The sequence below is a fragment of the Phaenicophaeus curvirostris genome, chromosome 1 (assembly GCF_032191515.1).
Source record: "Phaenicophaeus curvirostris isolate KB17595 chromosome 1, BPBGC_Pcur_1.0, whole genome shotgun sequence".
In the NCBI taxonomy this organism is placed as follows: domain Eukaryota; kingdom Metazoa; phylum Chordata; class Aves; order Cuculiformes; family Cuculidae; genus Phaenicophaeus; species Phaenicophaeus curvirostris.
The window spans coordinates 141017693-141089781 of NC_091392.1; the positions used below are offsets into that span (position 1 = coordinate 141017693).

Genomic DNA, 72089 nt, shown 5'->3' on the forward strand with positions numbered 1-72089 from the left:
AGTAGCACGCACAAATAGAAAGAAGGGCAAAAGGCTTTATGGTATGAGAAACTTGAATTTGACACGATGAAAGATAGACAACCAAGAAACCTACAAAGAGATAACACGGAGAGCACGGCATGCCAGGAAGTATCATCAGCACCAGTGTTTTGAATAGGAGATGGACATAAAAGCCACAGGGGTGGGCAATAGTAATTAGGTGAGGAGACGAAAGTCTGGGTGAACTTTAGTAGCAAGGAGAGGCAAAGATCTCAAAAGCCCAAGGTTTTGTAAGGCCCCTCTACATGAATTAACAGTTTAACACAGCTGAAGTGGCTCTGAAGCAAGGATGCCTAAAACTTTAATCTACCTTTGCCATTATTCTAGCAACAGTCAGATGTCTCTGGAACAGCTCAGGTGTGCACGAAGGACCAGGCAGCAAGCTAGACAGATTATCCCACTGCAGGCAACACACAGCTGGTCCAACATGCAAACAAGAGAGGGCAGCTAGGAAAGTAAAAACATCATTTGGTAATGCAAGGGAAGTGAACTGCCTGCCTTGCCAGAAAACGTGGGCATCTTTTTACGTTTGCTGCAATAAAATCAAGATGATGTGATCAGGGCTTCTCACTGTGCTATTTGCATCCACAATAAAATACAGTCCGAAAGAATTCAGAAAACAAAAAAATTAACAAAAAAAAGATCCTGTAGCAACATGATTCAATTAGCAGTGAGCATGCACAAAACTGTGTCAAATTAAAAGCTATCATGCTTTTGAGTTGGCTGCTTCTGCTTTTATCCCTCTTTTCTGGTGTTGTACCCACTCCTCTTAGCACAGGCGCCAGCAGCTCAGCAGTACTTAGATGATTAACCAAGCATTTCACTATATCAAACTGCATACATCAAGGCCATGCATGAACCAGAAGCATTCCAGCTCTTAAAAATGCATAGAGTTAAACCAACAGAAACCCATGTGTAAACGCACATTAATTATTTAACCCCCAAGTGGTCACTTCGGGTTTGTTCAATGATTTACCACACAAACTAAACAAATCTAGCTGAGGGGGAATCCAGTTTGAGCTGATTCTATGAGAGGGTATAACTAGATAGGTGAAGCCTATGAAATCATAGAATCACTAGGTTGGAAAGGACCCACTGGATCATCGAGTCCAACCATTCCTATCAACCACTAAACCATGCCCCTCAGCGCCTCATCCACCCGTCTTTTAAACATCTCCAGGGAAGGTGACTCAACCACCTCCCTGGGCGGCCTCTGTTAGTGCCCAATGACCCTTTCTGTGAAATATTTTTTTCTTGATGTCAAGCCTGAACCTCCCCTGGCAGAGCTTGAGGCCATTCCCTCTTGTCCTGTCCCCTGTCACTTGGGAGAAGAGGCCAGCACCCTCCTCTCTACAACCTCCTTTCAGGTAGTTATAGAGAGAGAGCAATGAGGTCTCCCCTCAGCCTCCTCTTCTCCAGGCTAAACACCCCCGGTTCCCTCAAGCCGCTCCTCATAAGACCTGTTCTCCAGCCCCTTCACCAGCTTTGTTGCTCTTCTCTGAACACGCTCCAGAGCCTCAACATCCTTCTTGTGGTGAGGGGCCCAGAACTGAACACAGAATTCGAGGTGCAGTCTCACCAGTGCCGAGTACAGAGGGAGAAAAACCTCCCTTCCAGCGCTGTCAGGACATGAACCTTTCCCACTGCAGATTGACGGGAACAACCCTGCTAGATGCTGAAGGCCGTGGGTACCGAAGGCACCTGAGATGCCAAGCAGCACCCTAATGAATCGCATCTTAAAGAAACAAAGAAGTTTCTGTGTGTATCCAGACACTCCCCGAAACACAATCAGAATCTCTAGGTCGGAAAAAAGACCTCCGAGGTCACCGAGTGCAGCTGTAAGAGACACACGAAGCCTATTTCCAACTGCAAGGCATAAGCAACGCAGCTGCCAAGGCTCTTTCCGTAGCCGCTGGAGGGTTGGATGGTGCAGGATTAGCGAGTGCCGGGCTGGGGAGAGGGCGAGCCCAGACCCCATCCTGCCGGGAGGCGCTAAACCCCCTCTCCCGGCAGCAGCTCAGCGCGGGGAGGGCTGCCCTTCAGCAACCGTGCGCGGCTAGAAGACAACCAGAAGGGAAAGGAGACGGATTTGCCAGGCAAAGGGGGTTTTCACCTCGCTTTCCACCGAAACGCTTTGGCAAAGCGTAGGGCTCGCCCGCGCCCTGACACCGCGCAGCGCAGCCCCCTCGAATCCGGGACGGGGGGATCCGCCGCCTCCCTGGGAACAGCCCCGCGTTACTCGGGACCTTTCCCGGTCTCTCTCCGTCCCGGCCGCGGCTATTCCGGTCGGAGAAGGGAAGGACAATCGGTTCCGCCTGGCGGCAGAGGGCGAGAGCCGAGGGAGAGGGGAGGGAGGGCGCCGGTGCCGGGAGCTGCGCGGCGCCCGGTGCCTCGGGAGAAGCGGGGAGAGGAGAGCGCACAGCCCGCCGATCCCCGGCTCGGAGGAGGACGAGGAGGAGGAGGAGAGGGGGACAGAGCGCCGAGGCGCGGCGGCTGCAGCGGCGCTTCCCCGGGCGCTCCGGGGGGAGGGCAGGGGGCAGCGGGTCCCGGCAGCCGCACGCAGGGGCACGGAGGGGCGGGACGGCGCCCGCAGGCACGGGGGAGCAGGAAAGGTGCCCGCAAGCACCGGGGTGCGCGCCCCGAGAAGCAGGAGGGTGCAGGCACGGGAGGGTCGGGACGGTGCCTGCCCGCAGATAGAGGAGCGGGACGGCCCTCCCTCCCTCCCTCCCGCCGGCACCGCCGAGCCCCGTAGCGCACTCCAGAGGGCGCGGGGAAGAAAAGGCGTCCGCCCCCCCCCACCCCAGCCCCGCAACCTCCCCCCAAAAAAATCCGAGCCCGGCTTTTGCGAGCTGCCGCCCCCTCACCTTAGCGCAGCGCTCCGGCAGGGGGAGCCGCGGGCGGCAGCACCGACAGACCGACCAGCGCCGGTGCGCGCCGGGGCTCTCGCTGCCCTCGCCCGCCGCCCGCCTCACCCCCCCCCCACCCCCGCGACGCGCCCGCCTCGCGCAGCCCCTCCTCGCCCCGCCCCTTCCCCCCCCGCCGCCGCCGGCGGGGCTCCGCTTAGCCACGCCCACCGGCGCCTCCGCCACGCCCACCGGCCGCGCGCTACCGCCCCGCCCCACCCCGCTGGAGGGCGCCGCTGATTGGCTGTCGAGCCTGTCGGGCTGTCCGGCGAGGCTATAAATGGCTCCGTCTCGCGAGAGTTCGGCCAGTGGCTGAGGCGGGAGGTTGCGGTGGGGTTCGTGCTGCCGTTAGCGTCATGAACTACTTTGCGTTGGAAGGGACCTTAAATCCCATCCAGTTCCACCCCCCCTGACATGGGCAGGGACACCTCCCACCAGCCCAGGCTGCCCGAGGTCCCATCCGACCTGGCCTTGGACACCTCCAGGGATGGGGCAGCCACGGCTTCCCTGGGCAACCTGCGCCTGTGTCTCGCTGCCCTCATGGTGAAGAAATCCTTCCTCGTGTCTAGTCTAAATCTGCTCATCTCCAGCTTATACCCGTTCCTCCTAGTCTTATCACTACAAGCCTTTGTCAACAACCCTTCCCCACCTTTCTTGTAGCCCCTTCAGGTAATGGAAATTCACTGTTTAGGTCTCAGAGCTTCTCTAGGCTGAACAACCCCAGCTCTCTCAGATTGTCCTCGTACGGGAGGCACTCCAGCTCTCTAATCATGCTTACAGCCTCCTCTGGACCTGTTCCAGCAATTCCGTATCCTTCCTATATTGATGATTCCAGAACTGGACACAGTATTCCAAATGAGGTCTCAAAAGAATCACCTCCCTCAACCTGCTGGCCGCACTTCTTTGGATGCAGCCCAGGATACAGTTGGCCTTGCTGCGAGTGCACATTGCCAGCTCGTGTTGAGCTTTTCATCAGCCAGCACCCCCACGTCCTTCTCTGCAGGGCAGCTCTCAATCACATCATCCTCCATTGTGTACTGAAATCGGGAATTGCCGTGACTCTGGTGTAGGATCTTGCACTTGGCCCTGTTGAACTTCATGAGCTTCTCACACGTCCACTTCTCCAGCCTGTCCATGTCCCTCTGGATGATATCCCGTCCTTCTGGTGTGGTAACTGCACCACTCAGCTTGTTGTCATCTGCAAACTTGCTGAGGGTGCATTCCATCTCACTGTCAATATCATTGATGAAGGTATTAAACAACACTGGTCCCAGTATGGACCCCTGAGGGACATCAATTGTCACGGATCTCCATGTGGACATTGAGCCGTTGACCACTACTGTCTAAATATGACCATTCAACCAATTTCTTATCCGCCAAAGAGTCTACCCATCAAATCCATTTCTCTCCAATTTAGAGAGAAGGATGTTGGGGGGGGCCGTATCAAAGGCTTTACAGTAGTCCAGGTAGATCACATCTATTGGGTTTCCTGTATCTACTGCTGTGGTTACTCCATCATAGAAAGCCACTTAGCTGGTTGTACAGGACTTACCCCTGGTGAAGCCATGCTGGCTGCCAACTAATCACCTCCCTCTTGCTCCTCTCTCTGCAATGTATCCCTTTTTTTAGGCTGTGCTTTTTGGGTTTATTGTTCTGAAAGAGTCCCAAGAAAGGTTTAGTTGTCCCAGCACTTGGTTACTCCTTGGCCCATGGTCAGCTGCCAGTAGTCCCTCCTAAACTTGTCTCTCTCTGGTCCCTTCAGGGTTGAGCCCCTGGCTTCCTGTGTGAGAATGAGCCTGTACACCTAAGAGAAAGTTGAGTTCAGCAGAAAGTTTCTTGCGCTGTGAATCAGTACCAAGGAAATCACATGTCCTGTGTGATGTGCTTGTTCACCAGTGGCAAAAAGCCACAGTCACGAATTTTACCGTTGGGTTCATATTACCACTGAGGTCATGTTGTGCTAATCATGTACTAGAGCTTGTCAAGAACCCTTTGAGTTAGAGTAGCTTGTTGCTTCACACCAGTTAAATGAAACCTCTGTCCTTTGTACCTTTTACAAGCCTGGCTCTGAGGAGGGCATTCATATTGCAATGTGCTGCCCAACAGGCTGTTAAATAGACACGGCTTTGGAGGTGTGAACATGAGCTCACTTCCCTCCGGAGGGTCATTACTGCTACATTGCGCAACTGGTGAAAGAAAGCCAGTGGCAGCTTTACTCTGTGGGTTTATTATTCAGGGTTGTGGTGTTTCTCTTCTGTAAGTAATCCTCTATCTCCAGTGGTTCGTTTCATGTACTCCAGGAATTTTGTGTACTTTTTTGGGGTCTGAAGGGTCCCATTAAAATCAAGTAGCACTCACAGGTCAGGGTAGGATACTATCTCCCTAGCAAGACCCGTGCTTTTACTGTGTCATGCTAACTGGTTAGCAGTGTTCAATCCTTTTGATTCAGTTGATTGCTTCCCCTTGTTATATCATCTTACAAGAGGAAAGCTGTGGCTGCCCCATCCCTGGAGGTGTTCAAGGCCAGGTTGGATGGGGCCTTGGGCAGCCTGATCTAGTGAGAGATGTCCCTGCCCATGGCAGGTGGGGGTTGGAACTGGATGATATTTAAGGGCCCTTCCAACCTAAACCATTCTATGATCTTCCACCTAATTTAGACAAAGTCTACAGTACACATTTTTACTCTTCAGTTGAGGCTTCTGTACTAGATATAGCAAGGTAGTGTCCCACTAGAACTTTATAAGCTGTGCAAAAACCTTACTAGTTACTCTGCCTGAACAGTGATATTTAACAAGTCTCTATAGATTTATTTTTTTTTTTAACCAATGCTCAAATACATTGCAGTGTTTTTTCACATACACAGTAGCCCTCAGTGATTTTGCTGGCTTTCTTAAAAGCTTGCAAAGAGGAGGTGGTGGCAACTCAAAGTGCAAAAAAGAAGCTCAGAAGAAGTTTGCAAGGTCTTGACGCCCAGGCTGTTCTGTGATTTTATTCCTCGAGTGGTGAGAATTTATTATGTAAATGTGTGTTTCAATCCTCCCTTTTATAAAAAAGTGGAATGAAGTGGATTTTTAATTGAAAAATAAATTCAGTACTGTAACTTTCAAACAAAAATTAGTGCGTGCATATCCGCACGCACACGCATCTATGCAGAATTTTCTGTAGAGATCTCTACAATCTAAAAACCTTAAAGCCTCCATCATTTGCCTCTAATAGATTAGTGTTGCTTAGGGATATGAATTTTTGCATTTCTGTGCCAGAAAACAAACCCTGGTGGAGACATTTTCACATAAAAGTCCTTTTGTCAGGAGAGCTTAGTCTGCTGAATGAAAGACTCTGTTACAAGATGAGTTTAATGACAGTTCCTTCACGAGGACTCCCTGAGCCTTCCTACTTTTTGTTCTTTTACTGATTGAACATTTGCATTAGGAGGGTTTACTGACTGGACCTTGACAGTATTCAGTTAACTTCCCCAAACAATAGAGTGAGTGCAATGTGGTTGTTTCTCTGTTCCTCTGACATTTTCCCCTGGAGTTACTTTCCTGAGAAGGAAGGCAAAGTTCAAGACAGGAAAGAAAATCAACGTTGCCCTCATCTGACCTACTACAACAATAATCAAATGCCCTTTGGCATATTCCACTGCTTGATGTGTAAAGGAAAACGCTGCAGCTGCCAAAGGAAAGGAGTTGGGGCTGTTGGGCTGACACATTAAAATGTCGCTTACTTCTGGTGAGGGTGGCAGCTCCCTTTAGCCCTGAACAATATTCAATGCCAGCAAATTTCTGAATTCTTACTTCCTGCTGAGTTATTCTTTCATCCTGCAGCCACTGCTGTTCAGCTGGAGTATCAGTTAGAAATTGGAGAAGATTAAGCACTTTCAAACACTTTATGCTTAAATAGAAGTGTCAAGGTGCAAATGCTATAACAACCGTAATGGGGGAGACTTAGGGGAGAAGTAGTTTTAAAAAATGGGAAGTTTAAAACCTTAGTTTTCCAGCTTTGGTTCCTGAATAAAAAGACCAAGGAGTCTGCTACTCCGTACCAGCAGGAAAGAAAAACACAAGAGAGAAATGTATAATCATATTTAGACAGAGGGAAGATTTCATGCTGGGAAATTTTTGCCAGGTTATTACCTAAATGTCAGACTAAAGATGAAGTGGCAGAAGTTGCTCCAGGTCTGCTGTAATTGCAGTGACTGTTCCTGGCACACCCGAGCTGCCAACTTCTATAGGGCTGCGCAGTAGTTGCCATTCATCAGATTTGGAGCTCGTTCTATCCAGGCACTTTTCCTGGTTCTTTCAGAAGCACGACAGCATTGTTGTCCTTGCATTTCACTGTGATTGTGTGCTTTCCTAGTGCTTTCCAAGGCACTAGGAAAGATGTAGTAAAGGTAGAGGTGCTTGGCAGTGGCAGCAAAAGTCTTAAGGGTTGCTCGGCTGAAAAATAGACATCTGAAAATTGTCTGTGTCTCCTGACTGTCAATTGAATCCTGTCTCAGAGACAGGATTTATTCCCAGCCTGCCACTAACCCTGTTTTTTAACAGAGCAAACACTATGGGTCTCTCAGCACTTCTGCCTCCATTTCACCCCACTTTTGACTTTTTCAACCATAAGCCTTTCATGACTGAATTCTTTTTGCTTCATGCTAGCTGAGCACCTTGCTCTGTGAAACTGCATTTCTGCTGAGCCTCTGCTGCACTTCCAGGTCAGCATCAAAAATAAAAAGGGGCACAAATACACCCAGTATGTATTGGAGAAGCACAGGCAACAGTTGCCCGCTGCCCCTGCAATCTGTCTGTGCCCCAGGCTATTCCCTGCAAAAGGTAACTTGCCATCACTATAGCACATGGCTGGTGAAAGGAAAAGCAAACTATTCTTCAGCCACCTTCTTAAACCTGTTACGTGGAGGAGCCAGGTTTTAAGTACTGGTGCAGCACAGGGAAGACTTGAGGCCCTCACCTGGCACCGTGGCAGGGCCGTAGGGGACCAGGCTAATGGGGAAGGGAAGCTATCCCATCCCTGTGACTAAGTAAGATGATGTGTGCATAACAGTACAGATTTCCCCATCTTGCAGACAGGTCTGATGCTCATATAAGTTCAGATTTCATTGTGGCTGTATAGGCAGAAACTGAAACAAATGAATGCTTCAGTGGCTGAGCTACTTTGCAAAAGACAGTTTTTGTTTCATAATACTGTAAACTTACTTTACACATGAAACTGCTAGGTCTACAACTCATATTAATGGGTGGCTTGTGTAGCTCTTACTGTACTGTTAATAGTCTGCAAATAGAGATGCTAAAATACGATTGTAGGTACAAATGCTTAGTAACCAAAAAAATGGCACATTTACGTAAACTATTTCTCTGCCTTTTCCGTGACTGCGTTATGAAATAATCTCCTGTTATATGGGTCTTCCTCAGAAGTCAGATGTGATGGTGCCATCCTTTCCAGTAGGTAAATTGTTGGTCCATTTTAACAAGATGAAAACCTGAAGTGGGAAAAAGCAACTAATCTGTCCAAGAAGTCTTTCAGGGAGGTGGAAACAGAGCTCAATCTCCAAACTCATGTTTCTCTACCCTCACCCCCACATCATCGTCATTTCACTTGCTGTGGAGGTTCTGTCTGAGCCACAAATACCTCTGCCATATGCTCAGAGGTGATGAACATTTACATTTATTCATCGCCTTCTGAAGGCAGAGGTTTTTAAATGCATTCCTACTGTTACATAAACATAAACTTGGAAACTATGAAGTTCATATTGTGCCAATATTGCTGACAGTAGTTCAGGTCCAGTGCTTCAGTAAAGAAGAGTCAGATACATTTACTATTGAAGAGGTAGTCCAAGGGGAAGGAAACCACATTAAGAACTACAGATTTTGGTTGCCAGCTCATTTTCCATGGACCTGTCTCACAGTCCTCTCTCTCCTAATTTTAAAAGATGGATTTTTTTTCAGGGAAGTCTTGTGAACTAGACTTTGTGAACTGGATATCTTCATTGTAGGCAAGACACGTTTGAGAAGATGTCTCCTTTCATTTATCTTGGGGCAACTCGGTGGTTGGTCCACCAGCATCAGAGAAGCTGCAGTTAAAGGAAAATTTGAATCAGGCACTCAGTAAGTAAATGTTTATGAAGGTAACCTTTCATAGCAAAAATAAGTACAAATCCAGACAGTACAGGGCAAGAATCCAAGTCAACTTACATAGGCAAAAATTAAGATGTCTAAGAAGAACAGGTCTCTCAAAAGAATCATAGAATCATAGAATCATAGAATAGTTTGAGTTGGAAGGGACCTTAAAGATCATCTAGTTCCAACCCCACTGCCATAGGCAGGGACATCTCCCACTAAATCAGGCTGCCCAAGGCCCCATCCAATCTGGCCTTGAACACCTCCAGGGATGGGGCAGCCACAGCTTCCCCGGGCAACCTGTGCCAGTGCCTCTGCACTCTCACAGTGAAGAAATTCTTCCTTATATCAAGCCTAAATCTGCCCCACTCCAGTTTATACCCGTTCCCACTTGTCCTGTCACCACATGCCTTTATGAATAATCTCTCTCCAGCTTTCTTGTAGGCTCCTTTCAGGTACTGGAATGTATCTCCTCAGAATGAATCTCCTCAGAGCCTTCTCTTCTTCAGGCTGAACAAGCCCAGCTCCCTCAGCCTGTCCTCATATGGGAGGTGCTCCAGCCCTCTGATCATATTTGTAGCTCTCTTCTGGACCTACTCCAACAGTTCCATATCCTTCCTGTGTTGAGGATTCCAGAACTGGACACCATACTCCAGATGAGATCTCCCTAGAGAGGAATAGAGGGGCAGAATCACCTCCCTTGACCTGCTGGCCACGCACCTTTGGATGCAGCCCAGGATACAGTTGGCCTTCTGGGCTCTGAGTGCACATTGCCAGCTCATGTTGAGCTTCTCATCAACCAGCTCCCCCAAGTCCTTCTCTGCAGGGCAGCTCTCAATCATGTCATCCTCCATCATGTACTGAAACTACGCATTGCCCCGACCCAGGTTGCCCCGACCTTGCACTTGGCCTTGTTGAACTTCATGAGGTTCTCACAGGCCCACTTCTCCAGCCTGTCCATGTCCCTCTGGATGACATCCCGTCCTTCCGGTGTGGCAACTGCACCACCCAGCTTGGTCCCATCAAAACACTGGTACATCGTTTCATTGGCAGATGAAGCTTTGGCAAAGACTTCGGCTCCTGTATAACTCTTAATTTATTTTGTGCAGAATTGTTACAAACTAAGAGGATTTTCCAACTCCACCTACTACAAATGCGCCAATACCCACTTGAGTAATTTGGAGTTAAGGCTGCATATTCTCCAAAGACACAGAGATTTGTAAAATCTGAGCTAAAATCTGCAAAAAAACAATGCAAATCTAAATTTCTGACTGCCAAGAAACACAGACTAAAACTTTATACTACAGACTTCTGGCACAGGCTCCCCTGCCAAAGGGTGGGCTGGCCACACGTTAGGTTTTGCATCATTTTCTTTGTCTCACTTCTCTTCTTGTCTAGCTCAGCCTGGCTCTTCTTCCCTGATCTTCCTTCCCACAGGAAGGCAAGGTTGTGCAGGATAGGATTCACTCCACTTTGTTAGGACCAGATGTTTAGAGTCAAAACCAGGCACCAAACTGTTGGCTAAAACCCATTTCTGAGGCAAGTCGCTCCTTCCTACACTTGCCCTGTCACTCAGGACATGTCTGGTCAGTGGGTATCTCTTTCCTCCACTGAAGGGCAGATCTAGACAGCTTTTGCAGACCAAACTGGAATAAAGTGATTGCTGCCACATCCCTTCATGTTATGCTCAAGTTTTTGATGCAGTCAGCAGCTTACAAAAAGCCATGCTATGGCAAGAGCTCTGCAGATGGAGGAGCAGGGGGAAAGATTCCTGTGCTTTCTTGGACTGACTTGACCTCTTTCTTCATAAACAGGGAGCACTAGGTGAAGGATGAACTCAGTGCACATTTCCTGCCACTAGAGACAGTACAGGGCAGAGGATGAAAATTCCTTCTTCCAGCAAAAGATGAATAGGGGAGGGTAGTTGCAACAAGATAAAAGGTGGGGTTGTTTACAAGGTTAGAGCAGGCTGCCTCTCCATGGATAACACTAGCTGTATGACCTTCTGCATTTATTCTTGGCAACACAATTCCCAGACAAAAAAATGTCTGGGAATACACATAGCTGTGTATGTGGAACCTGATGCTTAAGACCATGGCTGGATAAGCGCTTGCACTAACTGTAGTCATCATCTGTGGCTCACCAACACGGGAGCCAGCACTGCCGCAATGGACAAAGAGACATAGCCCTTGCTTCTGTACCTTCCCTACCCCAGCACCTTCTGTCCTGGTGCTGTGCCACTCTTCCGTCTTCCCTAATTGCTTTGCCTTCATAACCCTGTACTAAAATTGTGAAGAAAACCCAGAAACTGTTAAACCAGCTGACACTGGGATGAAGAGACAGATTCACGAGTGCCTTGACAAAGCATGACCTGGCAACGAATCAGCCTCACGTTCATCCCTGGAATGGTGATGGAACGGCTCATTCTAGATGTCATCTCTAAGCATTTGGAGGAAAAGAAAGTTAGAGAGTGGTCAACATGGTTTCATCAGGAGGAAATCATACTTGACCAATCTGATAGCCTTCTGTGATAGCCTGATATCCTTCCACATCACAGCAGGGCCATGGGGAAGCAAGCATAACATCACTCTGTGGAGGATGAGAGCTGTCATATGAACCCAAGATACATGCCAAAGTGATTCTGTCAGCAGCTGATTTGAGGCGGGGGGGGAGAAAGAGAAGGAAGAAGAGAACAATATCTTTCTACCCCCTTGCTCAAATTACCTATAGTATGTATCATTAGCCTTAACTTGTATCCCTCCGAGACATGGCAAGTGTTAAGACATCCCTGTGAGGCGTGAACTCTGCAGCACTGAAAATAATTATCAAAGCCACTCTCCATTTAAGCTAGCAGAGCTGTTGCTCTGCCATAATGAAAAGATCTCATGCTTTCCCTTATCGCAGCAGGGATCCAGCCTGTATTAAGTTGTCCTGACCAGCCTTAAAGGCTTTAGTGATATTTCTTTCATTTGAGCGTTATCTTTCTGCCAATTCAGAATCCCATCTCCTCCCCACAAAGCAAACCTGCAGTTATCCAAGCAACAGTGGGAGGATGGTAGATGTCAAGGAAAGCATAGATAGGACAGGAGCATTCTTCCTGGCATAATGAGTGCAATTTCCCGCATCTTAAGACTTTTTAGACCAAGGTTTTAGGAAAAAGAGAAATGAACCTCAGTCAGACACGAGCCCTACCTGTATATCTGGAATAATGTGTGAGTAGCAACAAGCTAGGCACTGCTGCAGTTCCAAGAGGCAGCAAAAATTACAGTAATAACAGAAAAGCTTTGGGACTGTCAGACAGCTCCTTCCCCTGGGAAGGACACTGAGGACACACATTTTTAATTCAAGTGTTGCATTCCTTTCTTCACAGGTTCAAAAGAAGATTTAGATTCTCACCTCCGCTTGCAAACTAGGTGTTCAGCCTCCTCTCAAGTGGTTGCATATTACTCTCCTAGCACACAAAAGGAAAACAACAGTTTAGGAGCAATATAGTGATATTGTATTTTATTCCCCAAAAGTACTTTTCAGACTGACAGCGCACAGTGTGATCCCACATGCTGTGCAACCGCGTGGGCAAGTACTAATTCCACCCACCGAAGGCGCAGGTAATGAGAGTGAATGGGACAGGGGTCAGGAGCAGACACCAGTCAAAGCTGTAAGTACTGCTGGCAGCAGGAGTGCACTGAGCAATTCATAAACTCTTTCTGAAGTCTGTAATATGTCAGCAATGAAGAGTTTGATAACCACACTCGGTGTATCACTGGCATATTGCAGGCATGCGTACCACTACTGTTATTCCTATCCTGAGAGGAACAGAGCTGTAACAAATGACAAGGCTGACACAAGCAAAAGTCCTTTGGTTGTTAATATGAGCACACCTTAACCCTAGGTTACAGAGTTACAGCACACGGACTCTGCGGTGTTCAAAGTCAGGCCTCAGGATGACTTTTCTCAAGGTGAGCATGTTTATGGATAATGAAACCCTAAAACCATAAAGGGCCACCTTTTGTCCCTGGTCTCCAGAGGGGAAAACCGAGGACAAAGTGGAGAGAGCATCACGTTGGGTGGAGAGCATCGTGCTTGGCACAGGTGAAGTGGGGCTGTGTGGAAAGCAGTGGCTTTCCTCCTTGTCTTTCCCACGCAGGTCACAGCCTTACCTCTTCCCTCTGCATTTAGCTGAGATTTCCAGCTACAGGAGGGAGAGCCCAGGGCTGGAGCACAACTGGGATGGTAAGTGATTCTTGTGGGAAAACCTTCTCCTTTGCAGAGCACGGCTGCAGCCTGGCACTCAGCCTTACCCTCATGCTTGTCCGGTTTCATCAGAACCTGTTTATGTTTTTAAATCACAGTAATACCATATCTGCTGCTAATTACAGCCCAACAATACTAACGCAGTGTGCAAACAAGGCCATCATCCAAGTGTTGTTTTCCATAACCAGTATGCTGGGGTTGTGAACATTTGCATAATGTTTAATTATTTAGCCAGAACATGAAATTTGTCTTCCTATCAAAAACATTTGTATGAAATGTCTCAATAATTAAATGCCACTGTGTTTATTAACAGCAGGGAAGATTCATAAAATGTATTAGTCAGAAACAAGCAAGTAACTCCATCTCAATACAGCAGTCAAAATACTCTGCTCCAAATAGGTCCCCAAGCATGGCAAACACCAGCGCATGCAACCAAGCAGAATATGATGAAAAATGTAACAGTTCAGCAGCTGTACCGTGGAGGGGTCAGGGAGCCAGGATTCAATAGTTTAATTCACTCATTAATCAATATATATAATTTTGAGAAGACCAGTTCAATTATATTGAGTCGGCTGAAGTGAACCCTGTGTCCATGAAAGGTAAAATTTACAGTCAGCTGGAGGCTTGTGCGTGGTGCCATAGCCCAGGGGAGGCATCTGCAGGCTCCTGCTGCCTGTTGGAAGGCAGCATGACCTGCACATGGGGTGAGTGGTCCATGTTTGCACCCCTTGTCTGGGACCTGGGAGCAGCAGGGTTCTTCATGGGGTTCCTCTCTGCAATTCTTAACAAGGCTGGAAAAAAATAACATAGGATGTAGAAAAAGTAGCCAGAGGCACATAATAAAAATATCGGCCTTGGCTACATAGGAAAGGAGTTCTTCCTGCAGCGTTTTTGCACCATTGCTTGCTAATATGGAAGAGGGGCCAGCTCCAGCCTCAGTTATTCCAGTGTGTAAATAGAAAAATTCCCCTAAAACGAATGGTCAGAAGTTAGACTGAAGTTGCTGAATGTGTTGAGGATGTCTCCAGCATCAGGGAAGACCTAGAGGTGCTTTTAAAGAAGTAAGACTGACAGGCTGCAGAGGAAGAGCTGGACACTGATTGTCACACCCCAGATTCCAGTTTGTTCACTACAAAGCTCCAAATTGTACTAAGTCACTTGAAGAGAAGGCAGAATTCAGGGCCAGAAATTGGAGTAATCACCCACTAAATTAAGAGGAAGAATATCTTGCATCCTGGAAGCATTTGCATCTAAAATAAAATATTTTAATAATTTGAATTTATTAGCTTAGATAGAAGAATAAAATCCAAGCGCTATTTTATTTAGGCAAGATGGAGATTTTTATTCTCCCTTTTAAATTCAACTTTATACTTCAGTTGTACTTTGTAACATTATGCAAGAAATTATTCTTATGTCCTTCTACTTGCTAACAAGGATTCCAAATTACTCAAGCCAATTTCTGAGACACGCATGTAGTTAAGAGGCTCCCTTTTTGTCCATCGATTACATAAAAGCAGCCAAGGAAACCACCTCTTCTCCTCCCACATCCTTGGCGTAACTTCTAAGACCCAATCTGACTGTCACTATTTTCCAGCACTGTGTTGTCTCAAACAGGAGCTGGTGAGGGTCGGGTTTACTTTGGTAGCTAGATTTGAGGAGCTCTTTGTGCAGTAGGATAAAACAAACGGGAAAACCAGCACACGTTCACCTGTTCAAATAAACCACCCTCTGCTTTCCCTGCATGAAATGTAAGCTCACATAAACAGGCTCTGACAGTGAACGCTGCTCTTTCCCTAAGCCGCAGCAAAACCCTCCTTCCCATCCCGCTTTAGGGAAATAGGTCACAGGAAAATCTGCCTCCCTCGATCTTCTGTCCATGATCACGAGGTAAGATAACTTATACCCTCACATTAATGAGGGGAATTGTGGCATGAAAAAGCAATTCAAAAGCCCAGTGTCTCTCTCTGGAGAGCAGCTGACAGCACAATCCCCCATCAAAAGTGCCTTGCAACCCACTGCCCCGGGCTGCTTGTGTCCTGCTCTCCCCTGACAGACAGAGCTCAGTAGCTGGCTTGGTTGTTGAAGAAATGCAGCCTTCCTTTGGTGGCAGGCAGCTCGCTCTGGGCTGCTTCAGTGCACCAGGAAAACAAACAGAAAATCACAGAGGAAGACGAAGCAGCAAAGAAACCAGGTAGTAAGAATTCCCTGCTGTGAAGGAAAGGTTACCTCTGTTATCTCTAGCTCCAACTTCTTTTCTCTGTGTTGCTTTTCTTGCTTCTGAGACTATCACCGTGGTACACAGACAGTGCCCACCAAATCACCGTGCCAAACAAAAGCAGGTGCAGCACACCCAGACCATGGTCAAGGCACATCCACATGCATGTTGCACCGTGCTAGTAAATGTGAATTTATGCTCACCTTGTACTTAGAATCATAGAATCATAGAATCACTAGGTTGGAAAGGACCCACTGGATCATCGAGTCCAACCATTCCCATCAATCACTAAACCATGCCCCTCAGCACCTCATCCACCCGTGCCTTAAACACCTCCAGGGAAGGTGACTCAACCTGGGCAGCCTCTGCCAGTGCCCAATGACCCTTTCTGTGAAAATATTTTTCCTAATGTCAAGCCTCAACCTCCCCTGGCAGAGCTTGAGGCCATTCCCTCTTGTCCTGTCCCCTGTCACCTGGGAGAAGAGGCCAGCACCCTCCTCTCTACAACCTCCTTTCAGGTAGTTGTAGAGAGCAATGAGGTCTCCCCTCAGCCTCCTCTTCTCCAGGCTAAACACTCCCAGCTCTCCCAGCTGTTCCTCATAAGACTTGTTCCCCAGGTGCTTCTATCCCAGCTTTCTGCTGAGGCTGGTAGCACAGTGTCCAGCTGGGGTCCATGTGGCATCATGCCCTGTATGGTTTGCAGTCGGCCCTTGTTTTACCCAGCAGGTCCTGTGAGTGCTGGAGCTGGATTTATGCTCTTCCAGTCTGGGGGCTTGAAAGAGCGTACAGGAGAGATTAGCAATGCCACAAGGCCAGGGTATGGGGAGTGACTTGCACCGCAGCTCCTCTTACTTGGGAGTCTTCTTTTTTTTGTGGTTTGGAACAAAGGCATGAACCAAACAAAAGGTTCCACTAAGCAAAAAGCAATTCCTTTTAAATACTCGAGGTGACTGCTGCAGGAAGAGGCAAAGGAGTTTAAAGAAGTCAATTCTTGTTTAAAGGAGTGGCCAGATGTGGAAGACGATGTCTGTTTTGCCTGGACAGGCTCAGGACCTTGTTCTTCTGCCTTGTCTGCAGGCAGCCTGCACATCAAAATTATCTCGTCTGCTGAGTGCAGAGAGGATGAGCCAATGGCTCATTAAGGAGTCTGTATTACTTCTGCTGAGAAAGGTGGCTTTTATTTTCCTGAAGGGTTATTAACTGAATTATCCTCTTGTCATAACTCTGGATGTTTTCCTCTGCTCTTTCCAGACAATTCTCCTTGGTTCTTTGATGCAGGCAGTGGTTTGGGGTGGTTTACTGACAGTGTCATTATATTCAGTGGGAAAAAGGGGTACAAATAACACAGGAATAGGATTTCTATGGGGGACACGATGACCAGAGTGTGATGCGGGGCAAACTTGACTCTGCAGTTCAGCAGCTTCCAGTTTATGGTATGATGCTGAAATGTTTACAGCACCTTGGGCTGTCACTGGAACAAACAGACCTGTGACTAGAGTTGGATCCTAGAGACAGGTCACTGCATCACCTCAACACAGTATGATACCAGCTGCTTATTGGGAAGGGCAGCGTGGTCGGCGATAGGAAGGTCTGTATGGATTCCTCTTCCTCCATGCCACCTCTGACGGGTCATGGGCTTCCACCATCGAGCCTCTGAGCAGCATGGGTGGCCTGGTTACCTTGTCCTCCTGGAGCTGCTGGCCTGAGTGATGAGTGACAGGGTGGAAGCCATGTCCTGGTCATCATCATGGGACCCATGGCCGCAAAGTGCCATTTTCCCATAGACAATGAACAGAGGTTCCTTTCTTTTTCCCCTTTTTTTTTTTATTAAAATGTTTCGCAGGCAGAGCTGACTTTCAAAGGCAGGGTAATAAATGACAAGTCAATCTGAAGCTTCAGGAATCAAACCATATTTGGGAAAAAATTGGGAACTACTTACTACACTGAGTTAAGAGGCTCTCAGATACTTTGGTACCTGGCTCAGCATCCTTGAATAGGCTTCAGTGGATTTAGGAAGATGCAGCATATACCATTTCATATGCAAATATGTAAATAAACAAATGAAAAAGAAATAAACAATTTGAATGCTCAATGTGAAGGTGTATGAGAAGCAGGGAACGAAAATGGTCTTCCATCATTTTCCTTCAGTCTTAGGTGCATTCCTAACAGTTCTTAAGAGCATGATTTGGGATCTCAGAGATGAAGGTCCAAAATTTTCCGGCATGACCTCCGTATAAGCTGTCTTAGACAAGCTAGAGAGGTTTTCTTCAGGGAAGGCAACCAATTTATACAGAGAATTAGAATTTGCAGGTGAAGCAAAGGCACTGCAAGATACTGCAAAGGAAAAATATCTGAATGGACTAAATATGTGTTCCATAAGTCTCCAGCCTCAAAGTGTAACATGATGCAGAGAATTACATGGGAGTAATAATCCATAAAAAAAAAAAATCTTCACATGGTATTTATTTTGCAAAGTCAGACAATAACAGATGCTCTGCTGTAAAAACTCAACGGTTCCTGTCACTTGTTGAGCAGCATGGCAAATATCAGCAATATGTGAGCCTGAGACCCGTGCCCACTTGGAACTTAAATGCTTTTTTCTGCAAGAGTTAATCCCACTCAGCCACTCTGTGCTGGATCACACAGAGTTACAATCCCTCCCGTGGGGTTTTATGAGACAGGCAGCACAGCCCAGTATTCACAAATGGCTTTTTTAATTTTTTTTTTTTTGGATTCTGTAACAGTTCAAAAGTTATCTTCTAACTGCAAACACAAAATCCTGTAATTAAACCTTTGTTACCCACAGCACAGTACTTATCGTGTATACAAAGCAAACATTTTGGCAAGTTTATTATGCTCCTTGAGACTAAGAGGGAATTAATGGCATTGCAAAATTACAGCAAGATGCTTGCTATGCTGCTGCTGGATATTTTCACTGGCAACAAGATTCTATATTCCTCTTCATGTTGGAAAAAAATGCAATAGATTTAGGAAATGTGTTTACTGTCAAAACCAACACAGCGCAAAACACTATAACAAAGTAAAGGCTAGAAGGTGGTTTTGCCTTAAAAATTTATTGCACTTTAAAAATAATTTAATCGTAGTTGTTTAGTTGGAGTTACTAAACATTAAGAGGTATCTAACTACCTCTTTAGATATAATCCAACTAGTAAACCATTTAAATCATCAAAGCTAGAGTTTTTGCACTGAAAGATGCCCGATACACAATTTCTTTTGCATCACGCATGGCCCTTTGCTACTGGGAAAGACATCTGCATGCAGACTGTCACCTTGCTCGTTAAACAGAAAAGCAAAAATGTATTATGCAGCACTTCTGAAGAAACTCTTTTATTTTTCAAGTCCATTTTGTTGTTGTTCTTTGACTATAGTTCAAACGATGTTAGTTTATGTGCATGAGTCACCAACAAAGGGTGAATTTTTACAGTTTATTTCAGTGTTAGGCGTTACGCACCAAGATGTGTTGCAGCTGCCTGAGCAAAATGGATCAGCCGGAGCCAGTCGTAACACTTCTCAGCTGGAAAAGTGCAATGATGTCCTCACGAAAGATGATCAGATCCAAAAGACGTTTCTACTGGTATCGTGTGTGAACCATAAATCACTGTTCATACAGAAGAGAAAAATATATTTGTATTTGCATCTTTCCACTGCTGCAAATGAGCCATTTGACCAAAGAATCATAGAATCATAGAATCACCAGGTTGGAAGAGACCCACCGGATCATTGAGTCCAACCATTCCTATCAAACACTAAACCATGACCCTTAGCACCTCATCCACCCGTGCCTTAAACACCTCCAGGGAAGATGACTCAACCACCTCCCTGGGCAGCCTCTGTTAGGGCCCAATCACCTTTCTGTGAAAACTTTTTTCCTAATGTTCAGCCTGAACCTCCCCTGGTGGAGCTTGAGGCCATTCCCTCTTGTCCTGTCCCCTGTCACCTGGGAGAAGACGCCAGCTCCCTCCTCTCCACAACCTCCTTTGAGGTAGTTATAGAGAAGAATACGTGGGCTCTAAAGCTATTTTCTGCCTGCCTACCCACTGACAACACAGCTACAGCAAGACCTACTTGCACGACCCTTTGACTTACAACGAAGAAATCTGTGTACAGACCAATGCTACAATAAAAATTGCCCTCGCCACTCAGATCAGAGGTTCAAGTAGCCAAATGCCTTCTCTTGCAGAAAGGCCAGAACTGTTGGCAGCTTTGGGAGTATAAGGAGAAAGCAGGCCGATGCCCACCCCACACTTCCCGCCTCATCGTTCCCCCAAGTTCAGATCCTAAATGCTGCATAAAAATCAGGGCTATGCTCCGTGCCTCCTCACTGCCTCTTGTCAGCCCAGCTCTGTGGGTGGAGATGGCCACGGGGCTTGTTCTCCTTGAGCCTGTGCAGGTCACGCCACGGTACAGCCACCTTTTGTCTCTGTCGTTCCTGAGCATCCGACTATGAAAACAGGAGATAGTCCAAGAGATTTGTACTCTTCCCCGTACAGCTGCACAGGTCATGCTCCAGGAACTCAGTCATGATTCAACATAGTTTTAATCATTTTAAACAGGGAGAGAATAGCAAGAAGATGGACTGTACCTTTAACTACATTTCCTGAAAACACTGTGTTCTTTGGATGAAGTGGCAATAGGTAGGGAATACAAATCAGGTCCTTTTTTTATATATTCTGTTCCTCTAACACAGACACTGTTTTTTTCAGGATTGCTAGAAATGGTAATAGAATATCTTAAAATTACACTTTATGATGATAGGGGACAGGACAAGAGGGAATGGCCTCAAGCTCTGCCAGGGGAGGTTTAGGCTGAACATTAGGAAAAAATTTTTCACGGAAAGGGTCATTGGGCACTGGAACAGGCTGCCCAGGGAGGTGGTTGATTCACCTTCCCTGGAGGTGTTTAAGGGACAGGTGGACGAGGTGCTAAGGGGCATGGTTTAGTGTTTGATAGGAATGGTTGGACTCGATGATCCAGTGGGTCTTTTCCAACCTGGTGATTCTATGATTCTATGATTTATTACAGAAAGGGTGTTCTGGAGAGAGAGGGAGTTAAGATTTTTTTTATTGTATCTGAAAAATGTTCCTATTTCTACTGTAGGCACTAGAGTATCATTTGAATACCAAAACCCAAATCACTTGAGATTAAGGACTGTTCGTGTGTGCTCACAGGGGAGCAACTACAAGTTGTTTGCACAACCAGCCTTGGGCAATTAAGCCAAATATTGCATGTTCTGTAATTAAGCTACTACTTCTGTTTGAGAGAGAGCTGTCTTTTTCAGCGGGTGTGCACATGCTGCCTTTTGTAATCCACGTAAAGGAGAAAAGCCTGGGACAGCTGGAAGAACCCTGTTTGAGTCAGAACCACAGGCAGCTGCTGTGATGGGCTGGAGCGTCTCTGTCCAGTGGCCACATCAGGCCCTCAGCAGCCATGAAGGCTGATTTCATAGAATCATAGAATCACCAGGTTGGAAAAGACCCATCAGATCATCAAGTCCAACCATGCAGCGATACAGGCTGAATGGCTTTATCCAAAGGCTTTGACAAAGAATATACAACTTATTTTTCCTCCTTCTGTTTATGACGTTGAAAGATGACCTGTCTGGAAACCATTATCAGTGTATTGGATATTCACATGTCCCAATGTCCTGTTTCTTCACTCATTACGAAATGCGGTTGTCATTACCGAGGGAGATCAGGTTTTCCTCCTCACCTCCTCAGAGAAGATAAGATTGCAAAACTGCAAGTGCAAGTGTTAGGAAATCCTAAAGGTTTCCTAAAGTTTCCCTACATTTAAAAAAAAAAAAAAAAAGTTAGTGTGACAAGAAAAAATCATAAATATAAACATAAATAAACCTCAGGAGTGCGGTGCTAGTAAGTCCTTCACACACACCTACATAGAGTGAAATGTTTCCCTTAGCAGTGGGGCATTTATTTTCAAAGACATTCCCTAAAGGGGTTTATCATTTGCTTCTTTAACTCACAGGGAGGTTTTAAAATATATTGAGAGTGATTTTGGTCAGACACCAGCCATGATTGTTCTTGTCAGTCTCGTTAAATAGGTGAAGAGCTTAGGAGACTTCATGAGTGGGAGCCCCAAACTGGTGCAGGAGACTCAGACTGATGAGCAAGAGAATTTTATGTAAAGGTAGTAAAGTACAGAGATGTTACTATTTTTTTTAATAAGAATAATTAAGATTATGAAGGGCATAATAAGTGAAGCTGACACCACAATGAAATTCATAGTTTTTCCCAGTATTTCAGTTTGAACTCTAGCTGAAGGCTTTTCAGTTCTTACTTTTTAACTAAATTCGTGTCGTTCATTGCTACGAACATTTCTCTTAACCAAAAATGATGATTTCACATAAAGGAAAACCAGTTGCAAACAGATAAATTCAGGTAGGAAAGTAACTGTGAATGCATTGATGAACTTCCAGTTGCAGTTCAGTTTCCTTGCAAACGCTGTGCAATCAAGCCAGCTCACAGAAAGGGCTGAGGAACTTTTTATTCATGATCACGCATAAATGTGCGTATTTGTGCCTTGTGAAATGTAACCTAAGCCCAGAAACCAGACCCCTTGGCTGAGCTAGGCAAATATGTAGCTTAAGCAACACATTTTAATGGAGTAGCTGTTCATGAACACCTCCAAACAGCTCTGGTTGAAATAGTGTCAGGCAATTCCAGTGAAACACATCAACAGAATCAGGATGTTAGAGCACAATTTATAAATGTGAACAGAGAAAACCACAACAAATAAAAGTTTCGGCAACAACCGAAATTCAGCAAAGTTTAGCAAAGATCCTGTTTTGATGCAAACATCCTTAAAAGCAGAAAACGCAGGAAATACATAAGGCAAAAGTTGTATTTTCCAAAGGATAAGTATGTCCTCAGCATAATTTAAGTAATCCGTTGCCGTTGCAATCCTGATTGCTACAAAGTTGAAGGTAAACTTTTTGACTGCACCTATTGCACACTTTCTCCACAGCTATATAATAAACCCCTTCTCCTGTCTCGAGAGATTCTTCACTGCGATTAGCTGGTCTGTAGAAGTTCAGTTAAGTAGTTGACTTAATTCTGAAAGAGGCTATCTGTTTGCATTGTTCTATTTTATAATCTGTGGCATATCGCTCCAAGCTTGCGATTTCTTTTTGGCCAGTTCCATCCACGATGGCTGAACTGCAGCAGCATTTCTGGCTTTCTTAAAGTGGCTTATTTCCTCTTTATCCACCAGTGCTGATGATGGTGTTACTGTGAATAAAACACAGGCATTTTATGTTCACTTGCTCTGCAGCTCTACAGCCTAGTTTTTTCATTAAAATCTTCTCATGCCTTGCCCTGTGGTAGAAAATCTTTACTTTTCACATGGAAGCTTCTTCTGCAGGATGTTACTGAGGCGATAAACATTCTGTGCTCAAAAGAATATAGTGCTTTTCTCATGAGTAATATCTTTTGGTCCTAAATTTATGAAAACCAACATCATGACCTAGATTCCCCATGTTAACACCCAGGCCAAAGAAGAGAAATTCTCTTCATTAGCAAGAGCATTCATCTGCGAATTCCTCCTTTACTCAGCCTCCGACTCACCGGAATTTTATTACCTTCCAAACTTCTGCTCTTCTTTCAAATTTTAATTTACCAAAAAGATTCAAAGCTATTGTGGGAGGACTGGTGGGCAGACAGTTTGCGATCACATCATTCCACCTTCCTGAGGAAACCACATTAAAATGAAAGGCTATTGAAAATAATTCCCCATATGTTTTACTTTTCACACCCGCCCTGTGAAATGGCCTAGTGCTCTCAATTTACATGTCTTTTAACAAGAGTTTTGACTACAGTGTAATCAAGGTGGTAAAAGGAGGATGCTGCCAAATAAATCCCCAGGCATGTGTGCTGAGAAAAGAGTTTACCAATGTGGGGCTGGGGAAGAGATTAGGATCTAGTCCCTATTCCTTTTCCAGCACAGTCAAGCAGGGTTTCTTCCAGCAAGGTTGTGAGGTAAGAGACTACATTTTAAGCATTTTATTTCCTACCAGGGACATAATGTGAAAGAGAATTGGTCCTCGGCAGCAGCTCCTTCACTTCAGACTTTGTTTCCCTCCAATGTTCTTCAGAAGGGCTTTTAGGTGGCAAGAGTGGTTTGCTCCGTTGCTGCTTCACTGACCCCTAGGCACAGAGAGGGAGAAAATCCAAGTAATGCAAAGAGAATGAGACCAGTTTGGAAGAACTCGAGGAAAGGGAGTGGATGTGGCATCCAAAGACCACACACACTCATCGCATGTTGGTACCAAATCTCTCACTTGAGCTGTTCGGAAAGCTCCAGTTGAAACCATGTCAGCATCCATGATAATACTCAACTTTCTAAATTAAAACTATCCCTCTGTATCTCTCATTCCTAATGGTATCTGTGAGTAAGTTGTTATAGTCTTCAGGGCAAAATGTATTCCAAGCCCTTTGCACACCTCTACTAACATATACAGGATTTGGAAAGAGCCTTGTTCTCTCATATTTTCCTTCCACCTTCCAGACTTTGGGGGTTAGGGCACTGTATTTTTGGAGGGTTGACGGTAAATGGATTTTCCATAAGAAAGAAATCAAACACATCCTCCCATGGATTTATTTGCCGGTATCAAAAACTACCCTGCAGTGACAGTGCATGGTACCATGTGGGAGAAAGAGAAAGTGGGAGTAGTCTCATGTGCAGTAGTCAGGAGCTTCTTGGCATGTTTCTGTTAGCTAATATAGGGAAATAAGATGCATGGAATGATTTTAGGGAATACTGTCAGCTAGAATCTGGAGTTTCCTGTTCTGACACAGAAACTTTATTTTGGGACCATTTAAACCCTTGTTGTTTTAAGTGCTGTGACAATGATGAGCACTATTGCAGGTCACAATCTTGCCTGGACCTTCGATTAGGTATCATTTCTTGTTAATTTAGCTACTGTTATTTTTCATCATCTAGAGTTCTTCTCTTATTCCAGGATAAAATACAGCTATCTGGGTTTCTCACTGTACCATCTGAAGCAAGAAAGTAGGCCATTTGCACTGGGAATGCTATACTGGTACAGGGTGCACACGTTTCTGCATCAGTGCAGGGTTCCTACTGCGCAGGAGGAGGTGATACCGGCAGCACTCGCACTCTGCTGCCTCCAGGAGCTTGCCCAGTACCAGGGAAGCCTTGTTAATATTCTGGATTAACGCCAAGCGCTTCTGCTAGCACGGCTTTGTCGTGTGGGCTGATGACTTACAGGTACCACCCTCTTTTGCACGGGATTTTTGAAAAGGCAACGCCAGCCCACATTCCACAGCAACACTAGCCATTCGAATTATCCGTATACAGAGAAGCAGAGTTTATATCTTGGCACTGCCTGCAAGTGCAAAAAGTTATTTTTATCCAATTCCACTTCCAGGAGCTTCTGGGACTGAGCTGTTCATTCAGTGTTAAATCAGTCAGGAAGTATAGGAGGTTCAATGAAATGCTGTGTTTAGTATGATAGTAAAAGAGAATGTATTCCCTTTCAATTGAGAGAGATCTGAGACTGTACAGTTTGGCACCTCGTTTTGGGTACTTTAGCATGCAATACACACATGAGATCTAGTAAGTAGGTATTCGGCACCCAAGAATGTTTACACACCTCACATAGTTCCAGAATTTCTCAGAGATATAAAATTACTTATCCAAATAGTCCAGGGACTCAGAATCTGCAACACATTTCTGAGAGGACTGTCTTTGTTACTTATAAATCTACTCATTAAGTACCTATAATCATTATGGCATGACTGGCAATATAGCTGTAAATCCAAACAATACTACAGGAAGGTGAAACGAAAGCCTCACAAATCTATACTGCGAGTACCTCTGTTCGTTCCTTCTCTTTATTCTGTTTTTCTGTATCTGGCTTAACATCAGGAGCCACAAGTTTTTCTCTGTCAGATTCCTGCTCCTGCTGCATGCCCCTCTGCTTTTGCCTGGCGATGGAAATCCACACCGGCTCTGAGGGACTGTCGGGATCTCTTCCGGAGTCTCCAGCAGCCACTGGGGAAGGCGCGCTTCTCTCTGTTGATAGATTATTTTTGCATGTGGTTATTTGAAAGAGAGTTTTAATTAGATCACATTTGCTCAATATGCTGATTGGACCCAGGGCATGTGACCAGCCTGAGTGAATAGGAATTCCATTTAGTTTGCCCTCCAGAGAGCCTGTGCTCACTGTTTTAAGTTACTATTCTACTAGTGAAAAATCTTTGCATCTTTATTCAGCTACAGCTGGAGTGTCACTAATCTCACCTGAGGGAGAAGCAGAAACATCAATCAAGCTTCATTAATCTACCCATTTTCGAAGGTCTCCCTTAGTCACAGAATTATAGAATCATTAAGGTTGGAAAAGACCTTGAAGAGAGATCACCAAATCCAACCATCAGCCCGACACCACCTTGCTTACTAAACCATGTCCCAAAGTGCCACATCTACACTTTAACACCTCCAGGGACAGAGACTCCACCATTTCCCTCAGCAGCCCATCCCAATGCTTTACCACTCTTTTGGTAATGAAATTTTTCTGAATATCCAATCTAAACCTCCCCTGGCACAGCTTGAGGCCATTTCCTCTCATCCTGTCACTTGTTATTTGGGAGAAGAGACCAACATCCACCTCACTACAACCTCCTTTCAGGGAGCTGTAGAGAGCGATAAGGTCTCCCCTCAGCCTCCTCTTCTCCAGGGTAAACAGTCCCGTTTTCCTCAGCCACTCCTCATAAGATTTGTGCTCCAACTCCTTCATCACCTTCATTGCCCCATGCTGGACACACTCCAGCATGTCAACGTCCTTCTTGTGGCCTCTTAGAGACAAGCAGTGGCCGATTCAAAGTTGGACACAGCTGGACTGCAGCGTTGCAAAGGCAACACCCGCCCACTGCGGCTGCCCTTGGCTCCCACTCTCCCCATGTCCACGCAGCAGCAGCCGATGCTTTAGCCCTGATCCTGCCCCCCTTCCACCTCTTTAGGAGCAGTCTCCCTCACACACCCCCTTGGTGCCTGCGGGTGCTGTGGGTGAGTGAGCACAACAGTCTGTGGCATCGGAACACACAGGAATACTGCTAAAACCAAATGGTTAATTCATTGTCTTTTGCTGTGAGGTTTACTTTGATTTATCTCCACTGATGCTGAGCGTGCTCTCTGTTGAGTCCAGACACTTTCATCGTGCTCTGCCAGAACTGAGATTTCAGAAAAAGGAAAAAAAAAAAAAAGATTTCAAGGAAAAAAAAAGCACTTCCTAGGCTAAAGGGTCAAAAGCGCTACCCTGATGTCCTCTTAATTGCTACCCAGGGATGGGCAGTATCCAGAGGTATGGGGAAGTGAAATACCTGGTATTCAAATATTCTGTGAAGGGAAATTCTGTCTATACACTGAGCAGAAATGGACGAAGAGAAGAGCTTCAGGTCCTCTACTGGCTCCAGCCACAAGGTTCTCCACATCTTCATTGGCTCACACTGCACCCAAAAGTCATTTTTCCAACTAGTGTGGAGCTTCTGCATGGTTTAAAACAGGAACAAAAATGACTCCAGAATAGGACCATGAAGAGAATCAGAGGGCTGGAGCACCTCTCATACAACTCTCTCAGCCTGAGAGAGTTGGGGTTGTTCAGCCTGGAGAAAAGAAAGCTCTGGGGAGACCTTTTTGCAGCCTTCCAGTACTTAAAGGGGGCCTGCAGGAAAGCTGAGCAGGGGCTCTTTATCAGGGTGTGCAGGGATAGGATGAGGGGGAATAGTTTTAAGCTGAAAGAGGAGAGATTTAGATTCATTATTAGGAAGAAATTCTTCATGAGGGTGGTGAGGCACTGGAACAGGTTGCAAATGCGGCACAGATAAAGCAGGGGACCTGAATACTGAAGGAATTTCCCTCCCTCTTGCACAGTAAGTCACTCCGATTCTCCGCAGCCCACCTACGCCCCGTCTTTCCAGGATGACAGCTGTTTCTCCCATAATCTCCTTCCCTTCTTTCACTAGCTGCCCTCACTTCATTTGGGTCTCATTTTACAGAATGATAGAGTATAAGGCTGGGAGAGATCTCAAGATACCGTCTAGTCTATCCTTCAGCTGCAAGGCAAGATCTGTTACAAGATCAATTTCACATAAACTTTTTCCTGACAAATATGCATCATCTAACCTGTTCTTGAAGTCCCCCAGAGACAGGATAGATCTCAGAGGCTCCCTAGAGCACCTATCCTGTGTCTTGGCTCTTCTTTTTCTACTTGATCTTTTCCCTGCTGGGTAAGTTAAACCTTCCTTACTCTAATTTAAATCCTTAACTCTTTCTTTTATATACTATAGACACAAGGAGGTTACTCATAGCCTCCCTGCAGCAGGCTTTTACGCATTTGAAGATTTAAATCATGTTTTCCCTATTTTTTTATCTTTTTTGAGAAGTCATATTCTCTAGATCACACTTGCTTTTGTAGGAATTGTTCTAATTTATTCAAATCTTCTTCAAAACACAGTGCTCAGAACTGGCACGTAGCACTTGAGATGAAATGGTGCTCGCATCAGCTGAAGTGGAAGGACTACCCCACTTCACTTGAGATGGTCTCTTGTATACATCAGTCAGTACAATGAGTTTCAGAGTTAGGTTATTGAAGTTTTGTACTTCATTTGTGAGCTCCGGATTGTGTTACTTTCCCTCTTCCATCCCCCACTGGTATCTGTGCATCGGATTATTTTTGAACACATACATAACAGAACTTTCTACTTGTCCGTAATGAAAATATTATTTTCAAACTATGTTTCCACTTTCTCAAGATAATCCTTATTTCTGTTACCTGTCCTCCACTATGCACAGAGGCTTTCCAGCTTGGTCATACTTGCAAATGTCATGAGCACATACTTAGTTCTGTCACCCATGTCCTTAAATATACTGAACAGTGTCAGACCTAAAGTGGCCACCATCTAATATGACAGTGACTCATTAGTTGGCACGCTCAGTAGCTTTGTATCAACCTAATGAATAACATCACCAAGATGGTATTTATTTATAGGAATGCCCTATGATACCAGTTATCGTTTAATTTGTCTGCTCTGGATCAAGCCATGTTGGTTCGAACTTTTATCTGTGTTATCTTGAGGACATTTAGAAATAGCACAGTCTTTCCTTTCAGCATTTCAGTATTAAGTGCTATACGACATCCTTTCTCCCTGTCTCTTTTCTCCATCTCACCTCCCTTTTCAAGATGTGTCACCTTTTGGAGTGCCCCTTATCTTCCCCAGTTCACCAAGATAACCACTAGCAGCTCAAGGACTGCTAGCCCATCTTCTCTGAGCATCTTAGGACAAACTTCCCTAGGATTTTCACAAGTTAAAACATACAGCTGACTCGATCTGATGCCTAGTAGTGTGTTTGCCATCACGTTCCCTCCTTTGCTTGTAGGCCATGCTCTTGAACCCATCTGCACCGTTTTTTAGGCTGTGAGCAATTCAGGCAGGACCTATCAGTCCTTTGCCCAGCAAACCCAGCAAACACTTCATTGGTTGCCAAAGCACTACTGTGGTGCACAGACTGACCACCACTACTGAAGGCGATGGTGATATCTTGTGTTCCTCAGAACTGAGGATCCCCCACTGAGTACATAATACAGCTTTTCACATTAGTCACCTTCTATCCAAATTAGTGAACTCATTTTCCTTGCACACTCTTTTCTAACAGTTATGCTCAGTATTATGAAGTTCCATTGAAAACCCGGCGTCTCCTGTTGGACTCATCCCATAGCTCCATCCCATTAAACATGGTGGCTTCTCTGACTGTCCAGCTACAGACACACCACCATACACATCCTTTTCTACCACCATTATACCTTCCTTCAGTGTGTGCAATGTCTCAGATCTCAAAAACATCCATGTGTACCCAGAAGGCCCTTTTCAATTCCCCCACCAGCTTCACAAAGATACTGGGAACCTGGTTTCTGCCTCGATGCTGCTAGTGATGCACATCTTCGTCTCTGTGATTCAAGATCACCCTTTATATTTTGCCCCATTTTTCCCTGTCACACCACAGGAGCTTTCTGTGAACACCAACTGAACTGCACGTTGTTCCTCTTCTGCTCCCACCACACAATCAATACTGACAAAATAACTGCTATGTCTGGGCTCTATTTATTGCACTGCATGTAATGGTCTTACTGCTACCTGTGCTCCTGTTTCTCTGTCATCCTCATGGATTTAAGATTCATCTTTCTGTTATTTCAGTGTGCGTTGCCTACACAACAGGGTTCCTGGTCCCACAGCCATATGTCTGGAGGCTGCTGTTAGAACAATGTTTTTCATAAGGCAGGTATTTTGAACAAAGGCATCAAGCACTTTGGCTCTTCAGACAATTCTCTGTAATAAGACGCCAGACATCCTAGTCATGCCAATTAGACAGCAGCCAAATTAGAACGAAGTATCATCCCATAAGAGATGGTATCAGAATGCCCCTGTGAGTAGGGAAGAAAAGCTCTTTACCATCATCTTAGAGCTTTTAGATGTATCTGTACAGGCCTGACTTAGGACAGCAGACTGCTATCACCTACACAGGATTGAGAGCTGATCTGCTTCTGGGAGGGGCTTTCTTGTTTAAGTAATTATGTTCTGCCTTTGTTCCTGTGAGAGTCTCTGCTTTGGAAAGCCAGGCAGGCAATGCAGGGGAAATGCTTTCTCTTCAGCAAAAAATTATCAGATGCAACACATGCAGGAATTTCTACATCTGTCAGCCAGAATTACTCTAAGGAGTAGAAGAGATGTATTCACTATTCATTATCCTTCCCATTGCCCAGAGGTCCTTTACATCTTCTCACCTCCAACTAGAGGAGGTTTCTTGGCAGTATACATGCACCATTGTTTCAGCGAGGAGGATGAAAGGTGGTGAAGCAATCCAGGAGATAGTACAGTGAATAAATTGGCAGTTTAAGGTGATCTGAGACACTCTATGAAGCTCTTGGTATGCTGAGAGGCACCAAGAGGCCAAAAGCTTTCCCGCAAAGCAATTATTCACAAAAGAAAAGCTGCTTGCACATCTTCATCAGTTCAGTGGCTGTCTGATCACCTTGAACAAGCCCTCCCTACGTTATCTCATCTGGTCATGAGGTATTATGCATGCTTTTATGGTCCACCACGTGGCAAAGAACAATGTTTAAGGAACTGGATAGTCAGAGTGGAATTGATAGTACTCAAAAGTACAATCTAATTCCTATTTCTGCTGCATGTCACGTGCACAGCAGCTAGTGCAACAGTTCCCGGCTGGTAAATGCCACTTTTAGGGAGACAACATAGTATGAAATGCAAGCAGTGGCATCCTCCATCAGAAGCTATGCGAGTTCAACAGGCTAATGCCACCACAAACACTCCATTTCACTTCTCCTATGACGAAACAAGGCTGAGGCTCTTGCTTCCACATTACGCTTGGGAGATTTTATGAATAAAACTAAAATCTGAATCATATTCTTCAGTTATTAGTACAACATGTTATTTTAAACAATATGCTATTCATCTCACTACTTAATAACTTCATAAGCTATTAAAGGATATTGCCGTCAGCGATCTGACTCTTTTTCAGTCAGTTTTAACCTTATGATTGCATCTTTCCTTGGTTTCCTTTGAGCTAACTTGGCCTAAGGCTTTCTGAAAGACAAGCGAGTCCCTTCTTTCCATCAGGATAAGTCACCGACAATGGGAAGATACCAGGTCAGAACTTGTCAAACTGCTCTGTGCGTAATGTCACCATGTATAAAAACTCGCATTTAATGTCGGCTACCAAGGTCTTCTGCTGCCACTTGAAACCCCACACAAAGGCTGCAGAAGCCCTACCTTCACCTCTTTCCCACAGTCACCAAACACACATGGACAGTTGCAAGACCAGCTGCTCTGTCTGCTTTCCTCATAACTTCCTCAGCTTCCAGACTGACCACTGATGATAAACCCTGAAGCCAAGTGAACCAGAGACGCCTTCTCAATTCCTTCCCACAGATCAGAATCACCTGAGCTCTGCTCATCTGAGTCTGACAGCAGCAGGGCTGGCTACCTCAGCGGTCCCTAAGGGGGGTGAAATTCCCCTGCTGCAGCCTCATTAAATGCAGCTTTCTCTTTCTTTCAGTATCTTACTACAGCAGGTTTTATTCTTTTTCCTCGGAGACTAATGCTCTGATTGCCCTGATCTCTTAGAGGAAATTTCTCCTTCTGCCTAAATATTGTGGAAATGAATGTGTACGCTTCCCATTGATAGTTGGATATTATTCTTTAATGTGCGTCAGGCTGTTTGTGTGAACAATAAGATGAAGATAAAACATTAATCTTTATGTATGAAAGGAGCTCTGTGATGGGCTTGTTATTGTGCACTGGTTTGTACGTACAGAAATTGAAAGAGAAATAGAGACCTATTTCTACCTATTGACAGACAGATATACTCTGTGTATTCAAGTGCATTTAGGGGAGGATGTACTGCTTATATGGATAAACACTACAAAGACATATTTAAACATTACCCTGATATTTAGGATTTTATTTTTTTTTTAGAGATGGCCTCAGATATTGTACTCATTTTCCTTAAATCTAAAAGCCTTTGTGTGCACAAAATATAGCAGAGGCTTTTTAGAACATTTAAATCTCATACCTGAAAATGAAACCTGCAAGTTTGAAGAAGAATGGTTGCTCTTCACATATATTTGTGCAGGCAAAAGGTCAGAGGCAGAATATTAGAGCCTTCTGAAAATCATACCTCTCACAGCAAGCAAAGCTAACTTGTGGTTTCCCTGCATATTTTAACAGCACACACACTCAAAATTAATCCAAACAACTTTACCCAGGGAGATAACACCCCCTTGTATACAACAGTGTGGTTGTTTTACAGCACTGCTCATGCATACATATTTAATTCCACACTGTTGTATCTTTGCTCATTTATAAAACACCAGTTATTTTAAGAAGGGCTTTACAAATGCACATGGCATGTAGTATATCCTGGCCTACATATTTCCCTTTGTTTATTAAAGCACTATACGTATTTGTGTCAGTGTACACACCCAATTCCTTAATTTCAGACAAAGGTATTCCAAAAGATTTGGCCAAGTATTTCTGACATTTCTTTCTTCTTTGAGCTGCTCTGTGTTTGACTTCTGGTTCGATCTATCCCACTGATGCCAGAAGAGTCTTTTTTTACCCAAGAAACTGCTATGTTTGCATCAAAGTCCGTTTCCCTGCTGGAAAACAGCCATATTGCAAAATAACCTGACACAACCGAAAAAGCAACTTCTTTTGGAAGAAAAAAAGGAAGCTTTCTTTTCAGCTGTAGCCAGGACAGCATTAAAGCAATGTCTTTTTCATACTGACAGAAACATTTTTCTTGTAATTTCAGAGCCTGTATTTGCCAGACAATAGACACCAATTTCATTCACCATTATGTTCACTGTCCCTCCCTGAGCTCCTTTCTTCTTAGAGCATGTCTCCCCACTACAGCTTCTCAGTTGCTCATTTTTATATATCCTAATATGCACATTCACACAGGTACTGCTTATGGTTTTGCTCTTGTAATAACCTGTCAGCATACGTTAATTGTTCCTGCCCTTTACAGGATTTATAGCAAAGTGTATCAACCCCAAACGACACAGCTTAACCTTTCAATTCTTGCAAAGACTTGCACCTTTAGCTCCAGAAACTTAAAAATGACTCCTCCTTGGGGTGACTAATCACATGCGGCTGTTGAAGAGCCACCTTGCAGCCCAACAGAGGTCAAGCAATCCACTGCTAGTTCTCTAGAAAACTCTGGAGAGCTGCAGTGCTGCTTTTTCCTTTGCTACCAGGAGCATGGAAAAGCTAAAAATTGAACGGAATGAAACAAATTGCTGCTGCTTACCCCACAAGACAATGAACTGACTTTTTTTGAGATGAGTGTACGTGAGAAGGGAACTTGCACCCCCTTACATCACCATCTCACAGCTTGTCTTTTCTTCAGCGCAGGGATTTCTTAACACACAGCAGGAAGTGTCTTGTCAGTACAAAGTGTCTCCTGACAGTGACCACAGCTCTTTGAAAGGAACGCTGAGCTCAAAGACTAGGAGAGGGCTGGATGCCGGCATTAAGAGTGGTTGGATGAATAAAAAAAAAGAAATGGGTGTTCCAGCAGATCAGGAGGCCAGAGATGTCTGGCAAGCCATGTGATCAGCCTGAGAGAGTTGGGTCAGCTTAGTCTAGAGAAGAGAAGGCTCCAAAGAGAGCCTACACAAAAGCTGGGGAGGGGCTCTTTATCAGGGAGTGCAGTGATAGGACAAGGGGGAATAGTTTTAAGCTGAAAGAGGAGAGATTTAGATTAGATATTACGAAGAATTTTTTTTTACTGTGAGGGTAGTGAGGCACTGGCACAGGTTGCCCAGAGAAATCGTGATGCCCCATCCCTGGGGGTGTTCAAGGCCAGGCTGGATGAGACTTTGAGCAACTTGATCTAGTGGAAGGTGCTCCTGACCATGGCAGGGAGGTTGCAACTGGATGATCTTTAAGGTCCCTTCTGAACCAAACCATTCTATGATTCTGTGATTCACAAAGAGCTGTGCTGACTCTGCTTTTCCGACTTCTGCTCCATGCAGTTGCAAAGACACACTCCCAACTCACTGGGCTGAGAAAAATGTTTCAAAGAGCTTAAAATGGTATTTGGGCAAGGGCATTCCCCCGCTGAGCCCTCATTGCTTCCCATGGTTTTCCTGCATCTCGGACATGGGCATTGCTTCTGGGGTCATCGTGCATACACCCCACCAAAACCAGTGCAGTGCCAGGGCAACCAGAGGAGGCAGGACACCTCATTCACCCACTGACCTCAAGTGGCCCTTCTCAGGGTGATGTAGCAACTCAGCACAAGGAGAAGCTTGGTCATATATCTAAGGAGAAAGGTCTGCAGTGAGATAGGAAGCATGTCACGTCAGCGTGGAGCAGAATGCTTTGTATTTAAAATTAAAGGCTATCTGAATCCTGGCGTGCCCACATATCAGAACCATTTACCAAGCAACTCAAAGCTGGAAATATATGGAAAATCATAGCAGCTTTGCTTAAGGTGATACAGTTAGATCAGTGGGGCAGTAGATAAGGAAGAAGACTAATTATAATCACAGATCAATCTGAAGTACAGTGTTAAACAGCTTTAGGCCATATAGATTTTGGTGCTACTGTCACATGAAGGAATATGTCCAAAGCAGGGTTCCTTGACCTATAATGCTAGGTTCCAATTCCAGGTGTGCACATCCCTGCCAGTGGGGTCGGGGCACATCTCTCACCCATAGATCCTATTTTGCAGAGGACAGTCCTGAGCCCAGGGGCAGCAATCTCCATCACAGGGCTGAGGAGCCAGAGGATAAGCCTGGAGGAGAAATGTGCTCCCTAACTCCATTTCTTCCCCCTCTCCCTCCTCCAGCATTCACGGCACTGTTTCCCGCCCCGCTCCTGCTGCAGGCACCCTGGGACTCAGCAAGAGGGATGTGAAAAAAAAAAACTGTAAGAAGTGCCGGTACCTCTGCTGCTTTCCTTCATCCCCTGCCAGACCAACCCTACCATGCTAGGTCTCTCCTCACTTGTTTCTGCTACAATCATCCCCAGAATCTCAATTGATCAGAGATTTGGGTGTCACTACAAATAATCCAACTCCTCCTCAGGGCAGGGCAGAGGAGAAAATGCCTTTAAGGGAGTGCTGAGATTATACAATGGTCGAGTGCCTTGGCTGCAGGGTGCAGGGAGGTTCTGGCTGGATGGCTGTGGAAGCCTTGCTGTGGAGTTAATGAATCCCCCTCCTTTATGGCTACTGGGAGAGCAGAAAACTGTAAATGTGGTCAAAGTCCTGCACAAATATCTGCAGTGCTGCAGCAGATGACAATTGGAATCTGCTGTTACTCAGGGCTTCAGCAAGTTGCCTCTTGGGCTAGGAAGAGGCCTGCTGTGTCCTGAGGTCTTCTTTTGGCTCAGTGTTCCTCCACTCTGAAGCTCAGAGACTGAGGCCAGCTGGAGAAGAGCAACCATGGAGGGGACAAAGAAATGGCACAAAGAAATCTTTTCTTGGCCAGCATCTCCTCCTTAACATCAAACTTATGACCACACAGATACAGGACAGGGAAGAAGTTTCTCCCACATATCAGAAGATCTAAAGATGGTTTTCCCCTTTTGGCTGTTCTCTGAAGTGAAGAGCAGAGGTCTCCTCCTAGAATTGCTTGAGTATACTTCATCTAACTTGTTTACTGTTGTTGCAAAGAGCTCAGACAGTGGTGCCGATTCCAGTCTTTTCTGTTCTCTGCCTGTAGCACACACTATATTAGTCTCCAGAGGACTGATTTATTTTATTTTTAACTCCAGCCTAATTGTATAATACAGACAACAGGGTGAAATTTAACAATCTGCAGTAGACACAATCTTACTGTCTCTCCTGGCTTTAAACCCCAGGAAGCTGCAGGGTAGTTAATTTTTGTTTTAAAACAAGGAATGAGTAATGATAAAGATGGATAAATGAATAAGCAAAGCTCACAGGAGACCATAAATACATGGCATGTTGAGTGTGCCAGGCAGTTACCAGAACTCAATGCTATGGTGAAAAAGAAGGTCTAGAGGTCTGAGTCACTCACCCCATGTAGGGCACTGCACTGAATATGGGCTCCTGGCTTTTGAATTGCAATACAGCAGCTCTGAATGGGGACACTTAGTGGCTTGATGTTTCTGTTTCATGATACTTGCTAATGCATTTTAATTTTTGAGTTTCATTTTGAACACCCCAATGCCCTGCAATGCAAAAATCACAGGCAAAAATATCTTACTCGGGCTGCTACTTTTTCTCTGCTGTCCTGCTGATAATCTTTTCAGCAAGGGAGAATCAGGCAGCAACATGACAGAAGGCAGAGCCATCGGCTTGCGCTCATCAGTGTTGTGACTGATAGAACGGGGCTGCCTCACACTCTCTCACAGGTAAGGTCATTCCTTGTGAGCTAAGGAGTGATAAAGTATTAGGATTCTTACCAGGCACTTTACAAGGATTTGACTTTTTTCCCAAGTCTCTGTCTTCATTTCTGGATTCAGGAGTGTGAATAGCTTTGTCCTGCTTCTCCTTTTTTGCAGCAGCATTTGGTGCAGTTACGTTTTGCAGAGCTGGCTTTTTAGGCAACGGAGGTTTGCTGCTAAGCTGTTCAGAGGACTTGGCTTTGGGCTTGATCTTCTCATTTAAAGAATCACCAATATTTGTATCATCTGGGGTTTTTATTTGTGCTTTATCACCTTTTAGAAAGGAAGTAAATATCTCATTTTCTAAATTAAACTCCGCACTGTATCTTTTAATCCCTTTTGGTTCTGCTGATGAGTTTTCTCTGTATTTCAGGGACAGTGAAGTGGATCTAAGTTTCACTTGAAAAGGACTTCTATCTTCACAGCTTGGATGATTCTGAGATGCCACCAAAGAATCATTTGGCACCGGTACTGCATCAACAGCTGAAGAAACACAGCCAGCCAAAATTTTTGCAGATTGGCCTGTGTTCTCAGAATCGGACCCTGGAAGCAAAGTTTGCTTTTTATTGTTACCTTTTTCATCCTCCAGATCTGATTCCTTCTGCAAGTCTTCTTTCCACTTCTCATTTCTTGAGGAGACCTTTGCTTTGGACAGGGAGAATCCAGTCTTTAATGAGCTTTCCAAGTCTGAATTTTCGGGGAAGTGTAGGCTTCTGGTCCTTGGTCTCTCCCGTGCAGAAGAAACAGAAAACTTTCTCAAGGCATTGAGTTCATTGGCTGCTTTTTCAGCTTTCTTCCCCAAAAGTTCCTCATTATGGACCTGTGACAGACTGTTCTCCTTATCAGAAGCAGCTGCCTCTTCTTCAGTCTTCATTTTCTCCAGAGAACAGGAAGCAGCTGATCCCATCTGCTTTGAGGCAGAAAGATGTGAAACATGGAATGAGTCTGTGGGCTGGAAAAAACCTATAGAAAATGGCTTGCTGGACTCTGGCAACAGATCAACCTCTTTCTTTGTTTCTTTATTACAGGGCATTTCTACAGGTAACTGATCATCTTTCTGTATATTTTCATCTGATCCTTTCAAGCAAACAATACTATTCTTACTACTTGAAATATCTTCTTCAGATGGTATTTTATTTATGGAAAACATAGTAGGAAGCTCCTTATTTCCTTGATTTAAGGCATTGAGTGACACATCGGTCACATCCCCAGACAACAGAACTGGTGTTTCTGAGCAATATTCTTGCTTTTGTACTTCCCTCTCTGGACTGGAGTAGGAAGAAGTTACGAAGTCTTTGCCTTCTAGCAGCAATGAGGACTCTGACTTCACGCACGTTGTTTGCGGTGCTGGTTGGCAGCCCTCCGGTTCATTCTCTGGTAGCAGGGCTTCCTGTACGACAACAGACTCAGAAGCGTGCTTAGTCATCGCTGGTCTCAAAACAGAGGGAAGGTCCTCAGGCATTCTGGGCTTCGGCCAAGAAGCCACATCCTGCACTGCAGCTGTGGCACATGGCAGTTCTTGATTGCTGGCTTTCAATACAGTATCTGGCAAGTCTGTCTGCATCTCCTTTTCATCATCTTCTTCTTCCTCTGGGGTGCAGCTCAAATCAGTCAGAGATTCAGATTGGGTTCTCTGTAAAAAAGGAATCACATCACGGATACTTTTTTTTTTCTTATTCATCATTACATTTACAACCGAGATCTTGCAGAGAGGAAGGCAATGCTTGCCTCCCATGCTAAGCTTTCTGTTCTCCTAACCCACATACTGGATGCTTTTTTATCTAAGCAGCTCCTGGAATACTGTATCTAACCAATATAAACGCAATGAGTGACATTTCCGTCTGCACAGCCAGTGCTTTCATGCCTTTGTAGATGGGAAGTTCATCAAAACAATGGCTGTTGGACTGTCCTTGGCACTTGATTCCCCAGAGGATACTGGCCATGTTGTGCTGCTCTTCAGCAAAAAGCAACACTTGAAAGAGAAAAATCTGTCCCTTTGTATTTTGCTACTCTGTACTAGCATTAAAAATAAAACAACCCATTCTTCTTAAAGTATGATTCTGAAGAGGGAACGGTACAGAGGAGGAAGAGCGAAAGCCTAACAAGTCCATCCAGTTATGACTCTCCCCGCCAGCTGAGTGTCACCCCCATATAGCAGTCTGCTGTCTAATCCCACTGCCGTACAACATTACAGCCATGACTCCTTCATGTAAGAGTCGTCTTCTTCTTTCAAGAGTTAGACTATTTGATATAAGTTTATAAATGCATCTGTAGTTATCTGTGAGGTCTTGTGATTAAGCTTTAGGTAAGGAACGGCTAAAAGCACAGGATTATTTGAAAGCACATTATTGAGCTGCTGAATATGCCCTTTCATACGGGGCCTGTATTAGCTCACTGATTCACTGTAGTTTATTGAGTAAATATATATTTTGGATGTAGGCCCTAACTCTAAGAACTAAAAACTTGCACTCTGAAGACACTTTTAGAGTTACTCCAAGTTCATGTTTTGTAAGTGCAATTGCAAAGGCAGAGCTGCAATGCCACCTGCATTCATAACCCATATACACAGGAACATAAAAGCAGAAGACATTGGTTAGCCAGCAGCAAGGTGCACAGGCAGAATCGGGCAGGAAAACATTAAAAATTGCATTATCAAAAGACATGAAAGGGAAAACCAGCAAGGCTCAGTCACCTGACTGCTTACAGGCAGACTGGACAAAGTGATTGTATTTTGGTAACAATATTATGATGGAAAAGGAAGCTTGATCAGTGAGTTATTGCTTTACGTGCTTTTCTAAATAACTGGCCTCATCATAGTGTTACTCACAGCCAGGCTCTACTGAGCCCAGAGATCACTCACAGATTTTGGAAAACACAGACTATCAGCTCAGTAGTATTTAGAGACTGAGAGATTAATATTCGCGGCAATAATCAAGCCAATTTCATGGCTTTAGTGTATTTAAAACATTGAAAGAAACCACAAACAATAAAGTGCAAATACTGTAGCAAGAGCTGCAAACTTCAGTTCTAAAAAGAGGAGAGAAAGAAGAAAAATTAAGCCATGCCCTTCATAAGATATAACAAAAAATCAGTTACATGTTTTTTTTCTACTCTACAGCGGACACTTCTAAGGCTTAGCTTGACAGGGTGCTGGGCCATCTCATTTAAACTGTAAAAAAAGGTTGGACCAGATGATCCTAGAGGTCCCTTCCAACCTGGCATTCTATGATTTATTTTCTGTGCAGACTTATTTTAAGTCTCTGTAGTGCACATAAAAGTTTTGCAAGTTCTGGGACAGGGAGAGGTGTGAATTCAGAACAGCCCTAGTGCACAGAATTTGGCTCCAACTAATAGTTCACAATTTATTCTTTCCATACTTTTGAAAATACAAGCCAAATTATATTCTGGAAGTTAAAACAGCTCCTCTATCAATAGTCTCTCAAAGATTCAAGATTTGACAGGATCTTTCAGACTAGGAAAAGTACACAAATCAATCATAATACTTTCAAAAAAGGTTTTTTTAAGTAAGAAATGAAGCAGTCAGCCCCATCTTCTGCAGCACAAACAAGATACTAAATTGTATGTAATGGTAAATTTAAGAAGAAATTGTTACATAAACTGCTGCATAAAGAGATAACAAGTAAACTCACAATGTTTAATCTGTTCCTAGTGTCTACTCCAGATATGTAGCCTCATCAAATAACAGCTATTAAAACCCAATGAAATATCCATGCCACAATCTGACTTTCCTTATCATATCCGAGTTTGAAATGTACAGTTCAGTGAGAACTTTCTGGTTTTATGTCAAAGGTCACACTGTTTATCTTCATAAATACCTGAGAAAATCTTCTCATTTTACTGGATCTCTGGTTCCGGGGTTTTATTAAAAGCTTATGTTTAGCAGCAGAATTATCCAAGCAAGAGGAAAGCTCAGGTGGAGTGTCAAAATTTGCTGCAGGCGAGATGGTACTGTCAGATATCTGGGGAGCTCCAATTTTGGCACTTCCATGCCTAGGGAACAACTGACTGTCTGTAGAGAGAGATCTCAAAACAGGACCCAATGTAACCTGGGAAGAAAAAAATCCACAAATAGAGAATCAAACAAAGAAACGAAGACATGAAAATAACAATTCTACAAATATGTGGCCATGGTTTTTGGCATTAAAAGGTTGCCTCTTTTTCTATGTGGCAGCTCTTTAAAATACATTACATTTCCTAATGTTGCATGTGGAGTACTAGTGTTAGCAATTCCGTATTTTTAGCTGCTTATGTATCATGACATACTGTCCAGTGGGAAGGACCAAGTCACATTTAACTAGATCTAAAGCACACAAATACATGGTCGGCATATTTTAGAAAACCAATTTATGAAGAATACTCAGTTATGGAACCTAAAGGGCCAGTTTCCTTTCTGTGTCTGTCCTCCCGCATCTGCATCTAGGCTCCAGCCCAGTTATGCTGGGGTGGAGCATCTCCAGCTTCCTGTATGTCATCAGGTCCCTTCCAGCTCTACAACACCCTCCTAAAGACAAAAGAATCAAACATCAGTGGCACCGACACTTAAGTCAGCTCGTGTTTTTTCCTCATGTATTTATATCCACGAAATAACTAGGAAGTTTACTTCAAGTGTAAAATTTCATTTGTAGACTATTCTGGGGAAGGAAATGATGGCCAACTCCCACTAGAAGCCATTAACCCGTCCAGAAACAACACCTGAATGCTCCAAGGGGTGCAGTACTTTCATGAAGCTGGAATCCAGCTTGCCTGTGCACTTAACCAAAAACTACTTTAGTCCCAGGGCTGATGCAAAAAAAGAGACTAAAAAATTTATGAAAAATTAGCCTAAGAAGAGTTCTTCCTTTTTGTCAGATTCAGTTTTGCAAATAGGCAAAATGATATTTCCAAACTATCTGTCATGGCATTGACATGACCTCTGACAACTAGTTACAGTGCTCCCTTTGCAGGCTTGAAATTCTGGTTCATTACAGGAACGTTCTTCCTTTGTCACGGTTTCTTCCGTGGGCTTTCTTCTTCTTCCTTCTTTTTTTTTCCTTTTTTCTTCCTTCTCTAGAAGCGGTATTTTACTGAGGGAGTTGGATGGACGAAGGGGAGAGCAGGATAATGTTCCTTTTCTTTAGGGAGGGGAAAAGCATCAACGGGTACTGCAAGTAGAATTCTGTATTATGCACTGCAACCGAAAGATAAGTCTGTGGTGTAGCAAGGGCCTGACACAACTTCCTCAGTGTCCAGGGGAAAACTCCCATTGATTTTAGTGGAGGCTGGCTTCACAGCTTCTTTCTATTTTAAAAAAAAACCCACAATGTAGCTCAGCCATGCTGAATAATGGATGGTCTCATTAATCTTCACTCTACAAGATCTGCAGTCTAGTACTCAAACATGACTAATGTACAACAAATGATACGTGGCTGCATTTTATGTTAGTACCTAACAGTGAATATATTGACATTTCAGCTCCATGATAAAGACGCAGCACATGTTCTTTTTCAAAGCTCGGCATTATTTTCCTGCCTTTTTTCTGGCTTCTGCTTTTCCTTGAGAACTTTGCATGTCTTCTCTTTGGCAGTGCTCAGTGTTGGCCATTACACTGGAAAATCAAGAATCTGGTTTCTTACTTAAATTTCAGCAGCCTGAGTGAATGCCAGCTCTGAGCTAGCTGCAGAAGTCACCTGTCCCACGAAGCCTGCTTCCAGTGAAGCCTGCTAGAGGAGGAGATGGCAGGTAGACACCTTTCCCCATAGCCCATGTGCATGTGGCTCAGTTGGTCACACTGGGTGGCACAAGGTGGGAGGCCATGAGGGACCCCATCCCCAAAGCCAGGTTGGAATGGTCATGATTCTTGTCTCCCTTCTTCAATCCAGGTGAAAAAACTTCAAAGACACAGCAAGGTGTCACTGCTGCTCAAAACTTCAGGGCTGAGTTGTGCAGAACTCCTCGGCTCCTGCAAGTTGATCTTCTCTGACTTCTAGAAACACGGCTAATCTCTCCAAAATGCCAGGTGGTAGACACTGTGGTTTGGGAGAAAAGCCTTCAGATGGGGCCACTTCCTAGCTGCGTGACACTGGACCAAGCTGAGGAGAGCTCTGAGCTAAATGACTGGCATGTGGAAAAAGCTGAGCAGCTGTGTGGTCACCACTGCATCTCAGGAGTCAGAGAGTGATGTCAATGGAATAACGGGGAGACATAAATTCTCCTTTAGCAAACAGGAATCTGGACTGGACAAATTCACAGCGAGCCTATATCAGTTTTCAAGAAACATCTTCTTCAAATGTTCTTTTGTTTTTCTTTAAAAATATTAACGTTTCACTGCATATAAACAGTTTTTCAAACAGCTTCATGTGGATTCTAACAAGTGTGGCCAGAAATCTTCACTGAGCCCTGCTGCAGCTGGCCTCAAAATACATTTTGCATAATTACCAAGAAATACTTAGCTCAGGGCTAGCTTCTCTATTTCCTTTCTGCAATTCCCTCCTCCTATATCTTGAAAACGCTTTTCCTTTACTCCGCCCCTATGTTGTTTCCACGATGACTCCAGCTGCAGCCAACTAAAATGGACTCTTCAGAGCCTTTCAAAACCACCCTTTAATCAGCCAGAACGGCTGGCTGCTGATTGAAGAAAGACATCTATTTGTCTGTACTCGAGTCCTGAAAACATCACTTCAGCAAAATTCACTGCTTGTACTGGCTCACGTGGCCAGAGTCTGACTGAAGCCTGAACCTCAGATTCCTAAGCAGCAATGTCAGCCACTATCAGGCAAACACTCTCTATATCAATGCAAGGTAACCTTGTACTTAAAGCAAGGAGATGGGTGGATTTTGGAAGATCTAGATTTGTTCATGGCTCCTCAACAAGCTTCCTCCTTTATCCTGTGCACGTAACCCAAGCAGGCTTTACTGCAATTTACATCTTTAAAAAAAGGGGTACTGTTTCAGTGTCTAAATCTGGTTGGCCATGTCTGGAGACTAAATCATGTCTGTAAAATTTGCTGAAGGACATGCACTATTCCAGGGGGCTTAATTATTATCACCGGGAGATTACTTGGCGTCAGAATTATGTTGATAAATAATCATAACTTTTATGTTTGAGGGACAGGCATTAAAAAAGCGCAGCAAACAGACAGGCATGCAATTATATACATACAAGGTGGGTTTTGTAGCAGACAGGCAACAAGGTAATATTTATGCCTTACATTTCTTTAAAAGACTACTATACATAATTGCTTGGCCCTTAATACATTTGGCAGAAGTTACCTGTTCTTCTTCTTCACTGCCTGTTCCAGCTAAACTCAAAGAGCTAAGGTGCTTGTGAGAGTCAGAGAACTGTGGGATGGAATGAGGAAGAGATTCAGTAAAAGATGACAAACGAGGTGGATATACTCGCAGAAACCATCTACACAAAGTGCACACAGATACTGACAATGTAAGCTGTTTTTCTCTATAGTCTTAAGTATTAGCGAGGACACTGCAAACATAAGGTGTAAGACGTGCAGATAAAGAATGAAGTCATGTATAACAAAACCTATCATTTAAAAAGGAATAAACAGTTTCAAAATCTTTTATGTTTCTTTTTCCGAAGAAAAACATTAAAGAAGAGTTCTTATGTCAGCACATATCAGCACATTCAAGGGAGGATACAGATTTTTCAGCCTTTTTTTTCATGCCTGGCAGCTCTCTGTAGTCCCTAAAAAACCTCCCAGCATCCCCATGCACACACACAAACACATTCTCTCCTTCCTAGCTCTGCATTTTCTGGCATGATATTTATATTTTAACAGGGACAGAGTTTCCAAATAGCTGTTTACACAGAGAGAGAGAATTTTCCCATTTTGAGTAAGGTATTTCTGAATTGTTCAGAGATAAAGTAGTGATACATAAAGCAAACCAAATAATTAATTCTGCCTTCCATAAATAGGTAATACAAGTCATTAAACACTGGTCAACACTGGAACTACTCACTCTTGTGGGGCTTGAATTTAGGTTTTCATGGAGCAAAGATATTTCTGGAGGGCTCCTGGGTAATCCATCATCTTCAGAACTGGTCCCAGCATCCTCTGTTCGCTTTGCATGAAGTCTCAATGGAGGTGGAGGTCCCAATTTCATAGTAGGCTGGAGTTTCAGCTTCAGCATGGCATAAAATACATCAGCATGCGATAGTCACGGAGGTTTCCCCAATACATTTTTTAGCTCAGGTCAGTGAGTTACCTTTATTTTAACTTCACATTTGAATTGTCACAGGACATCTCACTTTAGATATTTTCTTAGGGAGTCAAACGACTGTACATTTAGTAACTACCATTTCAGAAGATCCAAGATATGATACTTCTGTCTAATTAACAAATGCAACGTTTAATGTAAGCTGCAGAAGATCATACTTACTAATCAAATGTTCAACCACAAATATCATCCCAAAAAAATCAAGCCTGGAAACACATTCCACCTCTTGCATTTGAAAAAAATGTATGTTGTGTAAATTACCTGTAAAGCTCTAATCCGATCAGAAATGTTTTCTTGAGAAAACACCCTTACTGGCCTTGCAGGTTCTTGCCCGGTCTCGGGGATGAAAATGCTATCATGCGACAATGCTCTGCTTCCCATAATAGCTTTATGTGTCCTAGAATAACAGAAAAAATGAGTGAAATCATACAAATTTTTTTTTGCCAGTCCTCTTACTCTTAAGTCGGGTGGTTGAACATGGAGGGGGAGATAGGTGTACATCATGCACAAGATGCCAGACCTCTCCATGAATACAATACAGTTATTCAGGCTAATCTAGGCAACACCTTTAAAAGCCAAACAAAAACCTGCACATGCTGTTATCTGCCACCAAACTGAATCAAGGTTAAAGACAGTTTAACTCCAGCATCTGAGATGCATCTTATGGAAAAGCTACTGCTCCTTGGCTGGAAGCCAGCAGCTGGGTGGTGTGACAGTGCCACAAGCAAGCCCAGGTGCAAAATGAAAGGGTCCTGTACCTGAGATGGACTAACTTCTTGCTTCTTAATGTAAGAACATGTCTTGCAAATGACTGCCCATTATCACAGGAAGAATAAGCAACTTTTACTATTTAAGCACGATACAGCATTTAATGTATCTCTGCCATGCAGATCATTAACAAAAATATTTCGGGCAATAGAGTTCTCACGTACAACCATTTGATAAACCCTTACAAGACGCTTATAAGGTCCTGTACTCTCTTAAGAGCCTGGGGGACTCATTTTTAAGAGGACATTCTTTGTGGGGTAGTGAGGGAGATGTTTTGTGGATCACTTCTCTCATATTCTGTTTCCTACTTTTGATGCACGCGGTAACTTTTGCAAATAGTACACATGGGGCATAAATACCTTGTTTCCTGCTGCTAGGAGGTCTTTTGTGCTCATTTTCCTCAGCTTAGCTCACAGCCTAACTGAGCAGGGACCAGAAATGCATGGACACAGCATTTCTTCTAGGACTCCCTTCTTTTCAATATTTTAAATAGGAGAGCTATGAAGTGACAAACTAGAGTACAGAATATAGAACTGTTTGGGTTCCTGCAGCTATCAAATTAATTAAGCAGATATTCTAGAAGGGGAAAAAAAAAGAAAAAAGAAGGAGGAGAACTGGGTATTTTGGGATCTTAGATATTGTCATAGGGACAGTCAGGAACATAAACAAACAAGGCAGAAAGTAACATTTTCCTTGCAATGGCTGCTATAAATATGCTTGATAAAACAATAGAAGGAAAGAGATGATCTGTATTCCTGCTGCAGAAGGAAGGCAAACCTGCTGCTTCTGCTTAATGTGTTAGAGACATTAGAAGAACAATTTATCTAAGTGAAAATGTGATCTCTGCAATGCATCCAAGGTCAGAAAGATCTATAGCAATTCGCAAATTAGGTGCCAGTCAGGGCTGCAACGGCTGATCAACAAATGGACATTTTACAAAGGCTGCAACAGCAGCCAGACAAGCAGCATAGTTGCATGTGCACGTTTATCCCAGCATGCTACCTTTGCTTTCTCTTTCTAGCAGACGCATACCTCCCGGATGCACAGAGGGGGTACCCTAGACATCTCTTCAGATTATGAGTGCTCAAATTATTTTTCCTTCCTTTCAAGGAATTTCCTGGTCTTTGCATGTCTAAATAGACATTAAGAAACAATAATGTAATAACCCTACAAGGAACAGCACAGGAACACCTCTAAACAACCAAAGATGACACCCACTTGGACATGACCTTGTTGAGCTGAGCATGAGGGAGAGAAAATCTGACCATCCATATCTCAAAAGTACCCTGATGAACAGCAATGCTATAGCCCACTGCTAGATCTGGTGCTGCCAGCCCAAAGGTCCTGGAGCTTCAAGCTGGACTGATATTACTGCTGCTAATGCCACACACCAAAAAAAAAAAAAAAAAAAAGTTGTTAATAATTTCTTTTGGTTGTTTGGCGCTGCCTGGTGGCCGTATCCTATAAATGTCATTTTAGGTGTCCGGGACGGTTTGCCGTTCCCATCCCTGGATGTGGCAGCATTTCTCGCCTAAGGACCAGGAGGCTTGTTCTGAGAGGCACAACATCCACCAACACAAGAACTTGCTTTTCAGGCAGCCAAGCGGCTCTTCAGTCCATCCTTCCACCCTAAATCCCATTTGAACTGTAGACTGGGTTTCTCACAGTTACCTTTTAGTAATGGGCAACATTTTTGGTAACGCCTGAACGAAGACAGGATTTTCAGAGGCAGACAGATACACAGGCTGGGATTCATCTGGTCTAACTTCAGATGTTAAACCACAGATGTCTACATTGGAATTAGTCATCCCTGGCTCCCGTTTATGTTCATAGAATCATAGAAAGGACCCACTGGATCATCAAGTCCAACCATTTCTAGAACCTAGTACATCTGAATGTCTTCAGACATCAACACAAGAATTATACAAACTTTCTTAGTAATGTTGACTTCTCTCTGCTGATTATAAAAGGCAGCTGGTGACTAAGTCAGATGCAGATATTTATCCTTTGGTTAGATTAATCCCACGTGTACAGAGGAAATAAAGGTTTTACAGCCTCTGGTTCCCGCTGATTGCAGTTGCAGTCATCCCCTTATCCCTTTCTTGCTTTCAAAACCTGGAGTAAATGGTTAGGCATCTAGATTTCTTTAACAGTCCTTAGGAGTTACATCTTAGGGGCATAAGACAATCCTAGTAAGATATAAGATGAGTACCTAATTCATTTTTGAAGATGAGAAATACATTCTTTTGAAAAGACAACCCAAGGCTCATTTATGATTAAATGAAAGCCTTTTTAGTTATTATTTCTTGCTGCACCCCATGCAATTCCCTTGTGATTTGTCTTGCACTACCCATTTTAATTTGCACTTTCCTGAAAAAGGTAACTGTTTGAGAACACAGCATTCTGAATGCGTTTAATCTACAAACAACATCCTGTATTTGTTTACCAGCTAGATACAAAGACTTACCCAAGTTCATCTTCAGAATCATAATTAACATGCATGTCATGAGAGGCCACAACATCACTTGTTGACTGGAATAACTTCTGACTGTTGCTCCCAGAAGATGATGCCTCTTTCCTTTTCTTTTTACCAAAAAACTTTTTGAAAGATTTGAACTTTGATTTTTTCTTTCCTAAGTGAAGAAAAATAAAAAAGATGCAACCAGCAGCACATGTAAGTTCTTGGAACAATAATAATTCTTTTATAACTTCTGCATAAGTGATTTTTTTTCCTGGAAATTGCAACACAGTCTGCTTTTGCACTAATGTCTTTTGAGACTACACTGATATAATGAAATTACTGTTAACTTAGAGAATGGACTGCAGTGTTTATGACACATAAGAAATAACCTGCAGTGCAGAATCTTTCCTAACAGAGTTTCTACTTGCCTCTTGAGATAATTAGACTGTGAAGAAAAACCTGGTATTAACAGCCTGGGATATAGAGAAGAAATTACAGTTTGGAAATGCACCGCCTTTGCTAAGAAAGCTAAATAGTGATGATAAGGACAACATTGCTAAAACCAATTTAAACACAGAAAGGGCTTACACAGGTGGAATATGCAGTGTCACGAGGTTAATGCTTGTAAAATGTCAGTTTTTTAATACATCCCAAAATATTCTGAATGCTAATTATAAGACTCAATGGATCACAAAGTATTAAACTAGAAATCAAGCAATAATCTTCAAAAGCAATGCTAATTTGCTCAGTGCAGAAAGACCTGAATTAGGATCAGTTGCAGCTCTGTGAAGGAAAACACTTAAAGTTAAATGAGTGTTTGTACAAGACATCCCATCAAATTGTGCCTGCCCCATATAAGTTGGCATGACAGCACTGTGAGACATGCCTGTCAGCATTTCACTTATCATTGGATCTTGTTGGGTGAAAAAAAGTTAACTTGGCCACAAGATGCTATAAAAATCTTATTTCAAGCCCCTGAAAATGTCAGATATAACAGCTCTGGGAGACCAGAGGAGAGAGAGAGAGAATGCATTCTCTAACCAAGCAGATTTACTTCTATGACAGAGCTAAGGCATTGAAGCTCAAGAAGTTACAGCACTTTTCATTCCCTGCAGAAGGGAGCAATTCTACCTGAATTGTCCTCTCCATCTCCTTCAGTCTCTCGCATCTTAGGGTCCATTATCCTGGAGGAATTCTTGTGACAGTCACTAAAGGAGGTAGAAAAAGTGTCAGTCATATCAACAAAATAACAGTACTTCTCTACATATGTGCATATATACATATAGGCAAATTACTAAAACACAACATTATAAAATAATATATTATGTGTATGCTTTCCTATATAAATACATAGACAATCTATGTCTAAGTATATGTATTATATCTATACATAAACATACATAAAATATAAAAAAATCCCATAGGATAAAGTTTATTAGGCTACTGTATAATAAATTCCACAGAACATTTCCACTTTCATATGACAATAGTACATTATGGTTCAGTTAACCAGATAGCCTATCTTGACTGAAAATTGAGTTTGATGAGATTCTCAAATGCTTCTAAAAGCACACATCAAAGGAGGTGGGCTTCTATGACTCTCCCTCTCTGCATCTATCCAGGAACACAAACAACATGTCTTTGCACTTGGGTAACATGTACAAGTAATGTTAGTAAGGAACTGCACATATTTTTCCTTAACAAACCTAATTTGTTGCCCAGGGAAGCTGTGGCTGCACCATCCCTGGAAGTGTTTAAGGCCAGGTTGGATGGGGCCTTGGGCAGCCTGATCTGGTGGGAAGTGTCCCTGCCCATGGCAGGGGGGTTGGAACGGGATGATCATTAAGGTCCCTTCCAAAACAAACCATTCTATGATTCTATTTTGAAGTGTTTTCCACATTCTGATTTTTCTTCTTTTTTAATCAATTGTGAAAAGGTAACAACTCTTTTAATTCCTTTGTTTGTATAGATAACAGATAAATATAAGTAAAAATTAAACAATTTATTTTCTTCTTTTCTTCTCTTCTTTGCTTTTTTGGAAGCAGAATATCACTTTGCTTATTAAAGCTCCTAAATTAAAAAGTATTTCCAAAATTTTACATATCCCAAGCCTGAGGACAAAATATCCATAATTTAAAATGCATTTCCAGAACGCTAGTCTGTTTGTGGTCTCTTTTCTTCATCTGGAGAACCATGAGTTCATGGTCACGGTAAAGCCATGGATCTCATTAAGTTGATGGTGAAATAAATTCCGCAGAGTAATTCTTTGAGCTGAAATGGTGACAGATGCTCACGCCACAACTCGGATGGGAGGTGTGGCTATTTTGATGCACTGAAGTACCATCAGAATTAAGTAAGAAGACTTGTGAATTCAAAGAGTTAACAAAATGGAAACAAAACATCTATTACTCAAGTCTAAAACACAACGTGTTTCCTGAACCATCGGCAAGCACTTGAGCCGAGCTGTGATGAATGGCTCAAAGGCACCTCTGCTCTGGGGTCCCTCACCAGCTCAATCACTCCCTGATGCTCACTGGGAAACCAAATCAGAGTTAAACACAAACAGAAGGGTAAGCAACTTTTAGTCGAGGGCTTCTCATTTACATAGGGAGAACTAGTATGGAACCAACTGTGGAAAAGAACAGACACGGATTATATATACACATATATATAGAAATATATATAGAAAGCAAATACCCACAGGGAAATGACAGATAAATGTGTATTGTGGGCTGTGGTATATCTAGTCAATTATTAAACAGGCTCCAGCTGTCTCAGATTCACGCTGTCATATTGGAATAGAAATGACAGGAGTGCAAATCAATACCTTTAAAACCTCAGCTGTAATATGCATGCCCTGTAGCAGGTATAAGCTACATGCATCCAGATGTGGGATCCTATAGTCTCTATATAAATTATAGATGCCATAACTCAGACCCTGACCTGTGGCCCACTGACATAACTCCACTGCATCCAGCTGCTCTCAGGTGAGGGCATCTCTTTTTAATCCAAATGTTTATCTGCGATACTTCACTAGTTTTGAATAGGAAAGTTACCGGGGGATCAACACCCACATAATGGAAACGTTAGTTTGCAACATGCAAGCAAGTATAAACAGGTTCCCTCTGTCAAAATTCAAACAGATAACATGTTGTATTTTTGACAAACCAGAAATATGGTGCTGCCGCATCCCTGACCTTAGCAGCCAGTTTTCTAGAGAATATTTATTATTAACAAATGTTAGTTCTACTATACCATCAGAGAAGTCACATGTGATTGATTTGTGACATCTGAGGTCATGAAGACCACTTCCACTGTGTGCGCCAAACATTTAGGGACGGTAACACAAGACCAGAGGTGCAGCATACATCTCCTCACTTAGGGGAAACAGAAGGGCACTGAACTCCAATGAATCCTCTCCTTGCCAGATGTGTGTCTTGAAACAAGGTCCTTCCTCCCCTCCTGACCTCGTGTAGCCATTCTTCATGTCTGCCACATTTTTGCTGTTTTCTAAAGTTATTTTAAGAATTACTGAGCCTTTCCAAAAAGTGCCCAAGACCTGGGGAGAGTAGCCCACCACCGCTGTGCTTTTGGCAACGCCTCTTGCAAGGGGTGCAGGGCTGGAGTGCCAGCTTGTGAGAAGGACCCAGGTCCCACCTCAGAAGTCTGAGTGGGTTGGAATCCCACCTCACAAAGATGCTGGAAGTATTTGGGGTCTGAATAGGTTCGAGTCCCATCTCAGAAACACCCTAAGAGAAGTGTGCATGGCCTGATCCGTGACAGGCACACAGATTTGGTGTACAGATATGGGAAACATACTTGGCACAGAGAAGGGGATGCTCTCAGCTGAGGTACTAGAAAATTGGAGGAAAACAGATGTCACTGCAGGCCTATCCAAAAATAAGAAATAGCATTGTGTAAGGAAGATCAGCCAGCACTTAGAGGAGCAGGGGTATGGCCCTGCAAAGGATCCTTTGAATTTAAAGAAGTGGCTACGCTTTGGAAAACTTTGGAAAATTAAAACTCAGTAAATGGATTATTGGCATGTATGGGAATAACTAGGTGTGTGAGCACCATAAAGAGGATGGTTGAAAATAAGTACAAAAACCTCGAGGAAGAAGTTTAGCTGCAGCAATCGTGGGTAATTTAACCAAGGCACCCGAAGAGCTGGTTTCTGCGCCACCCTATATTCCTTCCTCTGTATAGCTTGTTGATTGCCCCTCAGTTTGCTGTTCCAGCTGCTTCTGCTGGGCTTTACCTTGTGGTTTCTAATGCTATTCCTAATCCTCCTACAATACAGTCAGTGGCGGGGATGTGTGCATGTATGTTTGTGGGAAATGCTCTTCCCTGACTTCCAGTGTTACATGTATACACTCATCACCCTGGAACACCAAGGACTTGGTTATGTGGGGAAATCAAATGCCTAGGCTAAGGGAAGATACAGGATCATGCACATCATTAATTTATATTATTATTCAGGACATGATCCATCCTGGGCCAATGCTGACCTGTCGTTGAGGGAGTTGTTTTATCCAGGTAAGCAAGATAAGATAGTTGAAAGGAACAGGGAGTTGCCTCTACAAGCAGGGGTAAGACAGACTGCCTGGCCTCTGGTTGATCCTGGTTGGGACTGTAATGATCAAAGAGATAGCGATAATTGCTGAACAGTGTCTGGAGATCTGATAAATGTGATTAGAGCTTGTGAGGAGACAAGAGTAAATGGAACTGAAGAACAGGAATGTAGACAGAGGCCAGAGGAACATCCCAGTGATTACTGAGGAAGATTGCAACAGGCTTGATGTATGGGGGGATGACTCTCCAGAATTTTAACAATGAATTGACAGGGAGTATGTATGTGGACCAAGCCACCTCTGATAACTGCAATTATTTTCAGGATCATATGCCAGGGTGGCAAGGAGAAAATTTCCAAGATAGTACCTGGATCTTCTAGACTTGTACAATATGTATGTGATTTGTTATTTGCCAGCAAGACATATGAAGATTATTTAAAAGATACTACTTGGCTATGTACTACTTCAGCAGGAAAAAAGGTCACCATGCATCTCTTTCTAAGCTTCAGCTGCGTTCTCAGGAATTAAAATATTTAGAGTTTATATTAACAAAAGGACAAAGGACCCAGGACAGGTCCAGGCTATGGTAGAAATACCTTGACTGGTAACAAAGAAAACAATTGTGAGGACCTTTTAGGTGCAGTAGGGTACTACAGACCCTGGGTACCAGGGCTAGGAGAGTTAAGTAAACCACTGACAGAAGATACCAAGGCAGAGGAAGCAGAGCCTGACTCTTGGGGTCCAGAGAAAGAAAAGACTTTCCAAGCTATAGAAGGGGCTTTAGCTTCTCTCTGGCACTGGGATTGTCAGATTACTCCAAGTCTATTTGTGCGTGAGAACAAAGAAGCAGCCAGTGGAATCCTTACTCAAAAGCTAGGTCCACACTGTTGTCCTGTGGCTCATTACCCAACTCAACCGGGTCCTGTAGCAGCAATTAATAAGTCCTGTGTTGAAGCAACAGCAGGAACAGCAACTATCATTAAAAAAAAGAGGCAGACCATTGGTTCTGCATCACCCGACAACCATGTGTATAGTAGAACTGATTCTTAAACAACATGCTACACAAATATTGCCCCCAGAAAGAGCATACAATTATGAATTCAGGATTTTAAATGCAAATAATATTACTTTTAAAAGATTTAATGTCTTAAATTCAGCAATTTTACTGCCTGTTCCCTCTGATGGTGAGCCATGTCATGATTGTGCTGAGGTGCTGTTTTACTCCAGCCAACTACATGAAGATCTGTGAGATCAGCCTCTAGAGAACTTGGATCTAACCCTTTTTACCAAAGATCTTTATACTATGCGAATGGAAAACAACACACAGACTATGCAGTGGTGAGAAACTTACAGCTACTTGAAACAGAACCTCTACAATCCTCGTTGAGTGTTCAAGAGGCCGAATTAACTGAATTAGCAGGAGCAGCCTGGTGGAGACTTAATCAGCTAGTGACTAGTTATGCTGATTCTAAACACGTTTTTGGAGTGTGTCATAGAACGGTTATGCTATGGAAAGAACAAGGGCTCCTTACCTCATTGGAAAAGCATATTTCTAATGGAACTGAAATCCCAATGCTCTTGGAAGCTTAAGAGCTTCCAAGGGAAATTTCTGTAGTACCTGTCCAGCTCATACCAAAGGCTCCAATAAAATAGAAAGAAATAATGAAATTACTTGTAGTCAGATAGGTTTAAAATAAGCTGAAGTTTTAGGAATATTAGTATGGGATACTGGGATATTGGAAATACCTGTTGTCAACCACTAGGGTTGTTCTCAACAGGAACAGGGTTTGGCAGATGCTTAGCTACCTGCAGGACCATTGCCCCTGCCAGGACCAGCCTCTTAGATGGAGATGAATGGGTTACCAAATCTTTATTTGGAATACAAAAGCATCTACACAGAAATAGGGCACAAGCCCAATGGTTTCAGCCAGTAACAGCAGGAATGCAAGTACATGGGGATGCAAATACACCAGGTCCCAGCACCATTGCCAGTCATCCCTGGATGGTTCCCCAGGGAAGGCTTGTCTGCTTCACTGTGGAAGAGCTGCCAAAGAGATCCAGGCAGTATGCAGGGTGGAAGGTTGTCTGGGTAAGAAGACTTTGCAGCAAAGCAGAAAGTAACCCAAGGTGCAGGTCAGAGGCATCCGGGGTGGAGGAGACACAGGGCACAAGCACCAGTGGCCCCTGCCTCCTGCTCAGGAGCCCTGAGACTCCAAGGTCCCCAGCAGGGACAGGGCTATTTTAAATGACAGTAAATAAATCCTAGAAGTTTGGGTCAGATGGGCAATTCTGGGTTTGTAGTAAGGGGACTCTAAGGCTTTTACAAAAACTACATCTCAGCTCGCTGTGCAATTACAAGGATTGGGGAACTGTGGTTTGATGTGACTTTTCCTGGCCCATGCTGGCTAACACGCAGGAGAAGGTGACGGAGGTGGCAGCCCTCGCCACAATCACTATGTAGTGCAAACATGCACTGAGACAAGGACTGTGAAGCACAGACACCTGCCCAGCACCAAGGGTGCTGGAAGACTTTTATGGCTGCTGTTAATAAGGGAGTACCTGGGGGAACTTGTTTTTCCTTTTAAATGCTTCCTTTGCTGATCACTGTTAGAGAAACACTGGTTTTCACCTGCTCGCCATCTAACCTGAGATAACTCTATTTTCATTCCCAAATATATGAACCCAGAGAACTGTTCTATCTACATCTCTGCTTTCTTCCTTCAGTATAACCTAACAATATCTTTAGGCACGTTTCAAATCTTTCAAGTTTTTTCCTAGGCATCTGTAACAAACCCTCCAGTATTAATAAATTCATCGTATGAAAGATTTGATTATAACATGATACTCAAAGAGGAGAAAAAAATAAAAATAGAGGCTTAAAGTTTACCCTTGCTATAACTATAATTGCTTGTCACTTCCCTGACGTAAATAGAGATTTGATTGTTTGCTCTGAAGCTGAATTTTATCTTCCTCAATGCTTTGACTGAAATCTATGACAGCCAGTAAGTTTAATAATTGTGCAAAGAAATGTTGACAAAATCCAGCAGCTTTGAATTGGCACCCACCCGCACGAGTAGGATTCAGTGTGTACTTATGCTTGGATCTGGAGGTTCATCTTTGGAGATGGGCTGATGAGCTTTCTCATTTCCAGTTTCCCCAAGGATTTGCTGAAGTCCATCACTAAAGTTAAATCACCCTGTGATATGAAGACTCAGCGAGATTCACATCCTGGAGGAGCAGTCTGCATTACCTCTCTGTTAGCCAGGGCAAGATTTAGCACACTGCTGGCAGTCATACTCTTCACTTCTTCCTGTTATTTTTTTTCCTTTGTGTTTTATGTGTGGTTCTTTTCACAGTGGAATACTAGAGATATCTAGTTTATCAATTTATTATAAGATTTTATAAGCAAAAAATGTCTGATGATGAACTGATAAATATTACTCAGGCTTATAACAGTCGTTTTTCAATATTTGGCTTTTCCCAGCAGAGGCTTTTTCCCCTTTTTTTTCTTCCTTCCCATGTCCTTTCTAGGTGAGCTAAGATATAAGAAATACAGCTGCGACTATGTGAGTGCAGGGAACAGAACGGGAATATAGCAACACAATAAGCGTTTATCCCCTTCCTACCCTTCACAAATATCAGTGCATTCAAAAGTGCATACCAAAAATCACAGCTGAAATGAACAATTTACACCTTTTACTCCTGTGTCGCATAAGAATATTCTGTTTCTAGCAGACAAAGAAATATCTAGAATTAAGGTGATAAAAAACTCCCTGAATTTAGGGAATACATTTCACATGAGACGATGACCTGCCCTTTCCTCTCCCCAGTATCAGGTACTAAAATTCCTACTGGTATTACACAGACTTGTGGATATGATGGATAGACCATTGGATGGATAAGGAATTGGCTGCGTGGTCACACTCAAAGAGTTGCAGGTTGCTTGGCTTGATACCCAAGTGGACACCAGGGATGAATGGCATTCCTCAGGGGTTGGTATTGGGAATGGTGCTGTTTAATGTCTTTGTTGGTGACAAGGACAAGGGGATTGACTGCACCCTTAGCAAGTTTGCTGATGATGTGTGATGTGGTCAACACACTGGAGGGAAGGGATTCCATCCAGAGGGAGCTGGACAGGCCTGAGAGGTGGGCCTGTACAAATCTCTTGAAGATCAACAAGGCCAAGAGCAAGGTCTTGCACCTGGGTTGGGACGATCCTAAGAGAAAATACAGTCTGGGTGAAGAACGAATTAAGACCAGCCCTGGGGAGAAGGACTTGGGGGTGTTGGTTGACAAGAACCTCAACATGACCCAGCAACGTGCACTTGCAACCCAGAAAGCCAAACAAATCCTGGGCTGCATCAAAAGCCATGTGGTCAAGGGAGGTGATTCTCCCCCTTTACTCCTCTCTCACAAGACCCCACCGGGAATACTGCATCCAACTCTTGGGCACCCACTACAAGAGAGACACAGAACTGCTTCAGCAGCTCCAGAGGAGCACCACACAAATAACCAGAGGGCTGGAGCACCCCCCATACAAGCACAGGCTGAGAGAGTTGGGATTGTTCAGCCTGGAGAAGAGAAGGCTCCAGGGAGACCTTATAGCAGCCTTCTAGTACTTAGAGTGGGCCTGCAGGAAAGTTAGAGAGGGAGTTTTTACAAGGGCGTGTAGTAACAGAACAAAGCATACTGACTTTAAACTGAAGGAAGGTAGATTTAGATTGGGTGTAAGGCTGAAATTCTACACTACGAGGGTGGTGAGGCACTGGAACAGGTTGCCCAGAGAAGCTGAGGATGCCCCATTCCTGGAAGTGTTCAAGGCCAGGTTGGATGGGGCTTTGAGTGTACCTGATCTAGTGGAAGGTTTCCCCGCCCATGACAGGGGTGGGGTGGAACTAGGTGATCTTTAAGGTCCTGTCCAAACCAAGCCATTCCATGAATCTATTCCATGACTATATTTGGGAAAGAAAATGTCGGCATTCCAGGGATATAAAGAAAACTCAAATACTCAGAAAGACTCCTCTAGCTGAGGCAGTAACCGGACCAAAAATATCCTAAACATCACAGGTAAAGACTGAGGCAGTTTTTCCTCACCCACTCCTCTCTGTGGGCTCATATCTGAAAAGAAGGCACCACCCATGGGTCATGCAGCCCCTTGTCATGTCACATGTACCACAGAAAAGTGACAGCTCAAAGTTTCTGGAAAGAGCAAGCCCACCATGATCCCAGGGCAGCAGCAGCTGCATCAGGAGAGCTTTCACCCCTCTGGAGATGCTCCAGCTTTCTGGCATATGCATTGCTGAGAGTACCATCTGGATACAGTCCCAGGACACCACTCCTTGGCAGAGCACAGGTCCAAAAGTTTATCATTATCATCTGCCTCCCAAGCAAAGGTTTATCCCTGCAACTACGGGAAACCGTGTGCTGAAACATTGTGCAACAGGGTGTGGTAGAAGGAAGTGCAGGAGAGCAGGGCAATGAGTCTGTGATGGGGAGGTATTTGCACAGGGCAAGAAACCCTGCTGTTCAACACGCCTCTTTGCTCAGAACTTCTGCTAGCAAAGATCCCAACATTACCACCCTTTTCACACTCTCAAACCACTTTCAGTGCTCCCAAGTGATAACAGTTGAGTCTAGCCAAAACTAAATCTCTCTCAGCATGTCCAATTATAAAACCCTTTCCAGGAGTCATCCATCATCTTGAGCTTATGTTACTAAAATAATCCTCTCTACCCCAATTCTTCAAGAGGATGTCTAGAAAGCACAGTTAAGTGCTTCCCCTGAGCTAGCACAGCAAATATGACCCAGGTATTAGCAGTGTCCACATGAGTGAGATGCAGGTCTCTGGGAATCCAATTAGTTTGTATAAACACATCCAAAAAACTTACATAAAGGGACAGAAGAATTCGATAACAACTGCAACACTCTTTCAAAAGTCATATTTCTTCCTGCTCCAGACCTGTCTTTATGGTAAAGGAATAGAGATTTCACTTTATTATTCAGCCTTCAACTTTTAAATCAAATGAATAAATGCACCTGAGTGCATGCTTACATATGCATGGCTATTGCAGGAGCTTTATCTGGAGTCCCAGCACTGTGATTGAAGGGTCACCCTTCTTTTCTATAATACCATAAGTCACACTTACATAGGATCTGTACGTATTGCAACTGCACCCCCATCCTGTTTGAATTATTAAAAAGAATTTACCTGGAGAAGAAATATTTTTTAAGAAAACGACACTGTTTTCCTCTGACAAATCAATAGAAAATATCAAAGACAAAATTCATGCCAAACCAAGAAGAAAAAAACTCTATCATTTTACATACAACTCTGCCTTTTGTTTTCAAAGTTTGGCAGATGATCATCTCCTTCCATTTTGCTCAAATGGTTTCAATCGGTAAACTAGAAGTATTACTTTGCAAAGTCTCTGACTTCATGTGTCCTCTCCTTAATAATTCAGAACAGATGCTGTTAGCACCTACTCTTTACGCTGACTGATATCCATGGGGACATCATCTTCAAAATGTGGTCTTTTCACAAATGGTTTGCTATCTAAAGCACAGTAGCTCATTATCCATCTTCCTGAGTCTCACAATGAACCTGGTGCACCTTCCCCATCTTTCTTATCTTTTCTTATTCATTATTGGTTAAGAAAAGTTTTGTTTCTCTGCTTGTGGCTGACATTTTCTCCAGCTACTGCTACCCTTGTAGAATGCTCTCCTGTTGTTAGAATATGTATACTGTGCAACCACAATGGTGTGGTGGGAGCCTGTGTGCCGCTCATACTCAGAGCAGGGCTGGCTGTGAGTAGCTTTGCTACACATCCTGTCCCTGCCTGTGTGGGCACTAGGCTGGCATCTAGGTGCAAGCACCCAGCCTGAACACAAAGTCAATGCACTCCTCTTTAAAACTCTGCCCTTTAGGGATCTTCTCTTCCCAGTTGCTGTCAAAATGAATAATTAGCTGTGAATGATTTGCCCTTTCCCTCAGAAACGACTAACAAATGGTAGTTGCACCAACACATAATCTCTTCCAATGCTGCTCCTTGTGTCAGAGTTTGCTATTCCTCCACCTCCAGCACCAGTGGAGGTGGAGGAATAGCAAGCTGTGCGCAGGGTCTAGCTATTCTGTAACTACTGACATGCTACTATCTCTCTGCACCAGCCCTTTCCTTCACGGTACTCCCATCTATTACTCTAATCCGCTGTTGCATTCTGTGTAAACATAAGGTGGTGCCCGAAATCCCTGTGATCACTGATAGAAGGGACATCAAGGGATGTCAAGTAATAAAATACCTGCTGAAAGGAAGAGGGGAGAAGGAAAATAGGATATAGCTCCCTGCATGTGCTCCCCTTCGGGGGCTTTGTGCAAGCAGGGCAAGACCTGCCATGAACAGCGTGTTGGACTTCACGGGCTACAACAGGAAAACCAGGAGAGGCAGCTGGTGCATCTTCCTAAGCCTTTCAATGAGTTTTCTGGGTGTGCAGTCATTTTCACTTGCTTCTTTCACTTCTGTTGGGCAGTGTGTGTTTTCCTTCCCCTAACCAACCAAAACTCCCCTCTGGTTCATCTGCCCCTGTTATTTCAAAGCTGTACAGATTCTTGTGTCAGATCCTCACCAGCCCTTCCACTGTGCCCCTGGCAACAGCACATTCCTTTCTCTATTACAGGCATAGTGAATTTCCAAGCAATAGGGGGAAAAAGCGCGGCTCTCTCTATCTGCTCTTTTTCCAAGAATTGATAGACCTTCCTTTCCCCAGTGTTTCTGAGAGAAGTCACAAACACCTCCGTAAAATAAACTTTCCTCCCAAGTAGCTTTTGAAGAGCCAGTCTTTTGTTTTTAAAAAAAGTGCATTGCGACAGAACACACAAACATAAGAGGTCAGAAGGTACAATTGTGATTGGCTGGTCTGGTGTCCTGAGTAGTACAGGGAACAGGCTGCCCCACACAAGGGTGAAGGGAACTCTGCTCAGTAACTCCAAGACATACACCTTGTCAAAGGTCATATTTTGTTCATGGGAAAAGCCTTAGCTTGCATGCTTTCTGTAACCCAACAACAAAGTAAACCAAACAACCATATAAAAGAATTAAAGGGGGAGGAGGGGGGGAGTTTGCATTGGCAAAATAATAAAGCAAACTTACGTGGAATGTCTTATTCCTATGGAGTAACTCTTTCCTTCTTGCTTTCCATTCTCTGGGTTTTTTGTGAGTTAATAGAGGGGCTAGGAGATCTATTCTACCAACATGGAAAACGTTATTAAAAGACCTGCTAGAATAATAAAGCCACATTGGCTTTTCTCAGCACACAGGGATAATAAAGGCATAGCTGTTTTACACAAAGACACAAGACCTCCCTCGGCTGGCTCCCTACCAGAGATCCTCTGCTAAATTTAAAAGCATAAACAGCTCAACATACAACCAGTGTTTTAGGCTTGTATCAGCTACCTTTACTGGAAGAAGCACAATCTGTATTTTTAACTTAAGCAACTGCTCACACAGAGTACTTTGTCTAACAATGCTCTGAAGAAGTTAATAATTTTTGTACAGTAGCAGCCAAATGTCACTCAGAGTCAAGGGTCAGTAAAGTATTAAAAATTCACTGTGCCTCTCATTGAAAAGCAGAAGAAAAGTAAAATGTCTTGCTTTAGCTAGAACAAAATTATATTTGATTTTACATGTCGCAATTGCAATTATTCTTGAATTCAGCACTGGGAACATTCCTGAAGCTATTTCACAAAAATAATTATACCAGGCCTTTTGGTATTCAGAATGAGTAGAAATATGAATGTTGTTATAAGGGCTCAGTGCCTTTAAATTCAAGGAATTGTAACAGGGGTTTCATTGATCGTTCCTTGCTTTTTGAAAAACCATGAATACAATAAATTGTCTATACGCCTATATACACCCACACAAACTTATTTTGTAGCAAAGCAGGAATAAGAGTCCCCTGGAACCACAGCAAGCCCTGAGGAACGATGCACTTAGACCTGCTGCCCCATCAATTAACCTAATGTAAGTGTGTTCTTGTACAGTGCAAAGGTTAATGGGAGTTTAAGATGCAGAAAGCATTTAGTGCTACCCAGAATAAGATCCTTATTCAGCTTTACCTGCTATTCTGAAGAAAACTCAGTGGGCCAAGCTAACCAGACAATGAAGGCAATTGACAACATCAGAGCTGAACATGGCGCAATTTTCACCCTTTCCGAGCCCATCCGTACAGCACAGACTATTCACTCTCAGCTCCTTCATGTGTGGTGTAGGCAACAATGTCATTTTAACAGTTCTATTAAGTTTCTTTAAAAGTTAGTGACAAATCTTTCTGAATGTCAGGTTCAGCTGATCACAAAAGTTAGCTATATCCCAGGCCTACTTCCAAATATTTTGCCATAAGTGTGATGAAAAATATGGTCTGGCTTCACTAAACACAAGTAACGAGGAAAGTGCATGAAATAAAGAGACTAGGCTGGGCTTTACTGGTTTCCTTTGGGATTCCTATGCTGGAAGGATGAAGTAATCATTGGGATCATCTACGAACCATGTGCAGAACAGTTTTAATACTGGATATTTAAAGCAGAGAAAAAAAGAAAGAAAGTAGGGAATGCAAAGAGAATGAATTAAATATTCTAAGAGAAGCCTGAGCCCTTCCAGGCAGAGATGCACCAGCCTACCAGCTGAGACCAGACAGATCACAAGCAGGAGCTGCTCTTGAGAGATGCCATCAGGGGCCCTACTTCAGCCCACACCACTCTGCCAAACCGGCTGTAGTCATGTGCTAACCTGGAGTCACCTCGGATGCAGGGATAACAAGAAGCCATGTCTCCAGCCCAAGGACCGGTTCACTCTCCTGGGTCATCCTAGCATGAAGGAGCAGTGAGGATGGAGTGACATCCAGCTAGAGCGGCAGGCGGACAGCAGGAGACGGTGAGGAAGGGGAGCATCTTCCCCTGCATTCCCTCTGCAGGGCTCTGAGTGCAGACTCAGAGTCCAGCTTCTTCCCCAAAATCCACATGGACCATCCAAGTGGTACTGCCACTGTCAGTGCACCCTCAGCCCTCTGAAATTTCCCCAGGCAACAGCACTCACATATTTCAGCAATAACTGCTACCTTGTAAACACATTCCACATTCCTATTGCATTAAACCCCACAGGCCAAATGCAAAGCTGAATAGCCTCCTGTAACTGTTGTAGGAGGCTTGCTCTGAAGGGGTACACGTGGTAGGCTTTTAATTGGGAAGGACGCTCTTTTGACCCTTCTTAATTTAGTCCCTCTTGGCTTTCAATTGATAAGCATTTTCTTGAGCTGAGATGGGAGAGAAATGAGCCATGGGCTCCTTTCTCTTTCCTCCACCCAAGTAACACTCAGATGAATTCCAGAAAAAAAGAGCATGAGATTTGCACTGCAGGGTCACAGCAATACTGTGGGACTACTGCAGGGGTTTCTGGAAGAATTCTGGTTAAGCTGGACGGTCTTCCTAGCTCAAATAATTTCTTATGTGAACAGTCTGGAAGGTTGCTTTCTGACCACACCACAACAAACATTGCTGAATCCTTTCATCTTTGCTCGGAACCTCCTTCCACAATCAGGAATTCACAAATCTAAGAGACCTAGTATTCTGTCATTTGCTCCCTCATGACATGTACTTGCAAATTTTTCACCTCTACTGTTCATTCAGGATGTATTTGTTATGTCATGTTTGAAAGAGAGTAGACATTTTCCTGTAGCTCTTCTCTCCCTGTATACTTGTAGCTCTGTGCTCCAAACCACACTCTGTGCTCCAAAACAACAATATGAGCAAATGGAAATAACTGCCACGTGCTCAGATTCTTGTTTTCCCTTTCATTCCTTCACTGCAGCAATAACTTCAGTGAAAATAACCTCTGGTGAGTCACTGTGCACGTTTCATCTCCAGTTGCCACTCCAGACTTGCAGACATTTCAGAGCCAATACCCTGAACTCAGCTTAATGGTTTTTACTACTGCCTTGTCAGAAGTCCAGAGCCAAGTCTCTAGCGTGCCCCACACCACCAGCACAAGCCCACTTACTTCCCTGGAACCGGGAAGTACAAAGCATTTGCATGTGCCAATTTGTCCAGGACAAGTAACAGTGAGCATGTGTGCTCATATATTCAGAAAATTAAAAGCAAAATTGTTACATACAGAACAAAATGAGGAAAGAAGATGGAGAAAGTACAAGAAAGGACAGGACTGAAGAGCTTAAACCTTCCCTGACAGTGTTTATAACAGCAATTAGGGACATAGTCACTGGGAGGGCTCTGCTCCTTATCTGTCCAGAGCAGCAGCAGCAGAGGCTACCAGTCACAGTGTCACACCGACTGTGCATCCTCTCTCGTCTGCAAAACAGATGAATCCAGCCCTGACAGTGCTTTCATCGTAACCTAGTGCAGGGGGACAGGTGATAAACACCGCTACATGATGCTGCTACTCCTTCGGTTTCACTTCCTAAGAAAACAACACTGACATGACTGCACTGCCTATCCTGCTGCATTTTCCCATTTCCCCACGGCTTTTGAAGCCATCGGTCCTTTTCAGGGGAGTTTGATGCAGAGATATATCTCAAAGCTAAGAAGTTTCTACCAGTTTTGCGAAAACTAGTGATTGGGCAGAGTCCTCACAGCAGGAAAGGTGACAGGAGGAAGAAAGCAGTTGCTCCTTCTTCTCACTAGCCAGCTGAGCAGCCAGTATACTCCTAGCCCACGCGCAGCCCTGATGAGGCTCTAGTCTGGCCTTTAGATGATATGGACAGTTCAGGGTATGACAGAGTCAAGAGGAGAAGGAAGGGACTGAGAAGTGAAGTCCTGCAGAGGGCCCGTAAGAGGGATGCGTATCGCAGGAGGAGAAATTAACAGTCCTGGAGGAAGACCAATGCTGTTTAGAGAAGACTGATGTTATCATGATCCTGCTGCATTATCTGGAGGTGGAGAGAAGAAAAAGAGGGTGGAAGAAGCAGCTGCTATCTCTCCTGGCTTTCTGAAAGACCTGAGATTCAGATCTGTCCCTGTCCTCAAGTCACGTGGGACTTTCTAGAGAACATCATGGGGTTTCAAGAAACTCTACTACAAAGGTACAGTTGTTCCCATTCATACTACTACAAAGGCTATCGAGATGAATTTATGCTGAACTAGTAAATACATATACAATGTTGCAATACCAACCAGCCTACAAGCTGAAAAGGCTCTCCAAAGGAGGAAAAGAACTCTTGGTACTGGCATTTTACAGACACATACAAAAGTATGGAGATATTAAATGCTTTTTCTGTTATCTTTCAAAAAGCATCTCTCAGCGTATGGACCAGACTGAGTCTGTCACGCAGAAGCAGTGTTCAGCTCCAGACCCAACCCTTGTTTCAACTCTGCTGGAGCTGATGGCACAGACGGAGATGCCCTCTGTAGTCCAGGGCCCAGCTCCCCATGGCACCCCACGTGTACTGAAAAGCAGGAGGCAAAGGGATCCTGGTCCCTGGATCTCCCTTGCAAGGGGCGTATGGACCACTGGTGGGGAATACACTGGGACAAATGTAATCCTTCACCCACCATCACCACTCGCTCTCAGTCTCTTCTCATTTCTGCCGCAGGGGCAGAAATTCTACCTATCCTCCTCTCACCTGAGGAGCACTTTCCTTGTGAAACTCCTTGCCAGTTTAAGATCTCTTTGGCAGAAAGCTCTCACATACACATTTGTCCCTGGCTGCATCTCCCTCTAGGCAATGGAGAAAATAAGACACTTCAAATATTAATAGGTCTAAATCACCTTACTCTGAGGAGTTCCCTCTCTGTGGAGGATAGATGGAAGCCAGGGTTACCTAACAGCTCATGTATAGGTGCTCTGCATTCCCATGCCCATCATCCCACCCCTCATGCCGAATAAGCCCCAAAGCCTACACAGGAACTTGAAAATTATATTTAAATGGGGAAGAAAGGAAAAGGCCCATTTGGAGACTTACCCCATTTGTCCCCGGGCTCCCTTCTTCGAATACATCACTAATGTTTTACTTCAATACTCAAAAGCCCAATGAAATGCAGGTTATTAATTTATGATTACGACAAGATTATTATGGTTAATTTAACATGTGCAGGCACTTAACTAACTACTGTTGGGAAATATTTGTCATTAATTCAAAAATCTCTTGCCTTCAATTTGCCAGATATAGTGCAAGTGAGCTGCATAAATCCACTATGACTTAAAGAGCTCTCATCTGCCATCACCTTTACATGTGACTGTACAATAATCGAGCTCTGCCTGACTTAAATGAGCACAACAAAATGTACTGCAGGATTCATACATTAAATGGCAATGGCATTCAGATGCTAGAAAAGATCTAACTTAAGAGTATGCTCTTTCAAATAGAGGAAGAGGAGCAGAGAGGCACACAATGTCCCTATCAGGACACTAGGAGAGAGGGTGGCAGAGCAGCATTCCTAATCAAAGTTCAGAAAACAAAGCTGCACAAGAAAAAGCTGCTTGTGCTGGGCTTTCCTCCCACCTCCTGTGGGTCTGCCATGATCCTAACCAAGTCAATAAAGCCACTGAAGCTGTTTTATACAGTGGCAACCTGACTCTCAGCCAGGTACAGCCTTCCAGGCCCATCACCCTGCTCATGGGGAGGAAACTTCCTAACTGGATTTTTTCACTTCTCTCATATGGTCAAGTCTCTTGAGGAACAGCATGTTTTGGTACGCTTAAATCTTTGAGCTTTGCATCGGTGTGTCAGGATAAAACTTGGGAACATACTACCGGAGGGAACTTCCAGAGCATTCAGTCTCCTGTTGTTGCTGGCGATCACTCTGTATAATCCTTTCAAAGGGTGATTAAAGTCTTATTTTGAAAAATACTCAATTTTCCCCCTTCCATTGACTGAAATGCTATTCCAGAACCCTTTAACTCTGATGGTTAGAAATTCCCAGACTAAATGGCCAACCGATATCTACTTATTGTTGTGTCAATGTGATCATTTTCTTGAGGTAGCTTCTCTCTCCTGACAGGGGTATTTAGAGAACACCACCATCTCCTCTTTCATCCTTCAGCTGCAAAGCCAAACAAGCCACAGCACTTTAATTTCCTCCCAGAGAGAAGCTCTCCAATCTCTGGTCAGTCTCACTAACACTTCTCTGCATCCACCCCACTCTGAGCTCACCATTTCTCTCAGCCAGACACCCATAATTGGACACTGGATCCCAGGAAGCCTCTATAGCTAGATGAGACAGAGGTTACTCTTGGATTTAAGCTTCCCAGCTAGACTAGCCCAGGTTAGCAAGATTTGCAAAGAGGAAAGCATTCATCTTCCATCTCTATCCCCCTCTCTACTGCACAATCCAAGGACACCTGAACTGTTTGTTATCAAGAAATGGCATTCTGTGCAAGTCACACATTCCAATAACCTTCTGAGATTCAGCTCTTCCCTACATCCAGCCACCCAGATCGCTGATGCTGGCTGCCAATACCAGACTACAGGATTCGTTCCAGCTTCTTCTCAAACCCCAAAGCACTGGCATACACTCCCTTGGCTGGACTCACAAGGGCCCAGCCATCTGTGTATCTGCAGCGTGTCTCTGGTGTAGGTGTGATGGGAAAATATTTTTACATGTAGTTAGCAAATGTACTAGTTCAAGCTTGACGAAAATCTGACCCTTTTTGCTTAGTGGCCTCCTTCCTTTCAAGATTTTTATCAGACATTTTGAAAATATTTGTGAGCCACAGCAATGGGCAGGGAATGAGTTATCCAGCAGAGCTCCCAGCTCTGGCAGAAGATCATTACTAAAAGGATACTACAAGGCTTTGCAAACAGAAGAAAGATCAGGGAGTGCTGGATGACTTAATCTCTCAGGTTCCATGCTATCCTCTGAGAACACTGCTTTACTAAAACAGGTAAATCAAAGTGTCTAAAGAGGTTTCTGCTGTTAGCTGTCTCCTGAAAGTTGTTGATCTTGAGACCAGAACAATTAAATGAAACATGAAACACCTTCTCAAACAGTTATTTCTCCTCTGTCCTACATCAGCTAAACACACGGTAGTGTGAAGTTACACACTTGGGAGGGCCTTTTGTAATAAAGAACATCCTGAACTGCATGAAGATCCTGCCCTGGCACAGATTTTTTTTCTCTCTTCTTAAGTGGACACACACCCCGTGGGTCCTAGGAATGGATGCGTGAACTCTCCCATATGTATGATAGAAACAAAAAGCCTGGGATTACAAATTAGAGATGCACATTTTGAAAAGTGCCCACTGTATCAGGTATGCATAGTGAGACTCTGGGAACTGTTTTTCTGAATGCTAAGTGTGGAAAATATCAATTGAAACTGCATTTACTCAGTTTCTCTGAAGAAATCAGTTCCTAAATGCCTTATTGTCAGACTAAAATTTAACTGCTTCATATGACATATAATTAAAATACATGGCTTTTAATAATTCTGGTACTCTACAGAATGCATCACTACAGCCTCCTGTGCAAAAAAGCTACAAACATGCTTGCAGTCCACCTGTCCTAGAGATGTGCAGCCAGATCTTTGGCTGATGACACTTGGCAGGCCTCTGCTGAAGTTAACTGGAGCCATACCAAATCATATTGCTGAAGAGCTGGAATGTACTGTTTTTACATTTCTGAAAAAAAAGCAAGCTAAATGGCTTGTGTGCTCTTGCAGACATTCATTTCCACATTTTTCAAACTATGAGAACTGTATTTTCCGTGAGGAGTCATCCCTCAGAAAACTATCATGCCAGTCCTGGACCGGCACTAGATATGAATTTATTCAGGTGTATCTCCCACTACCTCTATCTGTGAGTAGAGAAGAGAAGCTACAGCACCTGGCAGACAACATTTTTTGTTCAAAATTTCTTTTTCTGAACAGCACATCACTTCAATTTTTACATTTGTCAGAAGGCTTCTACTTGTAATCTATCAAAGGAAAACAGAAAGCAGTAACAAATTCCATTGTGTTACCAGCCAGAGGGAATGACTGCCAACCTCTGCGAACAATACATAGTTAGAGAGACTTACTGCTTTTCATTTTGTGAATGTGCTATAAGGAGCCTGTTGCAGCAAAAGCGCACCAAGCGACAGCCCTTGATCATTTAAAGATTTTTCATTAGCCAATTCTACAATAAATTAACCAGAGAAGTTTAAAGGCTGTTTTCGTCACTTTATAAACAGACACCACAAGGAACTAGAGAAGACAGTTTAACTTTCCACTTAACTTTTTTTACTTACCATCCGATGAAACTTCAAGGCAGGTCAAAACTCACACAACTGAATGTTGTGCATCTGTGTAACCAAGAAACGCGCTACACCTGTAGGAAAACAACCTTTAAAGCACTTCAAACATAAACTTTCTTCAGCTGCTTACCTGTGCACCTTCCTGTTTGCCAGATTCAACACAACACAAACGGTGTTTCAAAAAGGATCTGTCACCTTGCCAGACATTTAAGTCGTAGCAAAACCAGCAGAGGTGCTTTCAAGTTTGTCTGGAGAATTTTGTAAAGTCTCGATTTGCTTTGATTCAACTTAGACTCATCAGCTAGCAGGCAGCGGGCTACACTCTTCCTTCCCAAAGTGTGAGTTATTAGCACTACCCTGATCCCTGTACCAAGAGATCCCTCTATCTAACGCTGAAGGAAGGAGTCAAAGGAGAAAGCACCAGTATCCCCCAGTTGCTAGGAAACAACCAGGGAGATCCTGACCTGAATTCTTAGTGGAGGCTGATGTTGCTCAGGAAGCTTAGCTGGGTCCTTCCTGGAAAGGCAGGGACGTGCCAAAAAGTTACTCCTGGCTTTGCAAAGGCCACTGCGTAGCACCCCCAGGACAAAAGGACATCACCTGAGGCAGTTTAACAAGAAAAAGGCACCTGTTGTGCAAACATGCAAAAAATGGAGTGTGAATTTTCTGTTCTTTGTGCCATGAAACTAGAAAGTTTTTAATGTTAAAATAAGATGTTTATATTTCAGATTTGGTCATTAGATAAAGCAGAAGAAACCACCAATCACAAACACAGCCAGAACATTAACAAATGCAATGAAAGAATATTAAACATATGAGAATCAAGAAATTAAGGTTATCTCAGACACATACGCTATGACCCATAATCTAAAACCAAACTCATAACATAGAAAAGTGAAGAGAAGCAAATCAGGAAAGTTAATCCAGACACAAGAACTCTGCATTTTCTGACCTTTTAAATATTTTAAGTTACTGCCATGTCATTGTATTAATTACTCTTGTTTAGCTTGCAACCTCCGTAGACATTTTCTAAACCATGAAAAGTAAGAGCTGAACTAGACCTGAAGTACCTCTGGGTCCCTTGAGTGGGTTATACCTAACCCTAGGTATCCTGCATAGTGGAAAAAAATAATGATTCCTCAAATTTAGCATAATGTAAATGTCTCACACAGGCCAAGTTATCTGAGAAAAATGCCTGTTTGCTTTCTACTGACTACAAGGAACATCCATGCTTTTGGCAAAAACAGCAAGAAAGCAATGCTTTCACACCACATGGTGCCCACAGGCTGGAGGGGCTGGTGAGGCTGGGAGGGACAGGGGGTGTCAGCGCAGAAACAAGTCCTTTCACTCAGGCTAGATGGTTCCCCATCGCATCTGGGCACGTTCTCACAGCTGAGCAGCTCCCTGCTTCCTTGGGTGGATGTTGCAAGTCCCGGACAAGAATATCTGTGAGGATTTGCAGCCCAGCCAGGACAGTAGCTCTGGTATCAACTTCGTATGGCGCACACTGCATGAGATTTGCCGCAGGTATACCCACCACCCAGCCACTCCATGGGCAAAGGCTCTTTTAAAGAGAGGTCATCTGTAGAGAAGTCCAGCCTTAGAAGGGAAATACTATTACCTGTTTAAAACAAACCAATGTTTTAACAGAAAAGAAATGCACATAAGTGTTTTTACAGAAATGCCAGACCGTTTTAGCTGTGGAATGCCATACCTAACGCTTACTCCTAGTGAGTGTAGTGTACCCGCAAAAAGACTCTCCTTTCCTTTCTACACCCAGGCTTGGTGGCCCAATACTGCTGTGTTCAACATAGGTTTAGGGTCCTAGAGTCACAGAATCATCAAGGTTGGAAAAGACCTCTAAGATCATCCAATCCAACCATCAGCCCAACACCACTGTGCCAGAAGTGCCATGTCTACATGCTTTTTGAACACCTCCAGGGATGGTGACTCCACCACTTCCCTGAGCAGCCCATTCCAATGTTTGACCACTGTTTGGCAAAGAAACTTTTTCTAACATCCAGTTTAACACTCCCCTGGCACAACTTGAAGCCATTTCTTCTCATTTGTCACTTGGAAGAAAAGACCAGCACCCACCTCACTACAACCTCCTTTCAGGCAGTTGTAGAGAGCGATAAGATCTCCCCTCAGCCTCCTCTTCTCCAGGTTAAACAACCCCAGTTCTCTCAGCTGATCCTCATAAAACTTGTGCTCCAGACCCTTCACTAGCTTAGTCAGGCAACAGCCTCTTAGCTACAATTGAAATGTCTCCTTCATCCATAAATGTCTGTATTACCCAGGGAATCAGTCTATCCCTGTGGCAATTATAACTGCCCAAAACCAGGTAAGCATTAGAGTGCTTCCAGTACCTTTCCAAACAGGAGCCAAAGCCCATCATGTTGACAGGAAAATTATAGTTCTTGCATTCTTTTCCCTTCTTTCTTTTCCCAGAAATAGGAAGAGCTCAGTGTTAAGTTCTGTCCCAAAGCCACTTACATTTTCAGACATAACAGTTCTGAATATCATGACCAGGGAGCAGCAAAGCTGAACACTAATCCAGGTTTTAAAGAGGGTCACAAGAAAAAAAAAATAGTTAACCAGGCAACATTTGGAGGAAACAAAATGAAAATTTGAGATGTTAAATATATACCCATCTGCTGCTAAAGAAAAACAGTAATAAAATACTGGATGCAAGTCAGAAATCACAGGTCTGTGCAGTGCAACTGTATTTTAAGAAGTACAGGTATTCTGAAAGAATTTTCTTTGCAAAAGACCATCTTAAAGATACCATCACCAGAAGGCAAAATGATGCAGAGAACCTACTCATAAAAATATTTGTATTTTAGGTAGTGATAGATTCATTTTTGCACTATAGATTCTTCTTTTGCAAACCAAGTGGAGTGGATGTCACTTCAGGGAATTTTCTTCCTACAAATTCTTCCAAATGGCCTTAATATTCAGCAACACAACAAGCTAACACTAAAGAGGAGAAATTAGGCAAAACAGATGAAGCCTGGCAAAATTAAAGGTGCAGCAAATATAAGCTTTTAATAATGAGGCCCTTATTTGAGGCAAAGAGATTTTTTAAGACACAAGTATGGAGTATTTGAGATGAAATGGAGAACTGATGAGTCTGAAAGAGAGAGGAATACCCTTTCAGGGACAAGAATCTCAGATGTGAAAGGGGAGAAGGACAAGGAGAAAATTACTTGTGGATTTTTCTGTATACGACTGAAGGGCACTTGTGAGGACTTTCATGGTGGTAGAGAGCCATGGGAGATACTTGGTGATGACAACAGT

General features: G+C 43.7%; 2 protein-coding genes across 2 annotated transcripts in view; both read right to left on the reverse strand.

Moving 5' to 3' along the window:
* MGAT4A (alpha-1,3-mannosyl-glycoprotein 4-beta-N-acetylglucosaminyltransferase A) overlaps nt 1–2972 on the reverse strand; it is an 84823-nt gene extending 81851 nt beyond the window's left edge. The window contains exon 1 of the mRNA XM_069876495.1: nt 2904–2972. The gene's annotated coding sequence lies outside the window, so the exon portion shown is untranslated. The remainder of the gene's footprint in view (nt 1–2903) is intronic.
* Nucleotides 2973–21807: 18835 nt separating this feature from the next.
* CRACDL (CRACD like) lies at nt 21808–49694 on the reverse strand. Its single transcript, XM_069876326.1, has 10 exons — nt 49119–49694; nt 47994–48159; nt 45020–45155; nt 44501–44662; nt 43796–43864; nt 40363–40593; nt 36545–38159; nt 25405–25604; nt 23581–23713; nt 21808–22798 (listed from the first exon to the last, which is right to left on the reverse strand). Exons 1-10 carry the CDS (start codon nt 49267–49269, stop codon nt 22653–22655), a joined length of 3009 nt encoding a protein of 1002 aa, XP_069732427.1. The 5' UTR covers nt 49270–49694; the 3' UTR covers nt 21808–22652.
* Nucleotides 49695–72089: the final 22395 nt, after the last annotated feature.

Coding starts and splice junctions, on each gene's coding strand:
- CRACDL (XM_069876326.1), bottom strand. CDS start 49,269: ATGTATATATGCACATATGTAGAGAAGTACTGTTATTTTGTTGATATG. Junction 44,663..45,019: donor ATCGGATTAGAGCTTTACAG/GTAATTTACACA, acceptor GCCATGCTGAAG/CTGAAACTCCAGCCTACTAT. Junction 22,799..23,580: donor TCTTTCACATTATGTCCCTG/GTAGGAAATAAA, acceptor TTTTATTCACAG/TAACACCATCATCAGCACTG.